The 72,089-nt window shown below is 44.3% G+C and overlaps 2 protein-coding genes across 8 annotated transcripts; both read left to right on the top strand.

The window, feature by feature from the left end:
- Positions 1–39,806: 39,806 nt before the first annotated feature.
- LOC119335355 lies at positions 39,807–44,527 on the top strand. Of its 6 annotated transcripts, none has more exons than XR_005161832.1 (10): positions 39,808–40,374; positions 40,794–40,929; positions 41,299–41,440; positions 41,682–41,736; positions 41,858–42,031; positions 42,427–42,751; positions 42,840–42,909; positions 43,162–43,259; positions 43,368–44,270; positions 44,342–44,527. XR_005161832.1 is itself a non-coding variant. In XM_037607498.1 (3 exons), the coding sequence occupies exons 1-3, from the start codon at positions 40,108–40,110 to the stop codon at positions 41,424–41,426; spliced, it is 519 nt and encodes a 172-aa protein (XP_037463395.1). In that variant the 5' UTR covers positions 39,807–40,107; the 3' UTR covers positions 41,427–41,441. The 6 variants fall into 6 exon arrangements, 2 of the variants coding, with proteins under 2 accessions (XP_037463395.1, XP_037463389.1); XR_005161836.1 differs by lacking the exon at positions 44,342–44,527 and having other exon boundaries at positions 39,812–40,140; positions 40,273–40,374; positions 43,368–43,781; XR_005161834.1 differs by lacking the exon at positions 44,342–44,527 and having other exon boundaries at positions 39,810–40,374; positions 41,148–41,440; positions 43,368–43,781.
- A 1,170-nt stretch (positions 44,528–45,697) lies between these two features.
- LOC119335341 lies at positions 45,698–48,746 on the top strand. Of its 2 annotated transcripts, XM_037607481.1 has the most exons (3): positions 45,698–46,904; positions 47,021–47,092; positions 48,464–48,746. In XM_037607481.1, the coding sequence occupies exon 1, from the start codon at positions 45,765–45,767 to the stop codon at positions 46,575–46,577; it is 813 nt and encodes a 270-aa protein (XP_037463378.1). In that variant the 5' UTR covers positions 45,698–45,764; the 3' UTR covers positions 46,578–46,904; positions 47,021–47,092; positions 48,464–48,746. The 2 variants fall into 2 exon arrangements, with proteins under 2 accessions (XP_037463378.1, XP_037463371.1); XM_037607474.1 differs by having other exon boundaries at positions 45,698–47,092.
- Positions 48,747–72,089: the final 23,343 nt, after the last annotated feature.

Raw genomic sequence — 72,089 nt, 5'->3', positions numbered from 1 at the left:
AGATCCAATGGAAAGAATAGCTTCGTGTTATTTTACTACAGACTCTTGAATAGATCGATCAGAAAGGATAACTTTGAGGTGGTTTCGTACCCTACAATAATCTCTTTGTTTGTTCTCCGCTATTAGTGACTTTGGAGTGACTCTTTGTTGCATGTTGAGGGATAGTTATATGATCCAGTTATGTTATTATTGCTGAGAGAACTTGCACTAGTGAAAGTATGAACCCTAGGCCTTGTTTCCTAGCATTGCAATACCGTTTATGCTCACTTTTATTACTTGTTACCTTGCTGTTATTATATTTTCAGATTACAAATACTCATATCTATCATCCATATTGCACTTGTATCACCATCTATTCGTCGAACTAGTGCACCTATACAATTTACCATTGTATTGGGTGTGTTGGGGACACAAGAGACTCTTTGTTATTTGGTTGCAGGGTTGTTTGAGAGAGACCATCTTCATGCTACGCCTTCCACGGATTGATAAACCTTAGGTCATCCACTTGACGGAAATTTGCTACTATCCTACAAACCTCTGCACTTGGAGGCCCAACAACGTCTACAAGAAGAAGGTTGCATAGTAGACATCAGTCATCGAGATGAACGTGTGCATAACTCGGAGGTGCCGTACGTTCGGTGCTTAATCGGTCGAAATGAGAAGAAGTTCGACTATGTCAACCGCGTTGTCAAACGCTTCTGCTTTCGGTCTATGAGGGTACGTGGACACACTCTCCCCCTCTCGTTGCTATGCATCTCCTAGATAGATCTTGAATGAGCGTAGGATATTTTTGAAATTGCATGCTATGTTCCCCAATAGAAAATAAGAAGGCTGAAGGGAAAGCAAAACACCGCATGAAGAACAAACATGATCCAAAATATGCTGCTCTGAAGAAAAAGAGCGCACCGAGGAAAAGACCCGCTAAGCCAGTTGAATCTGAAAGTGGTTCTTCCGGTCAAGATGACCCTCCACTCACCAGAGAAGAAATTGATGCAACTCTCTCTGAATAAGTGAATGTTACTACCGCCACTATTTTGCCTGATCTTTGAGCAAGTTGTTGGGGATGTAACTATTAGGTATGACCCGCCCAGGAGGGGCCGGGTTATACCTATGGCAATTCATGAAGCCCAAGATAGCTCTTGGAGATGGTGGGTGAGTTAAGAGCCCAAGTCCCAAAGGGCGACTTAAGGCACGTACAGATAAACCGCCACATGTGTGTAACTTATATTATAAGGCAGGAATAGAGAGAAACCGAGCCGGACACTGTTTATGAGCCGGCCGGGACTCTATGAGCCGCCGGGCGTCAACCTCTGTATATAAAGGGACGACCCAGCGGCGGTTCAGGGCAAGTAACATCAAATCGAGAGCTAGGTCAAGTGGATTCGCTCCCTGGTTATCGAGACATAAGCAACCCACTCAAAACTAGATCGTAGGCTTTTACCTTCACCGTAAGGGGCCGAACCAGTATAAACCCTATGTCCTTTGTCCCGATTAACCCCTTCTTGCTTCCTAGTTGCGATGGCTCCATGACTAAGTCCTTTCGCTAGGACATCTACCGTGACAATTCCACGACAATTGGCGCTCACCATGGGGCCAGCGCACGGTGGATTTGAGTTCTTGAAGGGTAGCTTTGAAGGGATCAAGGGATACGCTATGGGTCGGATGACCAAGAGTCGTCGTGGCAAGCTCTACATCGATGACGCAAGCTGGGGCCCCGACGCCGGGCTCAATTGAGTACGGGTACCGGGTCCCCTTCGGTAGAACTCACGTCTTCATCGGCCGGATTGGCGAGCCGGGCCCTGAGCCGGACATCTGCACCGACATCATCGAGACGGCTCAGTGTGCGAGACCCGCCCGGACTCCGCCCGCCATGAAGCGTGCCTTCGTGGGATGCATCCATGGAGGGAATTTCCTGAAGGATCCGTGTCTGGCAGTGAGACATCCATCTATTCTGATGATGAGTCATCCATGGGAGAGACGGATTCGTTGTATCAACTACAAGACAGCGGGCTTGGGGGTTGTTCCGATGGCAGCAGTATTCCGGACCCCTTTGAGCCACCGAGCAGAGTAGGGATCTTCATGGCTGGCACGCAACCCGGTTAAAACTCTATAGCTGCGACAGCAATAACCTCCGGGTCAGCGGCAGACGGGGCAGGAGGCCCTGTGCGCCCGCCGGCTCAGGTGCTGATAGACCTCATGGACAGGCTAACAACCCTGTTAACCGCCGCGGTTGATTTGACGGATCAAGTTGAACATGATGCAGAGGTGGCACGATTACGTGAGGAGGTAGCACAAGCCAAGGAAAACCTAGCAGCTGTATTTCTGCCCATCGGAGTTATTTCCCAAGGACTTGCCATGGTAAGAGGGAGAAGGGGGAAGAAGCACACTTGAAGAGCGCAGTACAACGGGGAGTTGTATGCTGCGTTCGAGAAGGATGAATCGCTCCCGAAAAGGAGTCTATTGATTCTCTCCCAATTGGTTGGATCGTAGGGGCAATGATTTACTTCAGGACACCAGATTGGCCACAGAGCGGGCGGCTTTGGATGCTCGAGCTCAGCAAATTCAATCAGAAGCTTTCCAGCTTATGATGGATATGAACGCATCAAACGAGATCATGAGGAGAAGGCACCAGAAGTATCAATCCCGTCTGCCTCCGGTTTACGATCCTAGAAACCTTTTCCGCACATCCGATGCAGGCCCCAGTAACCTGCCGGAGGTAAACCGGGTTGCAACACCCGGGGCTGGGATGACAGTTCAACCGCGGGTGATGGATCCTCGTATCAATACTACTCCACCTCATTATGTACCAACACTGCCGGGTCATTATTCTAACCCTTTGAAGAACTTGGTCGCTGCGGTGGCACGATTGGCGTCTCTCCCAGTAGAGGGCAATTCTCCAACGGCGATTGAAACACGGAGGGCCAGAGAACTTCTTTAGACGGCTCTAGCGCAGCAGGAGGCATATTCTTATAGTCGGGACAGGGTTCATTTCAACCCCTCGACCAAGACGAAGTCCAAGTTATAGCAGGCATATGGATTCAGCAGCCGTTTCAAGTAACGCCCAGCGCTGTGACCAGCCGCATGGGCGTGACCCGGTGCGGGATGGAGCCCCTAACTTGGTTGATCAGGACAAGATACGCCAAGAGGCTGAGCGGGCGACTCAGCATGCGATTGAACAGGCGGCTCAGCGGGCGGCTTACTAGTCTTTTCCGGTTTATCCGACGACTTCTATTGAGGCAGGCGCGACCACGAGAATGGGAGGTGTCCCTTGCTTAGTACCAGCACTGCGTAATGAGTGTTTGCCCAAGGATTTTAAGGGGCCTCAAAAGGTGCCTAATTACACTGCCGACTTATAGCCCGGGGCATGGATTGAAAGCTATGAGATGGCCATGGAATTGCTGGAGGTTAGTGACGCGGCAATGGCCAAGTACTTCTCTATGATGCTGGATGGAATGGCCCGCACTTTCTTAAAGGGATTGCCGCCTAATTCCATTGGTTCCTGGGCCGAGTTAAAGGCCCGGATTATTCAGAACTTCAAAGACACATGCAAGCAGCCCATGTCGATTGTGGACTTGACTGATTGCAAGCAAGAGAAAGGTGAGTCCACGACCCATTGGGTGCGCCGGGTGAAGGCCATAATACATTCATCTGATAAAATGGATGCCGCCTCTGCGGTCTTAATGTTGGAGAAAAATTGCTATTTTGAACCTCTGAACAGAAGCTGGGGCGGCTCAAGCGCGATTGTAATGACATGGGCCAGCTGATGGCGGCTCTAGTAAAATACGCCGACTCTGATAGTACCAAGGATCCCGCGTCTGATGAAGAGAAGACAGGGAAGGGAAAGAAGGACGGCAACGCTAAGGGTCTTCAGCATAACCCGATGAATCAAGGAGGCAATAATAAACGTAAGGCTGACGGTAGCTCGGAGTTTGTGGCTAAAACGCAGGGCAACAATCAACGACGTAAGGGGAGGCCACCTCCTCGGTCTGGCGGGTCAGGTCCCACCCTTGAGCAGTTGCTCAATGAGCCCTGCCCAAGACACGGCACCCGAGAGAAGCCGGCCACGCACCTATGGAAAGACTGTACAATCATGAGAGCCTTCAAGAATTCTAACATGTTCGACGATAGTCATGGACCCAGCGGCGGTTCAGGCGGTGGCAGTTTTCATGGCCCGGGTGGCGGCTCAAATTCCAACTTTCAAGGCCCTCAAGGTAACCAAGGTGGTTATAATCAGCAAACTAGCCAAGGAGGTCAGCAGCAACAGTTCACCACCATTTTATGCAAAAGGGACCAGAAACTTCATAAGAGGGCGGTGAACAATGTTGAACCGGCGGTTCCTTGTTATCTGAGATGGTCTGAGCAGCCTATTCTATGGAGTAGGGAGGATCACCCTCCACGGGTTGACAATCTGGGTCACTTGGCCTTAGTGGTGGCACCTCAAGTTGGTGGATACAAATTCACAGAAGTGCTCATGGATGGAGGCAGCAGCATCAACATCCTCTATTATGAGACCTTTCGTCACATGGGGTTGACTGATAAAAATCTCAAGACGTCCAACACTATTTTTCATGGAGTAGTGCCCGGTAAGTCGGCGTACCCAGTGGGTAAGATTGACCTGGAAGTAGCCTTTGGGGATGAGCATGATTCCAGGGCTGAGAAGTTAACTTTCGAGGTGGTCAAAATCCGGAGCCCGTATCACGCACTGTTTGGACGGCCGGCTTATGTAAAGTTCATGGCACGGCCGTGTTATGTTTACCTGCAGCTCAAGATGCCGGGTCACAAGGGCACCATCATGATGCATGGGAGTCGAAAGATAGCCTTGGAATGTGAAGAAGGCGATGCTGCTTATGCTGAATCTGTTTGTGCAACAGAGGAGTTGAAGTTCTACAAGGACAATGTTGACCCGGTGGACATGACGTCTTTGAAGAAGCCAACCACAAAACATGACCGGTGATGAAATTTTAGTCGGCCGATGACACCAAGCTTGTTGATTTTGTTCCAGGCGACTCATCTAAGCAGTTCAGTATCAGTGCCAATCTGGATCCCAAATAGGAAAGTGCGCTCATCGAGTTCATCCGTGAGAACCGGGACATCTTTACATGGAAACCTTCTGACATGCCGGGTTTACCGAGAGAACTCGCTGAGCACACTCTTAATATTGATCCAAAATTTAAGTCGGTCAGGCAGTTTCTTCGGTGGTTTAATGAGGAGAGGCGTAAAGCTATTGGTGAGGAGGTGGCCCGGCTCTTGGCGGCCGGGTTTACTGTTGAAGTTTTTCACCCAGAATGGTTGGCTAACCCGGTGCTTGTACTCAAAAGAACGGCACCTGGCGTATGTGTGTGGATTACACGAATTTTAACAAAGCGTGCCCGGCTTATCCTTTCGCTCTCCCTCGTACTGATCAAATCATTGACGCTACGGCAGGTTGTGAGTGTTTGAGCTTTTCGGATGCTTATTATGGTTATCATCAGATCAAGATGGCTGTTAAGGACCAGGAGAAGACGGCTTCCATTACTCCGTTTGGAGCCTTCTGCTATGTGTCTATGCCTTTTGGGCTCAAAAGTGCCCAGGCGACTTATCAGCGATGTGTGCAGAACTGTCTCCACAGTCAGATTGGGCGCAATGGTCATGCTTATGTGGACGACATTGTGGTGCAGTCCAGAGAGAAGGAGACCTTGATAGATGATCTGAAGGAAACCTTTGATAATCTCCGGGTCTACAAGATGATGCTTAACCCGGCCAAGTGTGTTTTTGGAGTGCCAGCAGGCAAGCTTTTGGGTTTTCTGGTTTCTAATAGAGGCATTGAGGCTAACCCGGAGAAGATCAAGGCAATCACCTCTTTGGCTAAGCCGGCATGTGTCAATGATGTTCAGCGTCTGGCGGGTCGTATTGCTACCTTAAGCCGGTTCATAAGCCGGTTAGGTGAAAAGGCCATACCCCTGTATCAGATGATGAAGAAGACGGATGACTTTGTCTGGAGTGATGCTGCTAACGCTGCCTTTGAAGATTTGGAGAGACAGTTATCTGAGCCGCCGGTCCTTGCTGCTCCCATTGATAAGGAGCCCTTATTGCTATATGTAGCTGCTAATACATGTGCTATCAGTGTTGCCATTGTGGTGGAGCGCAAGGAGGCTGGCAAGGAACATCTGGTTCAACGGCCGGTTTACTACATCAGCGAGGTGCTTATTGAGTCCAAGCAAACATATCCACATTGGCAGAAGCTCGTCTATGGGGTGTTCATGGCAATCCGGAAGCTTAAGCAATATTTCCAGGGTCATCCCATCACTGTGGTCAGTTCTGCTCCTTTGGGAGACATCATTCAAAACAGAGAAGCCACAGGACGAGTCGCCAAGTGGGCCATTGAACTTGGGTTGCATGGTTTAAAATATGTGCCACGCACAACTATCAAGTCTCAGGCTTTGGTGGATTTCATCAATGATTGGACTATTCACTTTGACGGGTCAAGGCAATTGGAGGGCTCGGGGGTTGGAGTTGTTTTAGCTTCCCCTCGAGGTGACAATTTTTGTTATGTGCCACGGTTGATGTTTCCCTGTACTAACAATGCAGCTGAGTATGAGGCCTTGCTCCACGGTCTTCGGATGGCTAAGGAGATGAGCTTAAGACGGGTAAGATGCTTTGGCGACTCAGATTTGGTGGCTCAACAAGTATCAGGCAAATGAGGTTCCAAAGATCCTCTCATGGCGGCTTATCACCGTGAAGTTGATGCCATTGCAGTACATTTTAAGGGTTACCAAGTGGAGCATATTGACCGCAGAAAGAATGAGGCGGATGATGCCTTAAGCCATTTGGGCTCTCAGCGTAAGCCGGTGCTGCCTAATACTTTCTTGGATATTCTGCATAACCCTTCTGTCAAGTTACCTACAGAGGAAGACTTGGTTGTTCCTGACCCGGAAGCGCAGTTGGTGGCGGCTCTTCACGTCATCCCAGATTGGACAGTGCCATATTTGGCTTACATGACCCGGGGTGAGTTGCCTGCAGACGAAACCTTGGCCAGGCAGATAACCCGGCGGTCTAAGTCAATGACAATTGCCAACGGCGAGTTGCATCATCGCAGTGTCACTGGGGCGTTTCAGCATTGTGTCTCTCCTGAGGAAGGTCAAGAAATTCTTCGTGAGATTCATGAAGGAGATTACGGCCATCATGCCGGCTCAAAGTCCCTTATGGCCAAGGCCTTTCGTCACGGATTTTATTGGCTGACGGCTCATGCTAACGCGCAAGATCTGGTCAGTGAATGTGATGGTTGTCAGAAATTCTCACGACGGGCTCACGTCCCAGCTCAAGAATTGAGGATGATTCCAATTACTTGGCCGTTTGCAGTCTGGGGACTCAACATGGTTGGGCCTTTCAAAAGATCCAAAGATAAAAAGACCCACCTCTGGGTGGTGGTTGACAAATTCACAAAGTGGGTTGAGGCAGAGCCAGTCAGTAAGTGTGATGCAGCCACGGCGGTTCAATTTATGAAAAAGGTGATCTTTCGCTTTGGCTTTCCACACGACATTATAATTGATAATGGTACTAATCTGTCCAAGGGTGCCATGGAAGAGTTCTGTCAACGTGAGCATATCCGGCTTGATGTTTGATATGTCTCCAACGTATCTATAATTTTTTATTGCTCCATGCTACTTTATCTACTATTTTGGACTATATTGGGCTTTATTTTCCACGTTTATATTATTTTTGGGACTAACCTATTAACCAAAGGCCCAGCCCAGAATTGCTGTTTTTTGCCTATTTCAGTGTTTCGAAGAAACGGAATATCAAATGGAGTCCAAACGGAATGAAACCTTCGGGAACGTGATTTTCCAACCGAACGTGATCCAGGAGACTTGCACCCTACTCCAAGAAGTGCCAGAGGCGGTCAAGAGGGTGGAGGACGCCCCCTGGGCGCGCCCCCTACCTCGTGGGCCCCCTGACGCTCCACCGACGTACTCCTTCCTCCTATATATACCTACGTATCCCCGTACGATCAGAACAGGAGCCAAAAACCTAATTCCACCGCCGCAACCTTTTGTATCCACGAGATCCCATCTTGGGGCCTGTTCCGGAGCTCCGCCGGAGGGGGCATCCACCACGGAGGGCTTCTACATCAACACCATAGCCCCTCCGATGAAGTGTGAGTAGTTTACTTCAGACCTTCGGGTCCATAGCTAGTAGCTAGATGGCTTCTTCTCTCTTTTTGGATCTCAATACAATGTTCTCCCCCTCTCTCGTGGAGATCTATTCGATGTAATCTTCTTTTTGCGGTGTGTTTGTTGAGACCGATGAATTGTGGGTTTATGATCCAGTATTATCTATGGAAAATATTTGATTCTTCTCTGAATTCTTTTATGTATGATTGAGTTATCTTTGCAAGTCTCTTCGAATTATCCTTTTTGGTTTGACCAACTAGATTGGTAGTTCTTGCAATGGGAGAAGTGCTTAGCTTTGGGTTCAATCTTGCGGTGTCCTTTCCCAGTGACAGAAGGGGCAGCAAGGCACGTATTATATTGTTGCCATCGAGGATAACAAGATGTTTTTTTATCATATTGCAAGAATTTATCCCTCTACATCATGTCATCTTGCATAAGGCGTTACTCTGTTTTTACTTAATACTCTAGATGCATGCTGGATAGTTGTCGATGAGTGGAGTAATAGTAGTAGATGCAGAATCGTTTCGATCTACTTGTTTTGGATGTGATGCCTATATACATGATCATTGCCTAGATATACTCATAACTATGCTCAATTCTGTCAATTGCTCAACAGTAATTTGTTCACCCACCGTAGAATACTTATGCTCTTGAGAGAAGCCACTAGTGAAACCTATGGCCCCCAGGTCTATTCTCATCATATCAATCTCTATCGCTTTATTTACTTGCTTTGATTTTACTTTGCCTTTTACTTTTTACTTTGCATCTATCTATAAAAAATACCAAAAATATTATTTATCATCTCTATCAGATCTCACTTTCGTAAGTGACCGAGAAGGGATTGACAACTCCTAATCGCGTTTGTTGCGAGTTGCTATCGTTTTGTGTAGGTACGAGGGACTTGTGCGTGGTCTCCTACTGGATTGATACCTTGGTTCTCAAAAACTAAGGGAAATACTTACGCTACTTTGCTGCTGCATCCTCTCCTCTTCGGGGAAATCCAACACAGTTCTCAAGAGGTAGCAAGAAGAATTTCTGGCGCCGTTGGCGGGGAGGCTCACGCAAGCAAGTCAACCATACCAAGTACCCATCGCAATCCCTATCTCTCGCATTATATTATTTGCCATTTGCCTCTCGTTTTCCTCTCCCCCACTTCACCCTTGCCGTTTTATTTGCCCTCTCTTTCCCAATCTCCTCCTCTTTTTCCCATTGCCTTTTTGTTTGCTTGTGTGTTAGTTTGCTTGCTTGTCATCATGACTAGCCTCTTATCTTCTCTGTTATCTCCCGAGAATGAAGTTCTAAATTTTAAGCAAAGGGAGGGAGAAAATCTGAAAGACGCTTGGTATAGAATTTGCAATGCTCAAAATAAATCTACAAGGAAGCAATCTACTTCAGTTCTTCTTTGCAATTTTTACGTAGGTGCTAATCCTTGGTATAGATATATCCTTGATACCATTACCGGAGGGAATTTTTTGGGTAGCCATACTTTTGATTCTTATAATGCTTTAATAGATATATTTGGCTCACCACCCCTTTTGATTAATGGAACTACGTTAACTTTGGAGCATGTTATGCAAAGGCTTGAAACTATTGAAATAAAATTGCTACCATTGAATCAATTGAAAATCTTGATAAAAAGATCCACAATCAAATTACCCAATATGGATCTAAGGTAGGAATGACTTTGAAAAATATTAAAGAAAAATAACCCATAGTTAATGAGAAAATAAATCTAGATTCCACAAGAATCGATAAACTTGAGGGTATCATTACCAACTTGGGGACCGCTTTTTCTTCCGTTCAAAACACTCCAAGTTCTTCTACTAAAAATACTAAGCTTATTTATGTTCCTAAGAATAAGGGTGAATCATCTAGTAAGGAAACTGCGGATCTTAAATTTATAAGTGTTCATCCCAATCTTTTTACCATCATTAAGGAACCATTTGCTATAGATGAATTTTCTGATCTTTTGCCTGAAAATTTGATAATTACTAGGAAGAAAGAAAATTCTAAAGGAGGTAGATGCCTCATTGAAGAATTGCCTACCAAAGATGGCAATACCTAGGTCTATCCTTGCTTTTATGCCTAGCTAGGGGCATTAAACGATAGCGCTTGTTGGGAGGCAACCCAATTTTATTTTGTGTTTTTCGTTTTTGCTTCTGTTTAGGAATAAATAATCCATCTAGCTTCTGTTTGGATGTGGTTTTATGTTTTAATTAGTGTTTGTGCCAAGTAGAACCTATAGGATAACCTACGATGATAGTTGATTTGATTCTGCTGAAAAACAGAAACTTTGCACGCACGAATATAATTTTGTTAAATCACAGGGACGAGATTCTGAATTGATTCTTTTTGGTGCTGTTCAATAAACAAATTGTGCAGGACTTACTATTTTGGTAGAATTTTTAGAGTTTCAGAAGTTTGCGTTAGTTACAGATTGCTACAGACTGTTCTGTTTTTGACAGATTCTGTTTTACGTGTGTTGTTTGCTTATTTTGATGAATCTATGGCTTGTAAAATAGTTTATCATCCATAGAGAAGTTGGAATACAGTAGGTTTAACACCAATATAAATAAATAATTAGTTCATTACAGTAACTTTAAGTAGTCTTTTGTTTTCTTTCTCTAACAGAGCTCACGAGATTTCTGTTGAGTTTTGTGTTGTGAAGTTTTCAAGTTTTGGGTGAATTCTTTTGATGGATTATGGAACAAGGAGTGGCAAGAGCCTAAGCTTGGGGATGCCCATGGCACCCCTAAGATAATCCAAGGACACCAAAAATTCAAAGCTTGGGGATGCCCCAGAAGGCATCCCCTCTTTTGTCCACTTCCATCGGTAATTTACTTGGAGCTATATTTTTATTCACCACATGATATGTGTTTTGCTTGGAGCGTCTTGTATTATTTGCGTCTTTGCTTGTTAGTTTACCACAATCATACTTGCTGTACACACCTTTTGAGAGAGCCATATATGAATTGGAATTTGTTAGAATACTCTACGTGCTTCACTTATATATTTTGAGCTCGATAATTTTTGCTCTAGTGCTTCACTTATATCTTTTAGAGCACGGTGGTGTATTTGTTTTAAAGAAACAATTGATCTCTCATGCTTCACTTAGATTATTTTGAGAGTCATTAATAGCATTGTAGTTTGCTTAATGTTAATATACTTAGTGTTCAAGACATGTGAAACTTTCATTTGAGTAAATTGAATACTAAGATAAGTTTGATGCTTGATAATTATTTTGAGATATGGAGGTGATAATATCAAAGTCATGCTAGTTGGATAATTGTGAATTTGAGAAAGGCTTGTGTTGAAGTTTGCAAGTCCCGTAGCATGCACGTATGGGTAAAGTTGTGTAACAAATTTGAAACATGGAGTGTACCTGGCTTGTGCATCCTTATGAGTGGCGGTCGGGGACGAGCGATGGTCTTTTCCTACCAATCTATCCCCCTAGGAGCATGCACGTAGTACTTGAATTTTTTGATGGCTTCTAAATTTTTGCAATAAGTATATGAGTTCTTTTGACTAATGTTGAGTCCATGGATTATACGCGCTCTCACCTTTCCACCTTTGCTAGCCTCTTCGGTACCATGCATTGCCCTTTCTCACCTTGAGAGTTGGTGCAAACTTCGCTGGTGCATCCAAACCCCGTGATACGATACACTCTATCACACATAAACCTCCTTATATCTGTCCTCAAAACAGCCACCATACCTACCTATCATGGCATTTCCATAGCCATTCCGAGATATATTGCCATGCAACTTCCATCATCATCATCATGACATACATTACTTTTGTCATATTGCCATCGCATGATCATGTAGTTGACATCGTATTTGTGGCAAAGCCACCATGCATTATTTTTCATACGTGTCACTCTTGATTCATTGCACCATCCCGGTACACCGCCGGAGGCATTCATATAGAGTCATACTTTGTTCTAAGTATCGAGTTGTAATTGTTGAGTTGTAACAAAAGTAAAAGTGTGATGATCATCATTATTAGAGCATTGTCCCAAAGTGAGGAAAGGATGATGGAGACTATGATTCCCCCACAAGTCGGGATGAGACTCCGGACCAAAAAATAAATAAAAAAAGAGAGGCCAAAAAAAGAGAGAAAGGCCCAAATAAATAAATGAGAGAAAAAGAGAGAAGGGACAATGCTACTATCCTTTTACCACACTTGTGCTTCAAAGTAGCACCTTGTTCTTCATGTAGTGAGTCTCATATATTGTGCTTCAAAGTAGCACCAAGATCTTCATGATAGTGAGTCTCATAAGTTGTCTTTTTATACTAGTGGGAATTTTTAACTATAGAACTTGGCTTGTATATTCCAATGATGGGCTTCCTCAAAACGCCCTAGGTCTTCGTGAGCAAGCGAGTTGGATGCACACCCACTAGTTTTCTTTTGTTAAGCATTCATAGCTCTAGTGCATAGGTTGCATGGCAATCCCTACTCCTCATGTTGACATCAATTGATGGGCATCTCCATAGCCCGTTGATTAGCCTCGTCAATGTGAGACTTTCTCCTTTTTGTCTTCTCCACACAATCCCCATCATCATATTCTATTCCACCCATAGTGCTATATCCACGGCTCGCGCTCATGTATTGCGTGAAGGTTGAAAAAGTTTGAGATTATTTGAGAATGAAACAATTGCTTGGCTTGTCATCGGGGGTATAGAAGTTGGGAACATCTTTGTGTGACAAAAATGAAGCATAGCCTAACCATATGACTTTGTAGGGATGAACTTTCTTTTGCCATGCTATTTTGAGAAGACATGATTGCTTTGATTAGTATGCTTGAAGTATTATTATTTTTGTGTCAATATGAACTTTTGTCTTGAATCTTTCGGATCTGAATATTCATATCACAATTAAGAAGATTTATATTGAAATTATACCAAAGTATCACTCCGCATCAAAAATTCGTTTTTATCATTTACCTACTCGAGGACGAGCAGGAATTAAGCTTGGGGATGCCTGATTCGTCTCCAACGTATCTATAATTTTTGATTGCTCCATGCTACTTTATCTACTATTTTGGACTATATTGGGCTTTATTTTCCACTTTTATATTATTTTTGGGACTAACCTATTAACCGGAGGCCCAGCCCAGAATTGTTGTTTTTTGCCTATTTTAGTGTTTCGAAGAAACGGAATATCAAATGGAGTCCAAACGGAATGAAACCTTCGGGAACGTGATTTTCCAACCGAACGTGATCCAGGAGACTTGCACCCTACTCCAAGAAGTGCCAGAGGCGGTCACGAGGGTGGAGGGCGCCCCCCCTGGGCACGCAACCTACCTCGTGGGCCCCCTGACGCTCCACCGACGTACTCCTTCCTCCTATATGTACCTACGTATCCCCGTACGATCAGAACATGAGCCAAAAACCTAATTCCACCGCCGCAACCTTCTGTATCCACGAGATCCCATCTTGGGGCCTATTCCGGAGCTCCGCCAGAGGGGGCATCCACCACGGAGGGCTTCTACATCAACACCATAGCCCCTCCGATGAAGTGTGAGTAGTTTACTTCAGACCTTCGGGTCCATAGCTAGTAGCTAGATGGCTTCTTCTCTCTTTTTGGATCTCAATACAATGTTCTCCCCCTCTCTCGTGGAGATCTATTCGATGTAATCTTCTTTTTGCGGTGTGTTTGTTGAGACCGATGAATTGTGGGTTTATGATCCAGTATTATCTATGGAAAATATTTGATTCTTCTCTGAATGCTTTTATGTATGATTGAGTTATCTTTGCAAGTCTCTTCGAATTATCCTTTTTGGTTTGGCCAACTAGATTGGTAGTTCTTGCAATGGGAGAAGTGCTTAGCTCTGGGTTCAATCTTGCGGTGTCCTTTCCAAGTGACAGAAGGGGCAGCAAGGCATGTATTGTATTGTTGCCATCGAGGATAACAAGATGTTTTTTTATCATATTGCATGAATTTATCCCTCTAAATCATGTCATCTTGCTTAAGGCGTTACTCTCTTTTTACTTAATACTCTAGATGCATGCTGGATAGCGGTCGACGAGTGGAGTAATAGTAGTAGATGCAGAATCATTTTGATCTACTTGTTTTGGACGTGATGCCTATATACATGATCATTGCCTAGATATACTCATAACTATGCTCAATTCTGTCAATTGCTCAACAGTAATTTGTTCACCCACTGTAGAATACTTATGCTCTTGAGAGAAGCCACTAGTGAAACCTATGGCTCCCGGGTCTATTCTCATCATATCAATCTCTATCGCTTTATTTACTTGCTTTGCTTTTACTTTGCCTTTTACTTTTTACTTTGCATCTATCTATCAAAATACCAAAAATATTATTTATCATCTCTATCAGATCTCACTTTCGTAAGTGACTGAGAAGGGATTGACAACCCCTAATCGCGTTGGTTGTGAGTTGCTATCGTTTTGTGTAGGTACGAGGGACTTGTGCGTGGTCTCCTACTGGATTGATACCTTGGTTCTCAAAAACTGAGGGAAATACTTACGCTACTTTGCTGCATCATCCTCTCCTCTTCGGGGAAACCAACACAGTGCTCAAGAGGTAGCAATGTTTCATCAGTAGCTCACCCCCAATCCAATGGTCAAGCTGAAAGAGCCAATCAGGAAATATTGAAAGGCATCAAGCCCTGGCTTATGGTTCCTTTGCAATGGACTCCGGGTTGTTGGGTAGAGGAGTTACCTTCTGTGATATGGAGCATCAATACTACTCCCAACAGGTCTACGGGATTCACGCCTTTCTTCATGGTTTACGATGCAGAGGCAGTTCTACCTAGTGACATCTGTCATGACTTGCCCCGCGTGGCGGCTTACGTTGAAGCTCATAATGAACAAGCCCGTTAGGATGCACTTGACCTGTTAGATGAGAAGCGTGACTTAGCAGCAGCCCGCTCGGCGATTTACCAACAGGACCTGCATCGCTATCACAACCGCCGGGTTAAGTCCAAAACCTTTCAAGAAGGAGACTTGGTGCTCCAGCTCATCCAGGATCAGTCTGATGCGCACAAGCTATCCCCACCTTGGGAAGGACCCTTTGTGGTCAGCAAGAACTTGCACATTGGGTCATACTACCTTATCGATGTTCGAGAGCATAAAGACTCATGTAAGTCGGAGGAGGAGACCCGCTGGCCATGGAATATTGCTCATCTTCGGCCTTACTACACTTGAGCCACCGGCTCTCATGATGAACATATTTTGACGATGTATATATTATGATAAGTAATAAAGCAGGACCTTTGTCCTTTTCATCCTCAATGATCATATGTCTGTATTATTCTAATTTTAAAACGGCCAACTGGGGGCTGATCGTATTCGAATCTAGCTTAAACCCTCTTGGTCTGGCTCATGATCATATTCGAATCTAGCCGTTAAACCTCATGATCACTAGGGGGCTTCCTATTCAAACATAGGTCGTATTCGAACCAAAGAGAACATAGCTGTCGGTACCCTTTTGATCGGCACACTGCCAAACTCACTAGCGGGCTTCTTGATCGTATTCGAATCATAGCTTAACCCCTTTGGGTCCGATGTTGATCGTATTCGAATCAGCGTCATTAAAAAACTCTCAAGGTCATTAGGGGGCTTCCTGTTCAAACATAGGTCGTATTCGAACCAAAGAGAACATAGCTGTCGGTACTCTTTTGATCGGCGCAACGCCAAAGCCACTGGGGGCTACATGATCGTATTCGAATCCTAGCTTAACCCCTTTGGAACGGTTTACTAATCGTATTCGAATCAGAAGCCTTGATTTTCTTCTTGTTTGCCTTAAGATTTTTTTGAACACAATCTTTGATTTTGTCTTGAGACCTTTTTGATTCAGATCTAAGTATAAGTGTGGTTTCAATTTAACTCAGCTTGGTTTTGGATGATAAGTCACCAACAGACAACAAGCATCATACATTTGGAAGTGAACAGCTTCTAAAGATTGGGTTATCACCCTTACCGTTTGGGTCACATAAACCGGCGGTACAAATCAAAGGATCACAGCAAAACACATATATGAACCGCCGGGCAGATCAATTTCCTTGTTAACCTAACGCTTCCGGGTTAGCCCTTTCCGCTTCTTCGCCTTCTTCCTGGAAGGTTGATGATGACCAGGCAATTCCTTTCAACGCTTCAAATTCAGCTTCATCATCAATTAGTCCTTCCGGGTCAACTTCAGGGGCGAAGGTATGCTTACGGATTGGCGGAATCAGGCTGGTCACTTTATAATGTGGCATTGGAATCCTCCGGTTCTCTGCGTCATAGCCCGGCTAGTATTTGGTGAGATCTGCTTCATCCCCTATCAAGGTGGCCACGGGGCGTATATCCTTCACACAAGTGGTGAAGTCTCCCTGTTCAAAGGGAGTATCGTCCTCCTTAAAGCTGGGATAACCAATGGCAATGTCGGTCGGGTCTAATTTCGGCAACCAAGCTTTGGCCCGGCTTAAGGCAGCCACGGCTCCGACTCTTGCAGATGATCGCATTAGTTCATTGCACCGCTGTGGAAGCACAGAAAGATTATTTAGTACATCCGCCAAGAGTGTGGGAACTTCATTTGACAAGGCCACTGCGGCTAAGGCACGCTGAGATCCAGTGTAGAGTTCTTCCACCAGCGTATAGACCGCCTTCAGCTTTATCAGCATGCTTTGGTTAAGATTTGAAATCCTGGGGCATGCGTTAAAATGTCAAGTGAGTTAATGACAATTTATATGCTCATTAGAAAGATTCAACTATTTAACACTTGCAGGGTGACTTACCAAAGATTGTTGAGACCATCTGAGATATACGGCGTTTTAAGCCGGATAATTCGGCGGTCGCCTCTGCAAGAGCCAGCTCTGCTTTCTCTGCCCGATTGGTCAAGGCGATCTTTTCATCAGCCCAGGCCTTCTTCTCCACTTCAAAGCCTTTTTTCAATTTTTCTTGTTCAGATACACTGAATTCAAATTTGGAGTTGGCTTTTTGGGTTTTGGTCTCCTGCGCTTCCAGGCGGCTCTTCAAATCAAATACTTCTGATTCAAGTTGACTAGTGGTGGCTTGTATAAATACCGAGTCACAGTCAGGATGATCATGATGCAATATTAAGTCCCAAGCCTTTCGCAAGCAATACACTTGGCACTTGGGGGCTAATGTATACTGAAGAATTTTGCTTAAAGTGGCGGTTCATGACAGTAAGTCCCAAGCACTTTGCAAGCAAGAATACTTGGCACTTGGGGGCTAATGCATATTCCTGTTTTTTAGAAGTATTTTATTCTATTCAAGCATAATAAGGATCGGCTCCAACATGCTGCTTAAGCCGACCCTTGGGGACTATGGAGTAAGCCGGATTTTTTAAATGTTTTATTCAAATATATTACTAATGTCGCTAAGTTTGTTTCTAAGTCTACAGCGTATTCATCATAAGCAATAGACTTGGGGGCTGGCATAGTAAAGATAAATGAATATAGAGACATGATTGTACCTCAAACTTCTGATGCATCTGCTTCACCATATTAATTTTGATGTCACGGCTACTGTGCACTTGGCTCATATAGCCAGAAAAGACTTCTTCAATACTCATGTGAGTATAATCAGCAACATCAAGCTTGACCCGGCGGCATTCCTGTAGGATCGAAAGTATGTCTAGAGGGGGGGTGATTAGACTACTTGACCATACTTCTCTTGTTGAGGAACAAACTTCGTCTTGGGGTATTGATCTTCTTCCCACTCAACTCCATTGGCATTGAACTTTCGTTCAAAACCAACACCTTGGTTCTTCCGGTGCCTTCCTTGCTTGCGTACAATTTCCTCAAATTGCTTACTCCCGGCAAGGCTCTTGTAAACACCTTTCTCTATAATTCCCTTCAATAAGCTATTTTCTTGCTCAAGATTGAGCTTTTCAAAGCGTAATTTCTCATGAGTTCTTAAAAGTTCTCGATGATCTCCTAAGATAGTTTCATGAGCCAACTTAAGAGTGTTTTGTTCTTTAGTTAGAAACTCAATCTTCTCCTTATCATTTTCATTTGTTTTATCTTGATTAGCATGATTAATTGACATTTCATCATAGTATTCATCACTAGAGTTGTCAACGAGTAAATCATCATCACCTAACAAGTCATCTTCATCACTATTGAAATCAACATACTCGGGGTGTGATACCTTTGGGCCTTTAGCCATGAAGCATATTCCAATTCCGTCATTTGGTGAATCAAATATATCGTAGGAGTTGGTTGTCACAAGTGCTAGACCGGCAACACCTTCATCTTGAGTATATTCGGAGTCGGAGTGATAACTTCTTTCAGAGTGATTGTCGGAGTCGGAGCCGGATACCCATTCACCAACATGAGCTTGATGTCTTCGTTTTGTGTAGCTCCTTGATGACTTGTCCTTCCTTTCCGAATCCTTGCTTCTCCGAGAGGGTCTTCGTTCATAACGATCATCTCTACTCCTTCTCTCTCTTGATGGTGATTCTTCTCTTCTACTTCTTCTTTTTGGAGAATCTTCTCTTCTTTTGTAGGGTGTCATACACTCATTGGAATAGTGTCCGGGTCTTCCACAATTGTAGCAATTTCGCTCTCAACTAGAAGATCTTTTGTCATTGTAGGACCTTGACTTGGAACTTCTCTCTTTGCTTCTACTATTGTAGAACTTGTTGAAGTTCTTCACCATTAGGCTCAATTCTTCATTGAAGGTTTGTTTCTCACTTGATGATGTGGGAGCTTCACATGAGGCTTTGTAATCACCACTTGACTTGTTATGGAGCTCCTCCTTATCCTTGAGTGACATCTCATGAGCAACAATTCTTCCGATGACTTCCGTTGGCTTGAGATCTTTGTAACTGGGCATCATTTGGATCAATGTGCATACGATATCATATTTCCATCCAAGGCTCTTAGGATCTTCTTGATGATGAATCTTTCAGTCATCTCTTCACTTCCTAAGCCGGCAATCTCATTTGTGATAAGAGCAAGCATAGAGTACATTTCAGCGACACCTTCACCATCCTTCATTTTGAACTTGTCAAGCTGACTTTGAAGCACATCCAACTTGGATTCCTTGACGGAGTCGGTACCTTCATGCATATCAATCAAAGTATCCCAAATTTCCTTTGCATTCTCAAGACGGCTGATTTTGTTGAATTCTTCGGGGCACAATCCGTTGAAGAGGATATCACAAGCTTGAGCATTGTATTGCAGCATCTTCAACTCTTCCGCGGTAGCTTCATGGTTCGGTTCTCTCCCATCAAAGAATTCACCTTGCAGGCCAATACACACAATAGCCCAAGCGGTGGGGTTATGTCCAAGAATATGCATTTTCATCTTATGCTTCCAACTAGCAAAATTAGTACCATCAAAGTAAGGACCTCTATGGTGGTAATTTCCCTCGCTAGACGCCATACTCTCCTAGGTTGTGAAACCAAGGCTATGACCACCAAAAGCTATGGAAATCAAAGCAAATGAAGACCAAAGCTCTGATACCACTTGTAGGATCGAAAGTATGTCTAGAGGGGGGGTGATTAGACTACTTGATCAAATAAAAATCTAGCCTTTTCCCAATTTTAGTTCTTGGCAGATTTTAGCAACTTAGCACAAGTGAAGCAATCAACCTACACATGCAATTCTAAGAGTATAGCAGCGGAATGTAAAACAATTGCATATGAAGGTAAAGGGATGAGTTTGAAGGGGCAAACGCAATGTTGACACGGAGATTTTTTATCCGTGGTTCCGATAGGTGGTGCTATCGTACATCCACGTTGATGGAGACTTCAACCCACGAAGGGTAACGGTTGCGCGAGTCCACGGAGGGCTCCACCCACGAAGGGTCCACAAAGAAGCAACCTTGTCTATCCCACCATGGCCGTCGCCCACGAAGGACTTGCCTCACTAGGGTAGATCTTCACGAAGTAGGTGATCTCCTTGCCCTTACAAACTCCTTGGTTCAACTCCACAATCTTGTTGGAGGCTCCCAAGTGACACCTAGCCAATCTAGGAGACACCACTCTCCAAGAAGTAACAAATGGTGTGTTGATGATGAACTCCTTGCTCTTGTGCTTCAAATGATAGTCTCCCCAACACTCGACTCTCTCTCACATGATATGGATTTGGTGGAAAGAAGATTTGAGTGGAAATCAACTTGGGGAATGCTAGAGATCAAGATTCATATGGTAGGAATGGAATATCTTGGCCTCAACACAAGTGTAGGTGGTTCTCTCTCAGAAAATGTGTATTGGAAGTGTAGGTTCGTTCTGATGGCTCTCTTCACGAATGAAGAGGAGGTGGAGGGGTATATATAGCCTCCACACAAAAACTAACCGTTACACACAACTTGCCAATCTCGGTGGGACCGAATGGTTAAACTCGGTCGGACCGATTCAGCAAATCTAGTTACCGTTAGGATTTTCGGTGGGACCGACATGCAACTTGGTAGGACTGATATGGTTAGGGTTAGGGCATAACGTAATATCGGTGAGACCGATTACACAAACTCGGTGAGACCGATTTTGGTAATAATCTAACCAAAGAGTTGGTCAGGTAAACTCGATGGGACCGATTCGCTCTTTTCGGTGAGACCGAAATGTTACGAAAGAGAAACAGAGACTTTACATTGCAATCTCGGTGGGACCGATCGCTCATCTCGGTGTGACCGAAATGTTACGAAGGGAAACAGAGAGATTACAATCCCATCTCGGTGCGACCGAGATCCCTATCGGTGAGACCGATTTGCCTAGGGTTTGTGGCAGTGGCTATGACATCTGAACTCGGTGGCGCCGGATAGAAAGAATCAGTGGGGCCGAGTTTGACTTTAGGTTTAGGTCAAAGGTGGATGTGAGAAAGTAGTTGAGGGCTTTGGAGCATATCACTAAGCACTTTGAGCAAGAACCTCATTAAGCAACACCTCATCCCTCCTTGATAGTATTGGCTTTTCCTATAGACTCAATGTGATCTTGGATCACTAAAATGGAAAGTGTAGAGTCTTGAGCTTTGAGCTTGAGCCAATCCTTTTGTCCTTAGCATTTTGAGGGGTCTACTTTTCTCATCCATGCCATGCCAATCATTAAGCTTTCCTGAAATCTTAATCTTGAAATAGTATTAGCTCAATGAGCTATATGTTGTTAGGAATTACCAAAACCACCTGGGGTTAGTTGCACTTTCAGTTCTAGAAGCTCCTCCTTGGCGGAACACTTGGCCTCCCCGGCTCAGCAAAGCCGGTCTTGGTGATCTCAACATCACGGTCTTGAGGATCATCCATTCTGACCGAGTTAGGAACTTCCGGGTTTTCAGAGCCATCGGCGGCTCGATAGGCAAGCGGGTCAGTGTTAGGCGTTGGCATGTCATGAGTTGGCTCAGATGGCGGCTCATAAGTTGAGGCTTCAGGTGCGGTTGTTCTAAGTTCCGGCTCTGTCAATATCGGCTCTTCGGCCAGCTTATTCTTCTTCACCCTTTTGCTCGGCTTTGCTTTTCCACTGTGTAAGATCAAAAGGTCAGTGCAAATGGTGAGTTCAAATGAACATAAGACAAACAAAGCATCATTACCCTGGAGCGGTCTTGAAAGCCCGCAAATTGGACTGCATTGAATCACTGGAAGAAGGTGAAGTTTCCTGATAATTCGAGTCAGAAGAATTGAGTGGTTGACGAGTGAGACCCGCCAAAGGATAAAAGGGATTTAAATCGGAGGTAACCTTGCCCCGACGTTTCCTTGGCGGGTTAGGTAAGCCGGAGGAGAGTTCTGCATCTTTGCTGGTCCGGGTCTGCCTCCGGCTCTCGAGAATCTGTCGCTTCAAAAGAAACTGAGGATCTTGATAAGCTAAGGGATGGGAAATCTTACTTTCCAGGTTACTCTTCGGATTTCTGTCTTGGCAAAGGCTTGGAGTCGGAGTAAATAATAGTTACCTCTTCATCCCTTCCAAGACTTGTTCCTGTGTCCTCCTGCTGATAATTAGTGTCAATAAGATGGTTCAAAAAGGAGCCAAGAAAGTCAAGGGCTACCTCCGACTCAGAAGATTCTTCTAGGCGAAGCAAGTCAGAGGCGGTGTCTTTCTTGCCCTTTTTCTTTACATCTTATTTCCTGGCGGCTCTCCTGGCCTTCCTGGCCTTCTTTGCAGCTTCATGATCGTATTTAACCTTCCAGAATTTGTCACCAGGCCGTGAAGATTACCAAAGGTATAAGTATGGATAAAAATATAAAGAAAAATGAAGGTAATTTATTCAGATGGGCGGCTTACCACTGGGGCCGGATTAGCTTCGCAGAAGGGGCTTAAACCCACTTTACCACAATCTGCTAGGCTCTTGTTCAAAAGCGACTTCGTCATATTATTGATAACATCTTCAGGCAAATCATCAGGGCTGTGCCATAGAGGATCATCTTTCTTGCCTGTATAGGTGCACATCAGGCGGGGGCGGCGTCTCAATGGAATAACCCACCAGGCGAGCCAAACCTGGACTAAATCGATGCCATTTAACCCGTTCCCCAGAAGAGCCTTAATCTTAGCCAGGGTGGGGGCGAGTGTCTTGCGTTCGGCCGCTGTTATCTTGTCAGGAAGTGGATGATTGGACTCCAGGCACAGAGTACGAAAGTCGGGCAGAGGATTTTCACCAGCCGGAGAAGTATCTTGACAATAGAACCATGTCTGATTCCAGTCTTTGGGATGACTCGGCGGGTTGGCATAAGGAAAAATTACATCTCTCCGATGTTGGATTGAGACATCGCCAAGTTCCAAGCTTTGGCCGTTGGCACACTCATTTTGGCGGTTCAAGTAAAATAATTCTCTGAAGAGTAGTATGTTGGGTTCTTCTCCAAGATATACTTCACTGAACAATTGAAAATTGCAAATGTTAGACACGGAATTGGGTCCGATGTCTTGAGGATGGAGGTCAAAGAAGTACATGACATCTCTGAAGAATTTTGAGCCGGGTGGTGAAAAACCCCAATTCATATGGTCAGTAAAGACAATGACCTCCCCCTCTTTGGGCTGAGGTTTTTCCTCCGCCGGGTCAGGGGCACGATATGCCATAACTTCCTTCTTCGGCAGATAGCCGGTCTTCACAAACTCATTAAGCGGACTATCTGTGACGATGGATTTGACCCAGTTGCATGAAGTGGGTGATTTGGGTGCCATTGTGATGAAATCCTAAGAAAGAGTAAAAATTTCCGATTCAAATTTAAGCCAGAGAAAAACGTTACAGTGCGTATTCAAGATGGTGGCTCATAAAGGGGCCTAATGGTATAAGGATAATTATGTCAGATTATCTAAGCCGCCATGAGCTCCGTAAGCAGTTAAGTTATTTAAACTGCCATGGGTGGAAGATTATCAATTGAGCATTGACTTTTTAAAGCCGGTGATAAGAGTCGCCATGGCTAGGTGAATCTAACAAATGCAATTTTTGTCTAAGTGTTGCATAAACAAGTTTCACAGGTTGCAGCTATTATTTTGGATCAAACGGCTGTTTAGAAAAGAAAATATTCTAGACCTAAAAACGTGGTACAGATGAGTTCGTGAGTTCTAATGAGGCCTCTTTGCAAGCAAAAGGGATCTGCTAATATAAAAAATGGACGTGAAACAACTACCGCAAGAGTTCCATACTGCTTTTGGATCAAATAAGGCCGCAGTGAAAGAACTACAAAGAAACCATGATGAACCATGAAGAACACAGAAGAACTTGCAAACCCTAATGCAGATCTGAGGTACAAGAAGGAGAAGACTTACATCTAAAGATTTACTGCGGAGGGTCGCCGCCGTTCTCTGGATCGACTCAGGTTGATGCAGCAGCCGAGATCGAAGAAGACGAGGTGCTCTTCAGGGGCGGCGGAACTCGAGCGGCAGTAGGGTTGCGAGAGGAAGAAGATGAGGAAAGGGGAGAATGAGAAAAGACCTGGTCGTGCTTATTTATAAGGGAAAATTGATAAGTGGGCGCGAAAAACAAGGAGGCCAAAAATATAGTTATCCAGATGCAAGGACGCCTCAATTTTGAGGATAGTCATTAAGATAAAGATCCGTTGAGATATGTTGAGGAAAATGTGCATTAATGGCAGATGGCGTCATGGCGGATTATCACAAATCTGAAGGATGATGTCATGGCGGATTACAAATTCTTGCACAATGAAGAATAGAAGATTTTTTATAAGTATTGAAGATTGACATGAGCCAGTTCAAATCAATCTGGGGCCAAATGTTGGGGATGTAACTATTAGGTATGACCCGCCCAGGAGGGGCCGGGTTATACCTATGGCGATTCATGAAGTCCAAGACAGCTCTTGGAGATGGCGGGTTAGTTAAGAGCCCAAGGCCCAAAGGGCGACTTAAGGCCCATAGAGATAAACCGCCATATGTGTGTAACTTATATTATAAGGCAGGAATAGAGAGAAACCGAGCCGGACACTATTTATGAGCCGGCCGGGACTCTATGAGCCGCCGAGTGTCAACCTCTGTATATAAAGGGACGACCAGGCGGCGGTTCAGGGCAAGTAACATCAAATCGAGAGCTAGGTCAAGCGGATTCGCTCCCTGGTTATCGAGACATAAGCAATCCCACTCAAAACTGGATCGTAGGCTTTTACCTTCACCGTAAGGGGCCGAACTAGTATAAACCCCGTGTCCTTTGTCCCGATTAACCCCTTCTTGCTTGCTAGTTGCGATGTCTCCACGACTAAGTCCTTTCGCTAGGACATCTGCCGTGACAATTCCACGACACAAGTGCAGTCCCAATTGCGCCACCGAAGAAAAACCCTTGAAAAGAAAGACTCCTTCTGCTACTATCACAATGGTTGACAAGGTGAATACAGATCCTCATCCTGATGTTATAAACTTGCAATATTTGGTAGTAGTTGCTCCCGTTGGCTCAGCTAAGCCAGGAGAAAAATTCCCGACAAAGAAAGTGAAGCAAATCAAAGCCCCGGCTGCTAAGAAAAATGTTTCCAGTGTTAATATTGTGAAGGAAAAGGCTGCGTGGTTCGCTTCTAAGCTGACACAACCTTTGGCTTCAGTGCCTCCAGCCTAACAGAATGTAGCACAAGTTGCTCCTGCTGCACAGCCTCAAGATGATTTTGCTGCACCACACTATTTCAATCAAGTGTTCATCATGGAACAACATGACAGATTTGTGGAAAACATGTTTGATGGAGAAGTGTCATCTTTGCCCATTCCCTTCGCAGTAATGATACGTCTCCAAAGTATCTATAATTTTTGATTGCTCCATGCTACATTATCTACTGTTTTGGGCAATATTGGGCTTTATTATCCACTTTTATATTACTTTTGGGACTAACCTATTAACCGGAGGCCCAGCCCAGATTTGTTGTTTTATGCCTATTTCAGTGTTTTGAAGAAAAGGAATATCAGACAGAGTCGAAACGGAACGAAATCAACTGGAGAAGTTATTTTTGGAAGGAAACCCACCTGATGGACTTGGACCCCACGTCAGAAGATACGGGAGCTGGCCACGAGGGTGGGGGGCGCCCCCACCCCCCTAGGGCACGCCCCCTGCCTCGTGGGGCCCCCGAAGCTCCACCGACGTACTCCTTTCACCCATATATACCTACGTACCCTAAAACTTCCAGAATAGAAGATAAATCGGGAGTTCCGCCGCCGCAAGCCTCTGTAGCCACCAAAAACCTCTCGGGAGCCCATTCCGGCACCCTGCCGGAGGGGGAACCCATCACCGGTGGCCATCTTCATCATCCCGGCGCTATCCATGACGAGGAGGGAGTAGTTCACCCTCGGGGCTAAGGGTATGTACCAGTAGCTATGTGTTTGATCTATCTCTCATGTTCTCTCTCGTGTTCCCTCTATGGCATGATCTTGATGTATCCCGAGCTTTGCTATTGTAGTTGGATCTTATGATGTTCCTCCCCCTCTACTCTCTTGTGATGAATTGAGTTTCCCCTTTGAAGTTATCTTATCGGATTGAGTCTTTTATGAGAACACTTGATGTATGTCTTGCCGTGTTTATCTGTGGTGACAATGGGATATCATGTGCCACTTGATGTATGTTTTGGTGACCAACTTGCGGGTTCCGCCCATGAACCTATGCATAGGGGTTGGCACACGTTCTTGACTCTCAGGTAGAAACTTTGGGGCACTCTTTGAAGTACTTTGTGTTGGTTGGATGAATCTGAGATTGTGTGATGCATATCATATAATCATGCCCACGGATACTTGAGGTGACAATGGAGTATCTAGGTGACATTAGGGTTTTGGTTGCTTTGTGTATTAAGGTGTTATTCTAGTATGAACTCTTTTATAGATTGATCCGAAAGAATAACTTTGAGGTGGTTTCGTACCTACCATAATCTCTACGTTTGTTATCCGCTATTAGTGGCTTCGGAGTGACTCTTTGTTGCATGTTGAGGGCTTGTTATATGATCTATCTATGTTATTATTGTTGAGAGAACTTGCACTAGTGAAAGTATGAACCCTAGGCCTTGTTTCCTATCATTGCAATACCGTTTACACTCACTTTTATCATTAGTTACCTTGCTATTTTTATTATTTCAGATTACAAAAACCTTTATCTACCATCCATATTGCACGTGTATCACCATCTCTTCGCCGAACTAGTGCACCTATACAATTTGCCATTGTATTGGGTGTGTTGGGGACACAAGAGACTCTTTGTTATTTGGTTGCTGGGTTGCTTGAGAGAGACCATCTTCATCCTACGCCTCCCACGGATTGATAAACCTTAGGTCATCCACTTGAGGGAAATTTTCTACTGTCCTACAAACCTGTGCACTTGCAGGCCCAACAATGTCTACAAGGAGAAGGTTGTGTAGTAGACATCAAGTAGTTTTCTGGCGCCGTTGCCGGGGAGGTGAGTGCTTGAAGGTATATCTTTAGATTTTGCAATCGAATCTTTTTGTTTCTTGTTTTATCACTAGTTTAGTTTATAAAAGAAAACTATAAAAAATGGAGTTAAGTTTGTCTCATACGCTTCGTCTTTTTAATATCTTTCGTGAGTTTGATGGAAAGGAAAATTGTGCTCAAGTGCTAGAAGAAGAATGCATTAAAATGCTTGGTACTAAATCTTTGAATGATGAGCATGATTGCAATGTTGTTAGTATGAACTCTTTGAATATCCATAGTACTAATGATGATTGCACTAGTTATGATGAAAATGTCTCCTACAAGCATATTGATTTTTGTGGAGTAGATTGGATTTGCATGGACACACCAAATAGAGAAAATAGATATTGCAAGAGCCATAAGTATTTAAAACTAAAGGTTTGCAAGAAAGTCTTGATGAGTGTGCTAAAAGATTCAATATTCTCCTTGTGAACTTTGCAATGAACGTGGTCATTTAAATCTCCAATGCAAATTGTTTTATGATCGAATCGTGTCCAAAAATTGTGATAGCTTGATTACCCTTGGGCATCATAAAGAGCTTAGTCTTCTTTTGGGGTATGAAGAAATGAAACGTATAACCGAGGATATTCCAAAATTTAATCTTGATAGATTTCTTGATTTTCATCTAGAGGATATTTATTTGTATTGTGCAGAGAATTGCATTGAAAATCCTTATATTGCCAATTACATAAAGAAAAGAAAGCAAATAGAAGATGAAGATAATACTAATGAAAGGGGAGAGACTTCCCAATCTCCTCCTATTATTTCTTTTGATGAATCAGGTAATGAGGAGGAGCTTGCTATTCAACCAATCTCATCAATAAGGAGCTCAAAGAGGAAGGTTGAACCCACACATAATGTGAAGAAGATAAAGAAAAGAAGGAACAACAAAGGTAGAAAGGTATCCCTCCCAAATGATGTTACTCCTACTACTCATTGTGATGATGATAATTGCTATACTATTGGTGCTATCAATATTTTTAATGATGAGAGTGATTATGATTATGATATGAAAGGGCCCAAGCTTGGGGAAGCTATGTTTTATGAAGATGATATTTTTAGCATCCCAAGTTTTGATATGCAAAGTTGTTATGATGATAGCATGCCTCCTACCTATGATGATTATATTGATGAAAGTGGGTTCGGAAGAGTGTCAACTTTAGTAGGTAGTGATCCCACTATTTTGGAGGATGTTGAATTTTATTGTGATGAATTTGAAAGTGGATTCGGAAGAGTGTCAACTTTATTTAGTGGTTCCACTATCTTGGGAGAGGTTTCAATCGATCATGATGAGAACAAAGTTGCTACTTATGATGATTATTGTGATGAAACTTATGCTATAAAAAGTAGTGATGATTATATTTATAAAACTTGTCATGATTATGATTACCCTTTTTCTGAACATTACTCTTTTAATGTGGAAACAACTTTTAGTGTTCAAGTCTCTTATGATACTCCCACTATTCCGAATGAGAAGAATTTTGCTTATGTGGAGAGTAGTAAAAATTCTATGCTTGTAGATCCTGAAAAGAATGCTTTAGGTGCTGGTTATATTGTTAAATTCATTCATGATGCTACTAAAAATTATTATGAGGGAGGAACATATGCTTGTAGGAATTGCAATAATGTCAAGTTTCCTCCCTATGTGCTTAAATTCTTGAAGCTATGCTTGTGTTACCTTCCTATGCTAGTTGATTATTATTTCCATAAGTTGTTTGCTCACAAAATCCCTATGCATAGGAAGTGGGTTAGACTTAAATGTGCTAGTCATATGCTTCATGATGCTCCCGTTATGTTTCAATTCTTATCTTTTATGTGAGCATCATTGTCATCATCATGCCTAGCTAGAAAGGCATTAAAGAAAAGCTCTTGTTGGGAGACAACCCAATATTTATCCTTACTGTTTTTGTGTTTCCACATGATTATGCTACTGTAATAATCATGTTTTATAGCTTTTGTTTCAATAAAAGTGCCAAGTAAGACCTTTAGGATGGCTTACGGTGATAGTTGTGTTGATCCTGCTGAAAATCAGAAACTTTTGCACCCAGTAAATTAGTTTTGTTAATTCACAGAAACGTTCTTCTGCTCTGATTCTTTTTTCTCTGGATTGGAACACGAATTGCTTAGGACTTCCTAATTTGGTGGGTTTTTGGAGTTCCAGAAGTATACGTTTGATACAGATTACTACAGACTGTTCTGTTTTTGACAGATTCTGTTTTCTATGTGTTGTTTGCTTATTTTGATGAATCTATGAGTAGTATCGGAGGGTATGAACCATAGATAAGATGGAATACAGTATATATTACACCAATATGAATTTAGAATGAGTTCATTACAGTACCTAAGTGGTTGTTTTATTTTCTTATACTAACGGAGCTTACGAGTTTTCTGTTGAGTTTTCTGTTGTGGAGTTTTCAAGTTTTGGGTAAAGATTCGATGGACTATGTAATAAGGAGTGGTAAGAGCCTAAGCTTGGGGATGCCCAAGGCACCCCAAGGTAATATTCAAGGACAACCAAGAGCTTAAGCTTGGGGATGCCCCGGATGACATCCCCTCTTTCGTCTTCGTTCTTCGGTAACTTTACTTGGAGCTATATTTTTATTCACCACATGACATGTGTTTTGCTTGGAGGGTCAATTTCTTTTGTTAGTATTTGCTTGCTGTTATTTAGAATAATGTTTTGCATCTTTAGTTTCAGTAAAAAAGTCAAGGATAGCCTTTGCCTTGCTTATTTTGCAAGTATAAATGTTGTTGTTTGAAAACAGAAAGTTTACCGCTGTTGCAAAAATTCCCTAGAAAAGTCAGAGAGTGGTATAATGTTGAATCTTTTTGCATATTGAGATATGATAAATTTATTACAGTGGGAATTTTAGTTCATAATTTTTGGAGTCAGGAAAGTATTGATACTCTTGCATTCTTTACAGACTGTACTGTTTTGGCAGATTGCTGTTATGTTTGCATTGTTTGCATATGTTTGCTTGTTTAATGATTCTATTTGAGGATAGGAGTGTTAAATATGCAGAGGCATTTAGTATGCAATGTTGAATAATAATCTTAGTGTTTTGTTACAGTAGAAAATGATAAGGTTTTGCATTGGTTTATACTAACCTATCTCACGAGTTCTTGTTGAGTTTGGTGTGGATGAAGCTTTTGATAAAAAGAGAAACCATGATATGAGAGGAATTAAGGAGACACAAAAGTTCAAGCTTGGGGATGCCCAAGGCAACCCAAGATAATATTTCAAGAAGTCTCGAGCATCTAAGCTTGGGGATGCCCCGATAGGCATCCCACCTTTCTTCTTCAACAACTATCGGTTAGTATCGGTTGAGCCTAAGTTTTTGCTTCTTCACATGAGTTGTGCTATCCTTGCAATATCATTTTATTTTGTTTTGCTTGCTGTTTGGATACAATACCAGGATCTGAAATTCTTAAATGAGAGAGAGTCTTTGCATAGTTACATAATTATTTAGTTACTCATTGATCTTCACTTATATCTTTCGGAGTAGTTTGTCATTTGCTCTAGTACTTCACTTATATCTTTTAGAGCACAATGGTGGTTTTATTTTGAAGAAATTGATGAACTCTCATGCTTCACTTAGATTATTTTGAGAGTCTTAAATAGCATGGTAATTTTTTTAATAATCCTAATATGCTAAGCATACAAGATTTGTAAGAATTCTTATGAGTGTGTTGAATACTATGAGAAGTTTGATGCTTGATAATTGTTTTGAGATATGAAGATGGTGATATTAGAGTCATGCTAGTTGAGTAGTTGTGAATTTGAGAAAACTTGTGTTAAAGTTTGTGATTCCCGTAGCATGCACGTATGGTGAAACGTTATGTGATGAAGTCAGAGCATGATTTATTTATTGATTGTCTTCCTTATGAGTGGCGGTCGGGGACAAGCGATGGTCTTTTCCTACCAATCTATCCCCCATAGGAGCATGCGCGTAATACTTTGCTTTGATAAATTGTAGATTTTTGCAATAAGTATATGAGTTCTTTATGACTAATGTTGAGTCCATGGATTATACGCACTCTCACCCTTCCACCATTGCTAGCCTCTCTAATACCGCGCACTTTTCGCCGGTATGATACACCCACCATATATCTTCCTCAAAACAGCCACCATACCTACCTATCATGGCACTTCCATAGCCATTCCGAGATATATTGCCATGCAACTTTCCACCGTTCCGTTTATTATGACACGCTCCATCATTGTCATATTGCTAGCATGATCATGTAGTTGACATCGTATTTGTGGCAAAGCCACCGTTCATAATTCTTTCATACATGTCACTCTTGATTCATTGCATATCCCGGTACACCGCCGGAGGCATTCATATAGAGTCATATTTTGTTCTAAGTATCGAGTTGTAATTGTTGAGTTGTAAGAAAATAAAAGTGTGATGATCATCATTATTAGAGCATTGTCCCAAGTGAGGAAAGGATGATGGAGACTATGATTCCCCCACAAGTCGGGATGAGACTCCGGACGAAAAAATAAAAAGAGGCCAAAGAAGCCCAAATTAAAAAAAAGGAGGCCATAAAAAAAAGAGAAAAGGCCCAAATAAAAAAAATGAGAGAAAAAGAGAGAAGGGACAATGCAACTATCCTTTTACCACACTTGTGCTTCAAAGTAGCACCAAGATCTTCATGATAGAGAGTCTCCTATGTTGTCACTTTCATATACTAGTGGGAATTTTACATTATAGAACTTGGCTTGTATATTCCAATGATGGGCTTCCTCAAAATGCCCTAGGTCTTCGTGAGCAAGCAAGTTGGATGCACACCCACTTAGTTTATTTTGTTGAGCTTTCATATACTTATAGCTCTAGTGCATCCGTTGAATGGCAATCCCTACTCACTCACATTGATATCTATTGATGGGCATCTCCATAGCCCGCTGATACGCCTAGTTGATGTGAGACTATCTTCTCCCTTTTTGTCTTATCCACAACCACCCTTCTATTCCACCCATAGTGCTATATCCATGGCTCACGCTCATGTATTGCGTGAAGATTGAAAAAGTTTGAGAATGTCAAAAGTATGAAACAATTGCTTGGCTTGTCATCGGGGTTGTGCATGATCTAAATACTTTGTGTGGTGAAGATAGAGCATAGCCAGACTATATGATTTTGTAGGGATAACTTTCTTTGGCCATGTTATTTTGAGAAGACATAAATGCTTTGTTAGTATGCTTGAAGTATTATTATTTTTATGTCAATATTAAACTTTTGTCTTGAATCTTTCAGATCTGAATATTCATATCACAAGTAAGGAGAATTACATTGAAATTATGCCAAGTAGCACTCCGCATCAAAAATTCTTTTTTATCAATTACCTACTCGAGGACGAGCAGGAATTAAGCTTGGGGATGCTTAATACATCTCCAACGTATCTATAATTTTTGATTGCTCCATGCTGTATTATCTACTGTTTTGGGCAATATTGGGCTTTATTATCCACTTTTATATTACTTTTATGACTAACCTACTAACCGAAGGCCTAGCCCAGATTTGCTGTTTTATGCCTATTTCAGTGTTTTGAAGAAAAGGAATATCAGACGGAGTCGAAATGGAACGAAATCAACTGGAGAAGTTATTTTTGGAAGGAAACCCACCTGATGGACTTGGACCCCACGTCAGAACATACGGGAGCTGGCCACGAGGGTGGGGGGCGCGCCCACCCCCCTAGGGCGCGCCCCCTGCCTCGTGGGGCCCCCGAAGCTCCACCGACGTACTCCTTTCACCCATATATACCTACGTACCCTAAAACTTCCAGAATAGAAGATAGATCGGGAGTTCCGCCGCCGCAAGCCTCTGTAGCCACCAAAAACCTCTCGGGAGCCCGTTCCGGCGCCCTGCCGGAGGGGGAACCCATCACCGGTGGCCATCTTCATCATCCCGGCGCTATCCATGACAAGGAGGGAGTAGTTCACCCTCGGGGCTGAGGGTATGTACCAGTAGCTATGTGTTTGATCTCTCTCTCTCGTGTTCTCTCTCGTGTTCCCTCTATGGCACGATCTTGATGTATCCCAAGCTTTGCTATTGTAGTTGGATCTTATGATGCTTCTCCCCCTCTACTCTCTTGTGATGAATTGAGTTTCCCCTTTGAAGTTATCTTATCGGATTGAGTCTTTTATGAGAACACTTGATGTATGTCTTGCCGTGTTTATCTGTGGTGACAATGGGATATCATGTGCCACTTGATGTATGTTTTGGTGACCAACTTGCGGGTTCCGCCCATGAACCTATGCATAGGGGTTGGCACACGTTCTTGACTCTCCGGTAGAAACTTTGGGGCACTCTTTGAAGTACTTTGTGTTGGTTGGATGAATCTGAGATTGTGTGATGCATATCGTATAATCATGCCCACAGATACTTGAGGTGACAATGGAGTATCTAGGTGACATTAGGGTTTTGGTTGATTTGTGTCTTAAGGTGTTATTCTAGTACGAACTCTTTTATAGATTGATTCGAAAGAATAACTTTGAGGTGGTCTCGTACCCTACCATAATCTCTACGTTTGTTCTCCGCTATTAGTGGCTTCGGAGTGACTCTTTGTTGCATGTTGAGGGCTTGTTATATGATCTATCTATGTTATTATTGTTGAGAGAACTTGCACTAGTGAAAGTATGAACCCTATGCCTTGTTTCCTATCATTGCAATACCGTTTACGCTCACTTTGATCATTAGTTACCTTGCTGTTTTTATTATTTCAGATTACAAAAACCTTTATCTACCATCCATATTGCACTTGTATCACCATCTCTTCACCGAACTAGTGCACCTATACAATTTGCCATTGTATTGGGTGTGTTGGGGACACAAGAGACTCTTTGTTATTTGGTTGCAGGGTTGCTTGAGAGAGACCATCTTCATCCTACGCCTTCCACGGGTTGATAAACCTTAGGTCATCCACTTGAGGGAAATTTGCTACTGTCCTACAAACCTATGCACTTGCAGGCCCAACAACGTCTATAAGGAGAAGGTTGCGTAGTAGACATCAAGTAATTACTCAAGCTTCTGATCTGATCAACGACATGAGAAATGACTCAGTTGAGATCAATGACCTCACTACCCAACTCCAAGAGCTTAACAACCATATGCAAAATATGAAATCCAAGTTTGTCATCAAGCAACTTGAAGAATATTATGTGGATGTCAATAAGGCTCTGACTATCATTCGGCACAGATGATTGGGATTTCACTCAGACTTGGATCAAATCGTTCGCAAAATTTGCCTCGATCATCAAGCCCAAGTGACTGAGTAAAATGATCTTGTCAAAGGGCACATCGACCCGTCGAAGTAAAAGAAGAAGAAAAAGATAGCAGAGAAGAATGTTCCTCCTCCTCCATCAGTCACTGAGCCACAGAAATAAAAATCTCCGGAATGAGATATTCCTTCGCCGACTCTTGAACCAGCTGCAGATGCAACTACTTCGCCAAGGCCAACTGAATTAGTGCTCGTGGCTTCACCAGTTCATGAAGAAGATCCGGCTCAACCAAATGTTTTGGAAGAAGGTGAAATTGCTTAGTCTGCACACCAGGCTTCTCCAGCCCGTGTTGAACCAAATGATTCGGTTCCTCCCTTTGCTCCTCCAACAACTTTTGAAGCAAATCTTCACTTATCTACTGTGGCCAATAAAGACTCAGTTCCTAACAGAGTGTCTGATCCATCTCCTCTGAGAATTTCACTCGATACTACACGATGAACCTCAGATGTTGATCCCTCTGCAACAAAACCTGCCTCTGCTCATCACCCAGACTCAGTAATTTATGGCGGTGAAGCGATCTCTGTTAAACATGAACTCAAGTACCCTTATCCTCGCGAGCGACTGCCGTTGTGTTTCCATCGGTGTTGGCATCAAAGGGCCTCTTTGCAATCGGAACACTCATCCGCTTTTCTTTCAAGAGAGTCCATAAAGCAAGCCCCACACATCTGAATCTCCTCGGTTCTAGACCCAGGAATAGGCAATATACTACTCGTGGATTCTTTATGACAGCCTCAAGATTTTCCCTCGTGAGTTCCTAGATATTGCTACTATGAAGAACATCTGTTGTTTCAACCAAATACTACAAGACATCGAAGACTTTGGTCTCACAAATGTCTTTGGCTATCAGCAACGGGGAGATTATTCTTCAATTTTATGCAACATTATATATCTCCGGTGATGAATCAGATAGCATAAAGTGGATCATGGAATGGATGACTGAAGGAAAGAGAATAAAATGCTCTGCATGGACTTTGTGCCTCATTTTTCATTTCCCTCGGTTTGAACATGGCAAGACTGAGATTCGGGTTCATAACATTGATGCAATCACCGATGAAGATTTCCGATGCACAATGGATGAAGATAAAATTCGTGACTACAATGGTCCTCCTCTGCCTGAGCACATGAGATTCAACAATCAAACTTTATATCATATTCTCACTTACACCCTCTGTCCACTGGCCGGGATGAATACAGACAACGTAATATCTGATGTTCTTCACAAAACCATCCATGTCATCTCATAAGGTTATATCTTTGATGTCGAAGATATGTTCTTGCGCATACTGATGGATTCAGCTCAGTCACCGAAAACTATCAAGGTATTTGCACCCTAGATTCAGAAAGTGGTTGACTATGCAATGAAAACCGAATATCTTGCCAAAGTCAGCCACAAAAGCTTCATTCCTCCTGTGCGTGATACGTTGAAAGTAATGGGAGATTTTTCTTTGGAGAACGCACCAGTGTCAAGCCCTCCTGATTATCATAACACCTTCAATGGACCAAAGCTACCTAAGCGTGATCGTCTTCCGAACACTCAACCTCCTTCACATCTTGAAGTGAGAATGCACACTCAACAGTTGTTGCTGAAGCATATGGCCGAAGACCGTCAAGAGAAAGAACATCTGGTAGCTGAACTTAATGCACTTCACAACCGAACAAAAGTTATGCACATGATCACAACAGAAAACAAGAAGTGTTTATGGAAATTGCTTCAGAAACTCTTCTCAAAGAAGCAGTTGAGCCACTCCCATCTCAAAGAACTCTATGAGTATATTGATCAAGGGTTTACTACTAAAGATTTTCAAGATCGCCTTACTCCGCCTTTGCCAGCTCGTGAACCAACAACGAATTTACTCCGGATTCAGGTGCACAAAATGCCCGACGAGTCAGAAGCCACTTCGCCCACTAAGAAACTTGCTGAAGAATTTTTTGTCTCACAGGTCCCAACAGGCTGATCCCAATTTGCCTCCGTCCTCTCAGCACCATGCCAGTCTTGAAGAATCTGCTGCTGATGATGACGTTGAAGATCTACCAGCCACCTCTGAATCAGAAATGTCTTCGGGAAGTTCTTCGGGCGATGCCTCACAGTGAATCAAATTCACATATTTCTCGCACTCATGTTTTTCATCACCTTTTTGACACTAGTTGACAAAAGGGGGAGAATTACATCGAGAGTTTCGATAGATTTTCTCTGTTGGATTTGGTCTCCACGTTTATTTGCTCTGGTTTATGAGTCTTTTGTGGTGTATGTTTCAGAGACTTTTTATGCCTCTTGACGTGCTCTGTTGTAAAACTTTTGATATGATCTATAATTTTAATAACCCCGCCTGCTGCACCATTCTCTCTTGAAGTACTTGTTTTTAAGGTGGAATTATTCTTAGAAGTCATAAATGATTGCACTATATTCTCTATGGATTAATTATCATTAGTGCAAATCATTACCTCGCTTGATTGAAAAATCCTCCTTATAAGTAAATGAATTGCAAGGAGTTTCATTGTATATCAATTGACCATGCATACATCTAGGGGGAGTATGTTTCATCATCGAGTCAAGTAACACAAGTTCACTCTTGTTCAATTTACTTTCACTTATCTATCTTCACTTTGATGATTATCTGTTTTGTCAACAACTGTCCAAAAGGGGGGAGATTGTTGGTGCAATGATAGTCCCCTTATGTTTTGGAGTTTGTTGACATAAACAGTATGGGACTTATGTGTTTGCTAGTGCACACAGAGTAACAGGTCCCTGAAGTATCAAGGAGTTTGATGCAAACGACGAAGATAATCTCCCTCCGTGGCAGCAAAGGTTATTACTGAAGATAAAGCTAACAAGAGTGACCCCTAAAAATTGCTGAAGCTCAAGCAATTGGTTCAGTGTTTGTTCAAAGAATATGACTGCATTAGAGGAAGAATGAAGACGAAGTGAAGACGTAGCATTTGTTTCGACATTCTTCTTCTTTCATTGAGTCATAGGACCACCGTACTATTAAGAGGGATGTAACGTTCGACGCTTTTGATTCTCTGATGCTAAACCCAAATCCTATGAAAAAGGAGAGAGAAATCTCTTTGTGTTCCGAGCAAATACTTGCCAGCAAGAGACTGTGATCCTCTTTGCTGCGAGAGATTTGACTCGGACCGAGGAGTTAGCATTACTTGTTCCTCAAGTAATGTTACCGTTGCTCCAAAAATAGACCATTGTGAACGTGTCGGTTGGCCATTGACTGGACCTCGTGTCCAAAATGGTCATTTCCCGTCAAGGAAGGCTGCGGCTATAAATAACCACCCCGTGTCGGCTTTGTCCGGTGGCTGCTCCGTTTGATTCTGAGAAGATTGTTAAGCAACCCACTATCTCAAGAGCATCACTAGAAAAGTTTAGTACACTCCGCCTATTACTCTTGAGAGCTGCAAACTCTCTAGACGGTTAGGTGTCAAATTCTTTAGAGACCAAGAGTGATTGTGGTTCTCAAAGAAGAAGTCTATAAAGGTTCGGAGATCGCCTTCAAGTATCTACCATGAGTGATCGGCATGGGTTGACGAATCGACTATCAAGGAGAATAGGGCGAAGAGAGTTTATCTTCCGTGTTAAGTCACAGCCCCTCCAACCAGACGTAGTCCTTGTGCAGAAGGACGAACTGGTCGAACAAATTCCTTGTCGCCATCGAGCATCTTCGGTTATCTCTCTCACTCATGATTACCTTTGATGCACGTCCATTCGTATGATTCTTGATGCATGTTTTAGTTCTCTTTCGATGCTCTGTTCTAGTTCACCGTAGTTTACTTTTCTTTCATTCCGTTGCTGGGTTATGAGAGATTTAAGTTTTCCGAAGAAAATTTAAAACTCCCATTCACCCCGCTCTGGTAGACATGCTTCGTTCCTATAGGGTCACAAGGGTCGAAGAAGACAATGTTTACCTAGGTTCAGGCCCTCTCGAAGAGGTAATACCCTACGTCTTGCTTTGATTGTATTGATGATTGTGTATTGAGTACAAGCTTGATCTACCTCGAGATTGTAAGTTGTGTCCTAACCCTAGGGCTAGGAGGATGTGATTATGACCGGGTCCCCTCTACAATCTAAACCCCTTGGCTTATATACATGCCAGAGGGGTATCTAGGGTTACATGGTCGGTTGCGGGTCCAAGGATGTGCACAGCGATGACCGAAGATATCCTTGGATTACACATCAAGTCGTCGGCAAAAGCTGTCTTGATCACGTCGAGGTGCGAGGCTTCCGGAGTCCTTATGAGAATGAGGGCCCATAAGCCCGGCCCAAGGAGTGTGGGCCAACCAGGTTGGTACCCCTAGTCCAGGACATCGTCAAATTGCTCTTTACTTTCTAGCCGCTTTGCCCTATCCCTATTTTCTTTTAATCGTGTAGCTAGCAAGAACAAGGGGATTGACAAACCCCCTTGCCTTTGTTGGGTGCAAGCAATTAATTTGTTGTGTGCAGGTACTGCTAATGTTGGTGGCTTGGTGCTTTCTACTCGTTCGATAAACCATGGTTCTTAACTAAGGTAAATACTTTATGTTGTTATGCTACATCACCCTTCCTCTTCGAGGAAATCCAACAACTCCAACGAGAGTAGCATCAGCATTTTGCCAAGACCTTCACATGCTGGCGGTTACTAGGTTGTTCCCGATGGCCACGTGGTTGATTCGTCACGGACAACTACATTGTCTCTGACGCACCGCCGGCCGGTGTGCTCCTCCTTCCACTCCATGTGTTCGACGAATTTTGTGCAAGGATTTTTTTTTGCTTTCTTCATGGGATGATTTTCTTTTGCTTTCTTTGCGAACAATATAATAGATGACAGTTCAAACTATTGCATGCACTGGAAGTGGAAAACTGCCATGTAGCATGGCATGGACAGTTCAAAGGATGCAACAAGGTTGCCACCGTCATTCTTGAGGTCGTGGCTGATCAGGGGCATGGATTTGGCATGCGTACTTTGGGACGCATGGTTCTTGCAATGACAACAATGTGCTCCAGAGGTCACCTCTATTTGCCAAGTTAGCCAACAGAGAGTCATCACCGGTGGAGTTCCTAGCCGCATCTACAACAGGGGCTACTACCTTGCGGATGGGATATATCCAAGGTGGTCTACTTTTGTGAAGCCAATTTTAAACTCAAGGTAAGAAATAACTCTACTTTCAGATTGCTCAAGCGGCCGCTAGGAAAGATGTGGAGAGTGCTCTCGGGATTTTACAGGACCGAATTGCTATTGTGCGAGGATTTTGGGACCAAGAGATCCTCTGTTACATCATGACGGCGTGCGTGATCATGCACAACATAATCATTGAAAATAAGCGTGGCGAAGATTAGGACTACACCTTTTTATGAGCTAATGGGGAAACCCGTGCAGCCGCGTAGAAGGGAGGACTGAATCCGATGCTTTGTTGAGACGTACCATGAGATTCGAGATGTCGATACCCACAATTAAAAACAATAAGGTGTGCATTAAGGCTGAACGCTCGCGCTAGCCACGTCGGATAGGAAACGACAAAACACACGCGACGGGATTGGTCAAATCGCTCACACATGCGGGATTGGTCTAAACCTAACGCGGGTCTCCACCAGACTCCGCGAGGCCACGACGCCTTCCCTCTTTGCCGCCGCCGCCGCCGCCTCCTCCTCCTCCTCTCTTCCCTCGTTCTCCAGCCGCCGCCACTACCCTCGATCCTTCCTCCTCGGCTCTACCCACCCCATCCTCTGTCCTCTCTCCACTCCTCCTCCTCTCACAGGCCCTGCCGCCGCACATCACTGCTTCCCGTTGACGGTGAAGGCCCTGCAGATCCAGCCAGGAGGAGGCAGGTGACTCGAGCAGGGCTGGTCGCCACCGTGCGCCCACTCCGTCGTCACGGGTTGTCGCCATGCTCCCCTCCTCTACACGTCATCGCCTGAAGGTCACTGTTGCCGCCGCCGATTTACTCCCCATTCCTCTCCACCATCGGTGTCCATTGTGTCCGTCTCCAGGGATCCAACTATGGCCGTCGCTTTGTTTCCTTCCTTTTCTGATCATCTCGTCCACAACGCAGCGGTGGCCGCGGTGCGGACAATCGGCGGAAATAGGTAGGAAAGGCCCGACAGTGGTGCCACGCGGGATGAAGCAACGGCGGCACAGGAGCTTCCCGGCGCAGGTCATCTTCCTCTCCTTTGTCCTCCCCCATTCCCCTCCTAGATACTCGTTGATTAAGAGGTACAAGTGGGTGGCCAGCTGCAATTTCTACATGGAAGACATCTGGTTAAGATTTACCTTGGGTTCTTGATTCCATTTTCTCAATGGTTATTACTTATATGTAATTAGTACGTAGAATAACAATTTTTGTATACCATGTTTGTGGCTGAATGCATCGAGTTGCTGGAATTGTTGTATTAGATCACAGGCATTATTGATTGTCTTACCAATGGTCCAAATAAATACACAACCAGTGAAATTGACTGTGGTTTTGATTTACTTTTCTTACAATAGAGTAAATTTCATTATTTTTTAGTTTGGACATACTTCTATCGGTTTGCTTCTAATTGCAGCTTAATCTGTAACTTGTGTAACTTGTAGGCTTTGCACTACAGAGCAGTTGGTGGTAGGAAGGACATAGTTCGCCAAGAACTTATGGTTAGGTGTACGGCGAGAGGAGGAGGAGGAAGCACTTCTTTGACAAGATCCATAGCTCTCCACCTCTGTATTTCCAATGGTAAGGATAGTAGACAGTGCCAATTTTAGGTGTGGTATACTCAAAATTTCGCTGTATCTTTTTTCACGAGTATTTGCAACGGTAAGGATAGTGGATAGTGCCAATTTTAGGTTGTGGTATACTCAAGATGAATTGGTTCTCTTGGGAGGAAAATAAGGAAGTCAGAGTTTTGTGTTCTCATTTATAAGCTTGATTTTTTTTCCTAACTCATGATGCAGTGTAGTAATGTTATTCCGGACGCATGCGATTTACAAAATAAATGGAGTAGCAAATATCATATACCTGGTTAAGGGACTAGCTGGTTTCTGATCCACTGCAAATTGAGCATTCTTTTGTGGAGGAATATTACAATGAAAAAGTTGTCATCAGTATATATCTCAGATCGGCGTGTCATGGGAGCGGATACGGCGGCAGACACAAGTAGAGCAAAGCGAAGCCAGCGCGATGGCCAGGCCCTCCAAGCACACAGCCACTGCCTCCTCGCCAAGATACGCTAGCCTGCATCTACAAGGTGAGTCCCCAACTGCAATTTTGTGAGCCCTCAACTCCAATTTGTTTCTAAAGATTTTTGAACAACAACATGACTGTACATCTACTCTAGCAATTTGTTATATTGGTCATATGTGTCCTATGGATGGTTTGGATTCCTATAATTAGGAAGATGTCGTATTTGGCTGTTTTTTTGTGCAATGACCAATTAGTTGTGCCATTTGCTTATCAGATTTTCATGCTGTGGTGTTATTGCAATCCAGGAAAAAAAGGAACTTGCCCGTATGGTGTTCACTAAAAAGAAGAATCTGGTAAAAGGTTGGTCCATGCTTATCTCCACTGATTACATCTTCTTTGTGGTTAACTGTGGTCACAATCATTTATTACCGCTAAAGAAATTATAAGTGAATTGTTTCTTTCTATCTATGTTTGTCTATAGATTGGATGTGGGCTGTACGTGGACATGAACTTGTTCCTGGGATTCAGAAGGGAGGACTTGCCATGGAACTTCGAGAAGACGGAGAACCATGTGCACCTCCATGTCGTGCTTTGGCAGAAGCCGGATGCCGACGAGTCAGAACGCCTGCTGAAGAAGCCACTCTGCTCACCATTGGTATGACAGACTTGTCGGTCCTTAGATCATGTATGTATCATCTGCTTCTATGGAGAGCCTATGGCCTATGTGAATAAATGCTTTGATTGGCATTGTAATATCTTCTGTTTGGATCTGTTTGTTAATAATGATGGCAAGCAAAAAAAGACATTTTAATGGATTCACATGGGTGTGTTATTCTGGAGCAGGTTGATCATGCTGCCCTGTTTGAACTGATATTATTCAGTCTCATCAACTCTGAATATGGTGTATGGTGTACTCACATCCATGCCAACTATTGCCATAGTTGCAGACTTTGACACTTTTGGTGTTGCACCTATATGTAACCTGAAAAAATATTCCAAGAATCTTCTTTGATATTATTTCTGATATTTTCATAATACATATGTTCTCAGGCGCTTTCCGTGGGAAGTCATAGCAATGGAAACGGAGTTGTAGCTCTTCTGAAAATTGCAAGGATCTTTTCACACATCTATTCAAGCCCTAAGACCAGAAGCAAGTTTAATCTTCTCTTTGGATTAACATCTGGCTGACCCTACAATTAAAATGGAACTAGCAAGGTTATCAATTTTTGTTACAGTGGCTTGAAGTTTTGACCAACATGTGTGTGATATTATTGACTATGCAATTTACTTGAATATCATTGGTTCCTGGAGCAATGATCTCTGGATGCATGTATCAAAGCCTCCAGAGAAGCCTTACATCAAGCAAATCTTTGAGGTACAGTAGCCATTTCAATTTTTTTGGTTCATAACTTTGATTACTTGCAATTATAAGTCTTCTATAACTTGAAGTGTGTTTCCTTCAGGATTTTTCGGATGTCTCCAAGGAAATGGGCATTTCAGTCGCACAAGAAGATTAATGTGTCAAATTCTAGAGTATGTTCTTGCCTTTTGAAGGATTGTATACCATCATTAGGTTTGAATCCGATTAGGATTTCAGATAATCCGTCCTACATGGACCTACTGTTAGTAGTAGCACAATGGCATTATCATATCATGTGCCGCCCAGCGTGACAAACTAGCGGAGCGGTTCCCAGCCGAGCACGAAAAATAATAAACTTACACCAATCCTCGGTTTTCATGCTACAGAATTTGTGTGCTCATATAGTTGTATCTACGAAATCGCAGACTGCATGCTGAACAAGCTTCAGATTGAGGAGAGCTTGGTCCCCAAGATGTGCCTAAATTTGTACAGGGAATAAGGAACTACAATGGCCGGTCTGAAGGTATATATGTCCCACAACGCTTAGATTAACAAGTTTCTGTTAGTTTCATAGTATTTCAACTACATGTTCTGTTTCTAACTTTTTTTCATAATCCTGTTGATGTGCCAGCTTATGGGCTATGATTTCGACTACGAGGAATTCCACGCCAGCATGCACGGTAAATTGCCATATGAGAAGTTGAAGCCGGACCCTGTCCTGAGGAACCTACTGCTTTCGATGCCTCAAAATCCCTCTGATGTTTCTTGCTACATCACATCAGCAAGGGGTCTGTGACAGTTAAATGCTTCAGCAGTTACAGCTTGTCGTTGCACCGTAGATATTCACCAACTCTGATGAGGGTCACGCAGCCGCCCTCCTCTTGGTTAACTCTGACATTCATTGTGCCATTTATATCAAAATATTGCATGAGTTTTTGTTGGTTGTTCAGGGACTAAGCTTATCTCGGTTACTGTGAATTTTAATTGTACTCTGGGTCAAGTGATTTTTTGATATGGTAACTAATTTCTTGTTCTTTTTGCCAAATTCTAATTTAAAAACAAAACAGTAAGAAATCATGCATGATGTTTCAAGTAAAATAAACAAATAAATGCAGCCTCGACTGCTGATCTACTCCCTCCGTTCCAAATTACTCATCGCAAAAATGGATGTATCTAGAACTAAAATACATCTAGATACATCCATTTCTGTGATGAGTAATTCGGAATGGAGGGAGTATGAAATAGATGCCACCAGGAAGGTGATGCCTTCAATTCATCATGTTCTTTGCCTGCCTAATTTTCCTCTCATCCTCTTTTGTTGTATTCACAGTGTTTGTTTTTTTCTGGACAAAGGTTGTGCATCTTTGCAGGAGGATTATCAGGCCTGAGTGACATTTCTGAAAAAAAAATCGTTCAAAGCTTGGTGTTCATTGCTGTTATTGTTCCTAATTTGAAGGGGACTGAGATATCTACCTAGGAAATTCAAGTTGTGTTATCTTCAAATGATCGGACATCTGAAATAAATTAGATATTAGTAAGTCTATTACTAAGACAAAGACATTGTGTTGTTTTTCATAATTTTTCTGAATTGTCTTGGAGAAGCAGGTAGGCAATACTGATGAAGCCCAGTCGTATGAGCCGAGGGCTCAGACCGTCTCGCCGCACTGGATCTGATCTTACATGCCAAGCACTTGAGCAGAGGCTGATCATTTAATGTTGTGACAGTAATAAGAGTTGTCCGGATTTCTTCTTTCCTGTACTATAAATACAAGAGACATATGTGCTACACTACTTTTGGACAAACTGTAATGGGTGGTCCTCGTTACATGTACAACCAGTATAATGGATCTGAGCTCATAATTTCTTGGCTGCTTTTGTGTTTATATACATGCTTGCTTTTCAAACAAATATAATCCGCACACCAGTACAATCACTTTGATGGACATCAACTCGTATAATCTTAGTATTTCTGGGCTTATCCATCTGACTTGCTGATACATACAAATAACATCAGCTCATGGACATTGCATCGCCTCTAGATGCACCATCGAAGACACTGCAGCCCCTGTGTCAGTATAATCTAATATAATGTACCACTAAGTACTCCTAATTATGCTCTATCCTGTGATAACCTATGGTTTGCTTTTGGGCCCTCTTATCACATGCTTTTCAAGACGCTAAACCTATGTTGCTGCTTATGTTAAATGCACTATTCTCAGTCAGATATTTCATGTTTAGATCTATAATAGGCTTTCTCTGTATATATATTTCTATTTCTGCTGCTAAGTTTTTTAATTAAAGCAATCATCTCAAACGCTAATTAGAATAGAAATAGGTGTTAAAGGGGCGACTACAACTAGGCACCGCCCAGCTCTCCCTCAAGAGGCGCGCCACGGGCGCGCCCCAACACGTAGTGATCTTTAAAAGGACGCCATGGAGGAATGGTGGAAGTGACATGGGGAACAACATCCCTAATTTCATCTTCTCGTGTGATGTGTGATGAAAAATTTGTGTAATAATTTGAATAATGTATGTGATGTGTGATGAACAATTTGTTTGTAGTGTTTATGATTTATTTGAGAAGATGAGTTTGATACGAATATGTTCAATATGTATGCAATTATCGTGCTCAATATACATCATTTGTTGGAGCAAATGGTGTCTATTTTATATCATCGGTTAAAGTAACATGTTAGATGATGTTTTTTTAGGGGCATGCTCAAACTGATGTATAATGCACTTTTTGATGATGTAAAACTATGTTTTATGTGCCTTTTTATGTACTTTTTTTATTTTGAGGAGGTAAGAGTTGGGCTGTAGCACCACGGCGAGGTGGTTACCGCCAATCGGCGCCAGAATGGGCTTTCCTGGGCCAAGCGCGCCGTTGCGCGGTCGTAAGAATATATACCGAACAAAAAAGAAAAACAAATCCATCGTCGCTCTGAAAGAGATAAAACAAGCAAACCCTAGCTTGTCGGGAGATTCACTTCACCAATTCACCTTAGCCGCCGCTGCTGCCCGACCCACCATGGCTTCCACCAGCACCACCTTACCTGATTGGTTGATGCTCGACCGCTTCGTGTTCTGGAGCGAGAACTTCACCTTCCCCAAGGACGCCGATTCAACCCTGGCCACCGGCACCAACTCCATGGATAAAAAGTTCCAGATCTGCTTCAAACTCGTTGAGCCGCCGGAGGTGTCCCGCCTTTATCTGCAGATGGATGAAGGCTTGTCGCAGTCCCATAGCTTCGACATCGTCGCCGCCCACCGCGCCGCGGTGCTCCTCCAGATGAGTTATCCTATCCTTGTGCCAGGCTACGAGAACATCATCCCGATGATCGACTACTTCCTCTACTATACCGCCGGTGGTGGCTCTCCGCCGTCTCTACAGCGGCTACCCCCTCTTGACGGGACCATTGCCCAGGTCCAGGACCAAATCAAGGCCAGTGCTGACGTCATGACGAATCAGTTTTTGCGCAGGCTGAAGTGCCTTGACCTAGGCGTCCTGTGCCGCGGAGAGGATGAGGTCGCCGTCGCACAGCTCGAGATCACCGAGTCCGGGGCGCCACCTAAACTCCAGGTCCTGTGCCCGTCTATCTCTCGCAGTTGGGAGGTCAAGCATCCGCCCATCGTACCCTGCGACGATGTGAAGGAATTTGATTTGGAGGAGGTCTTTAAGAACTTTGATGCTCACACAGTCATCCCCTTCAAGAGTTACCTGTGTTGGGTTGATTACTCCTTTGGTATCTTGTTCTGCGATGTGTTCAATGAGAGCCCCAAGCTCCTATACCTGGAACTCCCGGCTAAATTGCCCATATTATGGGCCGGACACAAGGGCTGAGCATGGGTAGAGGCGTACCACACCGTTGGTGTCACAGAGGGTGAGGTTATGAAATTTGTCAAAGTTGTCGATGGCAATGATGAGTTTTTTGAAACCACTGAACCTGCCAGTGATGATTTCACCATCACCTCCTGGGCACTAATAACAGAAAGCAACGGCGTGATGAAGTGGAAGCAGGATGCATCTATTAGATCCAGTGAGATAGGGTTTGGTGGACTCACACATCTTCCTCGTACCCCATTAGAGTACCCTGTTATCAGCATGTATGAGCCCAGTGTCATTTACTTCATGATCGGGCATGACCAAGCATCGTACATGTATAATAAGGTATGGATTGTTGCCATTGACATTAGCAATTGTCAGGTGAAGTCGTCATCTGCATACATCAATGGTACAGAACAGGTGGGGGACCTCTGTGCTGATGAAGCTTTGTACTTTGCCAGAGAAAAACCCCAGGTTTACTCTACCTTTCTTCCTGCCGAGTTCTCCAAGCACCTCAATTTGCTTGGAACAAGGTAATTGCTTCTCATGAATTTACTTTGTGGTTTGTGCACAATATTCATATGGACTGTTTGTTTTCTCAGCCACTTATGTGTCTAGACTCTTCCTGCCCCATTTGGTGTTTGTGTCAATCAAGGGCAGTCTTGATCTTACTTCCAGGAAACAAAAATAACCTGGGATCTAGAGTTTGGAATTTGAATCAAAATTTTGAAGAGAGATGTTAGTTGGCTGTGACCAATAGGAGTACTGTCTTACTCTCAGTTTTTCTCTTCATATTAGCTGTCACATCTGTATGATGGCCATCCTTCAAGGCTTCAACCAAATCTTTCTACCTGCAATTTCCAGCAAGTCAAGCTGCACCTTCTACCACCGAGTCTTTGGGTACTTCTTTTTGAGACAATGTTGGTGGGAGAGACACAAGGTGTAGATGCTGCCCTTTAGAAAAAGGAATCCGCCAGAGAGATGTCTCTGTTGTTTGATGTTTTGTTTGGTGTCATCTTTTAGCAGCCGGACTCATAGTTTTATATAGTAATACAATGCCCTTAGTTTTGTTGTTCGTTGGTGGGTTTCTTGTGTTTTTCTAGAGCTCAAGACAATGCATTCACCCGGAGTAGGGAATTCTATCCGACCTGGATGCAACCATTTATATGGCACTGCACCACCTTGTTACTGTAGAATGTGTAATTTATCATCTTGCAAGTCCTTACTGCCCCCATGGTGCTGGGTGCCATAGTTTCACCTGTCTAACTCCATGGCTTTGGCAACAGCCTGCCTGCACCATTACGGCCCATGCATCCCTTACGCCAGCACATTTGCTACCTCACACGGTCTTAACTGTACCTGACAATCACATGGAGGTCTGGTCATTTGCATTACAAAACAATTGACATCATAGAGGGTCTGACCTAATTTTATTAGTCAAGACATACATGTGACTTGATATCCGGAAGATTCTACGTATGTTCATTCTGAGCGGCTAACCCTAAAAATTGGATTAGTCCATCATCTATATAGTGAAACATTGGTATTCTCTATTTGTACTACTATTCATATCTTATGCTGCCTGGAGTCTGTAAGCAACCAAAACACCAGTCTAGCACATGAACGGTTCTATGTTCTGTGTATGTAACTCTGTTCTGTTTGTGTTGGAAGGATGGTTGCGTTGCGTTTTGCTCTTCCAAAGCAAATGCTTCTACATGATAATTGGTTCACTACATTGTGTCTAATGTAGTTGTGGTAAAGTAGTCTTTGTTTTCACAGTTGGAAGTACATTTTTCCACCCTTGTTTATCCCATGTTGGGTATACAACCCTACTGGTGATATTCTGCACTGTACCTATCTGAATCAACTATGGGCGTTCTATTAACTTGGCAGTATTCTTGTAGGACCGGTCTTCTCCAAGGTGGGAGCGATCAAGCTATCGGTATTGCAGTACCTGAAAAGAAGAGGAAGTTAATGTGATGAAGTTATCAGTTTGATAGATATGTTATGCGTCAAGCAACAACGTGAAAGGACGGGCAATAATTGAAAAGTGCATGTTTTGTTTGAATGCAGAATTTTTATCACCTTTTGGAACATCTGGTAGATGACTCCATGAAATTACTTCCTATTTGTTTCATATAGGAAATCTTGCAGTGTCCTTTCAATTTGTAATAGCTTATTCGCGTATTGTAGTGTATGGGGTGCTGTTGACCCACCTCCTCAGGGTCTTTGGTGTGGTGTGTCGTTGGATGGGCACATCGTGGATATGGGTCGTCCAATCAGCCTGTTGAATTGACACATCGTGGTGTGTTTTGGGCCGTTGGATTGGCACATCGTGCTGCGTTTGACCGTGGCCCACGCCCGCCCGTCAGCGTGGCATCTAGATGTTGCGCCTACCAGTAAGACGGGTTAGGATCCTCTGCAGTGCTGTACAGTCACTGCCATGTGGGACTTGGCCCCACATGTCATCAGCACTACAGCACCATATGGTACTGCAGAGGATCCCAACCCAGTAAGACTGTCTAGCGGTTGTTTTGGTTCACTGATGCATGTTCTTTGTTGCATCCCAGCAAAATTGATGCGTCTGCATCCCACGAGCATCCCCATGGACATTCTATCACCACCGCAAACACGAAGCGGACCAATGACGAGAGCACGAGCACGTGCCATTGAAACTGAAGTTAACTCTTTTCTCTTTAAGCATTCTTTGGATTCACATAAGAATTGGCTTCTACCTCAAACAAAATATTATGCATTCTTAGGTACCAAGGAGAAGGCTGTGAAGAGGAGGCAAGGAGGGAGAAGGAGGTGCCACAGGGTTTGGGTATAGGTGGAGCCACCCTATACCCTTACTAGTCATCCCAAACCTTACCCATCACCCTTACCCATATCCGTTGACATGTATAATTTTTTCCCATACCCGTCACCCATTAGGGTAAATGGGTACCCGCGGGTAAAATTATCCAGATTTGCAGCACATCAATTTGAGCATTACACAGTCATAAACAACAACTTATAATAATAATTTATATACAACAACACATCATGACAACAACACATACTCATTCGTGGGCTAGTTATTGTGGTGCGGTGGCCTAACATGAATGCATGATGAGATCCTTTTAGGGCTGTGGGATTTATGTACACATGGTATTTTTAATATGTGAATAAATAATATATAAGGCCTATTTGTCAAAATATATGCGGGTACATAGGTATGAAATTTTCCTATTTATGTACCCGTGGGTATTTTTTTGACCCATACCCTTGCCCTAATAGGGATTTCACCCGCAGGGTACGCGGGTAATGGGTACCCATTGCCAACTCTAGGGAGACCCAAGCACCCACGGAGAAGGAGGAAGGACACCCATACGCAAAGAACCGAAGGCCTCGGACCACCTCGGGTGCCCGGGCCCTTAGTCGCCACCCAGGTGAGCTCCCTGACCACCCCGGGTGCCCGGACCGGCGACCACAGGAGGGGCATTGCCCCTTGACCCCTCCGGGTGCCCGAGCCCTCACACCCCGGGTGCCCCCCACCTGGCGCGACCCCGGGTGCCCGACCCCCTCCTCCCAGCGACCCCCCTGGTGCACGGTCTCTTTACCCGGGTGCCCGGACCCCTCCAGCCATGCCTGCGCGCATTTTGGGTTAAATGACCCATGTATCCCAGTTTTCCCCTCAATTTGTTCCTAGGCTATAAGTACTTCATATCTAACTCCAAAGTAGGGTTAGCAAAGTGTATGGGACTATCTAGAGGGAGCTTTGCTCATCTACCACTCCTCTTGGAGATGAAGACCTCATAGGAGAAGATCCCTAGTGGATATCAAGGCCTCCTCTTGGAAAAGACTATCATAAGACCTCACCTTCTTTGGAGTGTGAAGAACATTACCCTAGTGCTATTTTCTTGAATTGTTCTTGTATTCTTGTGGATATCATGTGTGCTACTCTAGTGAATCTGTAATTGGGTTTTGTTTGAGTTAATTTCCCCTATGTTCTTGTGAGTTCATCTCTTTCCCCCTCCAAGTGTGAAAACATCCTCACTTGGGGTTCTACCCTACAACATCCTGGTGTCATGAACTAGGTCGATTCACATCTTGGAGTCCATACCCCCCATTTGCGAGCCTAATTTTGTTGCTTTTTGGTCCCAATTTGAAAATCCTCACAAAAATAGCCTACCATTTTTTTTGCATTTTGTTGGTTCTTGTGAGATTTTATTGTTTTGGTCCATGGATCTGTTGTTTGGCAAGTGGATCTAGCCTCTCCCCAACCATCCACACCATGCCCACCACGAAATCCACCCAATTTTTCTACCCCCTAATTTTCCGCCCAAAAGGGCCACCCCCGGGCACCCGGATCCCTGGGAAATTTTTGCCCAACCCTCGCTGACCACCCCGGGCTCCCGCACCCTCCAAACCCCGGGTGCCCGCACCCCCCAGTTTCAGCCCAAACCTAACATCGTTTTCATCATAACTTTCACTCCCGAAGTTTGTTTTGCTTGTTCTTTAGCTCGTTTTGTAGCTATTGACATTCCTCATCCACGTAGATTATTACCACCACCATTTTCTTTCATAAAATTTTTCACCATAAAAGCATCCACCTTCCGCATTTGATCGATTTTGAGTTGCGGTTTCCATTTCCTAAGGTGTTTCGGCTAATTAGGAACAATTTGACATCGACAACACCACTATTCATCATCACCACGGACTCGACATCGACAACGAGCACTTCATCCTCATACCAACCGTAAGCAAGGATGGTAACCTCGACGACACCTAGTACCTTTCCTTGCCATTGCATTGATAACCCCATCCATTTTGCGTCACTTACCTATCGAGACTAGTGAGTTGAGAATTGCCGGGCCACGCTCTTTGTGCACCATAGTGATACCCTTACTCCGCATAGCTACATTTAGCGTGAAAATCATCTTGCTATCATCTTTGTTCCATAAATCTCTCCTGTGCATATCTTACATAATTGTCTCATATTTTCGCTTGCAAATCAAGCATTGTGGCATAGTAAAAAGACGAAAAAAGAGAGAAAGACAAAGCTTTTAGGCAAAAGAGGAGAAACAAAGAGCTTGTAAGCAATAGCACCTGAGCCATCTTTGCATAATTACATCATATTAGATCATACATACATAACAAAATTGGATTGAAGACGGCACATTACTCTCATAGGTTGGTGCACAAGCGTATCTAGCCCATTTGAGCAATCGAGCTGTTGTCTCTCTTGTATCCATGCAACAAGAGCATTTTCTGTGATTACACATTTTCTGCTCCTTCCTTGGTTGCGCGGATCCCACTTATCTTTCATGTGTGTGTTTCCAAGTGACATCCTAGGCTTTGATATATTTGCATTACTTGTAATTTTGTGAACCTTCTTAGCATTATCAATATCTTGACTAACACTTGCTTGAATTTTGTGCCACGCATCCTAACCAAGCTCCTCGATAATCCCTTACTTTTGTAGGTGTGAGAAACAAACCCTGTACCAATTCTATTATTGTAGCATTATATTGAGTTATACTCGATACATCCTCAATCTTTATAAAAGGTAACTTCGGTATTGTTCTCTCATTTCCTACTCACCACCACTTGACTATCATGGATAGGCCAAGCACTTCGGCAAACCCACTCTTCGAGGATTGAGATGAAGCGCACGACTACGACACCAAAAATCATCTCTTCGGCATTCAACCAGCTCTACATCAAGAAAGCGAAGCTTTGGGAGACTGCATCGGGAAACTCTCCATGGACCTTCGTCAACCGAAAGCAAGGAACCAGGACTATCTTGATGCCAATCTATCCACACAAATGGAAGAATCTCGTCATATGATGGTTAACCACACGTCATTCACGCCATCTTTATCAAAACGACGCCACTCTGGTCGACACTCTTCGTACCCTTCTTCCAATGTAAGTCTTCAACAAGCTCGTTCTCATCGCCGCAATGTCCATCAAGATCACCAAGCTCAAGAAAATCCATTCCATGGAAATGGTTTGCAAGACTATCTTTGAGAGCGCGAACGACTTCGTCGCCAAGAAAAAGGTGCCATGGAACAAGAGCAAGCCCCACGACGATCAGCTAACCTGGCCCAAGCATAACAATAGTGCATTTCCCCTTGATGGTACGATTTACATATCTTCTACCTCTGCTACTTCTGTTCAGGAAGGTTAGTTTAGGCACTCCATCCCTGAGGGCTACATCAGCTTATCTTTCTAGAAATCCCAGCTATAAGCTAGATCGGTATAAATAGGGCATTAAGCAGCAATAACAGAGATAGCATCTATGAGTTTTTTAATCCATCCTTTAGCATCGCCTGACTCGTACAAGGTGTTTCCTTCCTTCGCAATACCCGGCCAGGGCAATGTAGCTATCCCAATAAGATATGAAAGCTGGGCCACACCTGAGCAAGGAACTTATACATAGAAGTAACAGTAAATGTGCAAGATTTGGACCACTGCCATTTCCTTAAACCATCAATCAACAAATTGAAATAGAGATATCGGTATCTTCCAATCTGCCACAAGGATCTAGTCGCTAGTATCTTTGCCTTCTTCCCAACTTATCCCAGCATTCCTTGTAAGTGTTGCTATCACTATTTCTCCCTCCGGTGGCCTTGAGGCGTCTCGATCAATCGGTGTATCCGCCACAGGACACACCTCCTTCTCTCAACCATCCGAACAAGAAGATTTTAGCACTAACCCTCCAGCAGCCTTCTTTCCGACCGAAGTACCGCTTTTCTTTGCACTACTTTCAAACCGTATCAGGAACAAGAGCTTATGCATTGCTTTCTTTTCGCAGTACCCGCCCCCAGGGGTCATTACTTGATGAAGAGTGCTTCCCCTTTGAGCACCTTATCTTGGCCATCAATATAATTAATCCATCATGCCTGTCTAGATATTGCTGTTAATACACAGGTTGATTGTATGACTATGGCATAGTGAGTTCTGGCTCCTAGCTGACATACTGAATACATCATCGAAGCGTGTCTATCTTATTCCAATGTAACGATTCCATTGAATATTGTGATAGCATCCTTGATTTCAGCTAGCTATTCTCAGTGATATGCTTGCTCCTCTTGGATTTCATCCCATGATAAGTATGTATTGGAAGTTGGAATGCCTAAAGTATTGGTGCATTAGGGTCCTCTTAAGCCTTGTTTCCTTCTTGATCTTACCTTTCCATTGCTATCACTCGCTCTAGCCTCTCCTGGCCAGAGCTCCCTCTATCAACAACACCCTCACGCGATTGATTCCCTGGATAAGTATGGCTCATATAAGGTATCCTGATCATAGTAATTGTATCATATCTCCTTCTCCTATTGATCTTACCATCCCTCGAGTCCAAGTCTCGGGATGGCGCTTATTAAGGTCCTATTTCCCCTTGACAGGATCTTCCAGTTCTGGTATCCCTGAAGAGCATTTCCTAGTATGTATTTACTAACCTTAAATGATAGGAGCCGTATTTAGATAGATATCCTATAAATCTATTGATTTTCATTAGCTTGTAAATTCCTTGTGTGAAATAACTCAGAAATTCATTGTGCTAAACTTGTATCTATGCAGTACTGTTTAATGTGGAAGAAGTGTTTTTGTTACTAACAACATAGAAACCATGATACCAGTGCATAAGCATGAAAAACTCACTTTGTGATCAGATTGATCAAGGTTGTAGTCATTCGAATTTACTACTTCGTTAAATGATGGCTGTTTAAAGGTGTCTACCATAGTTTGTTTGGACAATGTCCTTAGTAATCAGGTACGTGACCTTCTTATAACCCACGACATCGGCATGATAGGTGTTAAATACATCCAGTGATGGTGGAGCTAAATCAGCAGGTTTTATATATGGATCCCAAGGTATATACTTATACCAGACAGTACAAAATAACCCTGCGGATACTAGAAAAGCAAAATAACCGTACACATACGACTTAGAATTCTCATCAGAAAATGGTATTACTACTTCAACCAACTTGTTTATGATTTCACGTTTCAAAAGGGATTTCAAACCAAGACCGCTATGTGAGAATCGCTGAATAACGTCAAAAGTATCCCTTAAGTAAATATTATCGATAAAAAACAAACCTAGTGAATTATTTATTTCTTTAAACTTATCAAATATATACATTTAGATTGTCGCTAGCCTACCTAAGCGTGGAACAAATATTTTATATATACATATTCCATAACTAGAGTTCCATAATTGTGAAACGTTGTAAGGGCATATTTTTCCCTAGGTGTTTTGGTGATTGATGACAATGCTCATGCGGACTAATCGTGTGCTTTGAGTCCCTCAGATTCCTCATCAGTAGGCACAAGACGATTCCGTGCCCCTCGGAGACTGTTGAAGCCGGCGTTGTTCTACGTTTCTCCTTGGTGGAGTTGAGTCGTAGGAGAGCCGTACTATTAAGAGGGGGTCCGCGTCGGAAAGGTAGGGTGGAATCACACGTACACTTGTCCCTCCTTTCCTTGCACTTTGGAGCTACCCGTCGTTATCTTGGTTGTGTGGAAATCTGGCGACTACTGCTGTACTTGCGGTAGTACCGCAGGTACAAGCGGTAGTACCGCGGCGCTTCACGGTAGTACCGCCCCTTGGTGCGGTAGTACCGCGGCTCCCTGGCCTAGTGCCGCTCCGGTGCGGTAGTAGGGGCGGATGTAATTTTTTACATCCGCGCCTCCCATGGTAGTACCGCTCGTCCAGCGCGGTAGTACAGTGGCGGCCCACGGTAGTACAGCTCCCTTGGAGTCGTAGTACCATGGCCCATAGGCCTAGTACCGCAGTGTCGCGGTAGTAGGCGCGGATGAAATTTTTTACATCCGCGCCGACCACGGTAGTACCGTGCCTCGCAGGCGGTAGTACCGCGTCGGGTTTTCGCACCACCCTAGTTTCTGCGGAAGTTTGCACGGATGTATTTTATTTCATCCGCGCCCTTCCCAGGCCGTGACCCTCCTGCCTTGCGGTAGTACCGCAAGGGGAGCGGTAGTACCGCGCAAGCGGTAGTACTGCTCCTTCTTCAGGCTTGTTCCGGCCTGTGCAGTTGCCACGGTAGTACCGCGCGGCGCCGCGGTAGTACCGCGTCCTTGGAGCGGTAGTACCATGGGTCGCGGGCAGAACTAGTGGATAACGGTTGGATTCTTTCCACGTCTATATAAGGGATGTCTTCTACCTCTAGTTGACTATCTCTTCCACCTCTAAGCTCCATTGTTGCTCCAAGCTCCATTTTCGCCCGATCTCTCTCCCTAGCCAATCAAACTTGTTGATTTGCTCGGGATTGGGTGACAAGGGCCCGATCTACACTTCCACCAAAGGATATTTGATTCCCCCCACTTATCCCTTGCGGATCTTGTTACTCTTGGGTGTTGAGCATCCTAGACGGTTGAGGTCACCTCGAAGCCATACTCCATTGCGGTGAAGCTTCGTGGTGTTGTTGTTGGGAGCCTCCGATTGTTGTGGAGATTGCCCCAACCTTGCTTGTAAAGGTTCGGTCGCCGCCTTCAAGGGCACCAATAGTGGAATCACGGCATCTCGCATCGTGTGAGGGCGTGAGGAGAATACGGTGGCCCTAGTGGCTCCTTGGGGAGCATTGTGCCTCCACACCGCTCTAACTGAGACGTACTTCCCTTTAAAAGGAAGGAACTCCGGTAACACATCCTTGTCTCCACCGGCTCCACAATTGGTTATTTCGTGCCTTTACTTTCGCAAGCTTACTTATTGTTACATCTCTTGTTTGCTTGCGTGCTAGTTGATATTGCATCATATAGGTTGCTCACTTAGTTGCACATCTAGACAACCTATTTGTTGCAAAGTTTAATTTGGTAAAGAAAAGGTTAAAAAATATTGTTAGTTGCCTATTCACCCCCCCTCTAGTCAACCATATCGATCCTTTCAATTGGTATCAGAGCCTCGTCTCTTTATTAAGGACTTTGCCGTTCGAAGAGTATGGTTGACACCAACGATGGTGCGGAGGAACACTCCGGTGTGAATCCCATCTCATCTTCGGCCGAAGGGGGAACCTCGGTCTCTCGTGAGGAGTTCAATGTGGCTTTAGACACATTGAAAACCTCCATGATGGCCGAGGTTATAAGCATGTTTAATGATTTCCTAGAGGGACTCAAACTATCTACCGCGCCTATGAAAGTGAGTGATCCTACTAACAAGGTGACGGATGCTATCTCCGACAAAGGGGAAGCTAACAATGAAAAGAGTCCTTCTACTAGTGGTAGAAATGGCACCGGCATCTTTGCCCATGTGGAACCCCCGGTTTATGGAGGGCCTATCCCCTCCACTCATTTGAATCATGCCGGTCCACCTCCTAAATATGAGAAACATGAAGATTTTGATAATTGGGTCTATCGCTTTAAGCGTCATTTGAAACATGTGAACACTAACCTTTGGAGAATCATTGAAGAAGGTTTTTATCCTCATGACCCAAGCAACTTCACCCCCCGAGAAGCCGTGGACAATCAATTCAATGAGAGTGCTCTCTTCATCATCCAAGATGCAATCCTCCCCGAAGATCTCCCTCACCTTCGACCCCATGTCATGGCTAAAGAAGCATGGAAATGTGTCGAGGGTCTCTATCGTGGAAGTGCTAGCATTCAACGGTCCAACTATGAAGTGGTGCAAGATGAAGCCGATGAGTTTGCAATGAAAGAAGACGAAGAACCTCGTGAGCTCTTTCGAAGAGTGACCAAACTCGCGGTGGCACTCCGAGATCATGGAAGCAAGGACACGGATGACAATTGGATCAAGCGGAAGTTCCTCAAGGCCATGATGCCCTACAACAAAGCCATGTCCTCCGTCATTCGTCAACGACCGGACTTCCACACCATGACCTCAAGTGAAGTGTTGGATGAGTTCGTTGCAATGAGCATCTTGGACAAGACCGCCGACAATGCGGTACTCCGTTCTCAAAGAGTAAAGAAGCCTAACATTGCCTTGAAGGCCAAGGTTATTGTGGAAGAAGAGGAAGAAGTGGAGGATGAGGAAAGCAACCCCGAAGACACCAAGTTTGACTATCATGAGCACATGGCCCTTGCTTCAAGACAATTTTGGAGCAAGAAGAGCTCAAGACCCAACTTCAACAAGAACAACTCAAGTGGCGTCAAGGGCAAGCAACGAGTGAGAACTTGTTTCAACTGTGGCAATGTGAGCCATTTCGTTGCGGATTGTCCTTACGAGAAGCGGGAAGACAATGGTGGCAAGTTCATTCGAAAAGACAAAGCCAAGTACTTCCCCAACAAGAACAACTTCGCCAAGAAGACTCCCACGCGTGGGTTGGTGGTTCAAGAAGAATACCAAGAGGATGATGATGATGATGAGAATGAAGAAGCAACGGCCATGGCATCCATTGCCATTGCTACTCCCCGGGTGTCTCTCTTCGAATCACCCAACGAAAACATCACCGCTAGATGCCTCATGGCTAAGGCTTCAAACAAGGTAACCCCCAACATCACAACCACCATCATTACTAATCCCTCCATGGAGGATTGCATTGATGGACATGTTGAGTCTAATGAGGAAGTGAATGAATTTGAGTCTTTTATGAGTAAGCTCAAGGGAAAGTCCAAGAAGCACTTTGTTGCTCTCTTGGAACAACTTGGTGAGGCCAATGACATGATCGAGGCTCACGAAGAAACCATCTCCAAGATGGAAGGTCATAGTCGTGACTATGCCGATGAGATATCAGATCTCTCTAATGCTCTTGAGGAAGAGCGTGTGCATCGTTTGACTCTTGAGGAGTCACACAATGATGACCATGCTAAGTTAAAGAAAGATCTTGATCATGCTCTTGTCATGTCTCGTGTGCTAACCTCCGAGAAGGCTAAACTTGGGGTTGATCATGCTAGACTCAAAGAGGAGTTTGAGATACTTGACAAGGCCCACAAGGTCTTGAAGGGTACTCATGCTAGCCTCAAGGAGTCTCATGCTCAACTCCAAGTTAAGCTAATCAAGGAAAAGGCCACCTTTCCTCATATGGTATTAATTGATAATGCATGTGCTACTAACCCTTGTTGTGAGCATGTGCATCTTGTGGAGGAAAATGCCAAGTTGAAGGAACAAATTGAGAAGGGCCTTGTGACTTGTATTCAAGGTGAGAAAACCCTCAACGACCTTTTGAGCAACCAAAAGGAAGTTGTGGGCAAAGAAGGAATTGGGTTTGCACCCAAGTTCAAGAGCAAGAAGAAGAAGAACAACAAGGCCAATCATCCTCCTCCCCTCAAACAAACGTTCGTGAAAGAGGGAGAGGGTACTTCTAAGAAGAAGAAGGAGAAAGTGAAGGAAGTTGATGTCCAAAAGGGCAAGAACATTTCCTCAAACAAAGCCGGGGACTTTAACCCTTCATATGTGTTGTGCCGTGCTAGTGATGGACATTTTTATGCTAAATTTGTTGGTTCCTCGTATGAATACATTGAATGGTCTATTTGGGTTCCCAAGACCCTTGTTACTAACATCAAAGGACCCATTACAAAATGGGTACCTAAAACCAAGCATTGATCTCATGTAGGTGTTTGCTTCCGGTGGGGGATCATGGTTGCTCGATAGTGGAGCAACAAATCATATGACCAGGAGCAAGGACTTGGTGGTGGACGTGCAAGAGATTCCATCTATGCCCACCAATGTCGAGTGGGGTGATGCATCACATTCTAAGGTATTGGGTCTCGGCAAGGTTGTCATTTCTCATGATCTAACGATCGAGAAAGTGATGCTTGTTGAGTCCCTTGCATTTAATTTACTTTCCGTTCGTGAACTTGCACTCATGGGCTTTGCCACATTCTTTGATATTGATACCATGGCCCTCTTGTGGAGCAAGACTCTTAAAGTAGCCTTCGTTGGGCATGTCGAGAACGGTCTCTATGTGGTTAACTTTTCGGAGCAACCTACTAAGACCGCGACATGCCTAATGGCTAAAGTTGACGTGGGATGGCTTTGGCATCGCCGTTTAGCCCACGTCAATATGAGATCTTTGCAAAGTCTTCTCAAGGGGGACCATGTTCATGGACTAACAAATGTTAGTTTTGCCAAAGATCGTGCTTGCAGTGCTTGTATCGAAGGAAAGCTTCATGAAAAGGCTCACCCTCCCTCAACCATCATCTACTCGAAGAGACCCTTGGAGCTCCTTCACATGGATCTCTTCGGGCCTCCATCTTTTGATAGTCTTGGAGGAAGAAAGTATTGCTTGGTGATTGTGGATGATTATTCAAGATACACTTGGGTATACTTCTTCAAGAGGAAAAGTGAGACCCAACAAGCCATCATCAACTTTGCAAATGAAGCTCAACATCAACATGATGCAAAGATCTTGACAATAAGGAGCGACAACGGCACTGAGTTCAAGAACTACACCTTGGATGAGTTTCTTAGTGATGAGGGGATCAAGCATCAATATGCGGCACCTTATACCCCTCAACAAAATGGTGTTGCGGAGAGGAAGAACCGGACGTTGATGGATGCGGCAAGGACCATGATGGCGGAGTTCAAGTCTCCGTACAACTTTTGGGCCGAAGCCATCAACACCGCATGTCATGCATCCAATCGGCTCTATCTTCGCAAAGGCTTGAACAAGACTCCTTATGATATCCTCACCGGCAACAAGCCCAACCTCAAGTACTTCCGGGTGTTCGGTTGTAAGTGTTTCATTCTCAAGAAAGGTGTTCGGTTGTCTAAATTTGAGGCTAGAGCTCATGAGGGCATATTTGTTGGTTATGCTACAAACTCTCATGCTTACCGTGTCCTCAACAAGTCCACCGGACTCATCGAGGAGACGTGTAACGTGGAGTTTGATGAAAATAACGGCTCCCAAGTGGAGCAAAGTGGTACTTGTGATATAGGTGATGAAATTCCTCCCCAAGCAATAAGAAGAATGGGTATTGGTCAAATCCTACCCATTGAGGAACCCCTTATGGCCGAAGGAGAAGGACAATGCTCGACACTAGTAGAGCCATCACCTCATCAAGACCCACACACTTCCGAAGAACAAAGTGAAGGCCCTCAACCTCGTGAACAAGACCAAGGGCAAGATCCACCTCAAGACGGTGATGATTCACTAATTGATGCCCAAGGTCAAGTTCTCCCCCTCGAGCGAGTTCAAGACCAAGATCAACCTCAAGGTCAAGAACAAGCTCAAGACAGCGCTCAAGATCATCAAGTCAACCCTCCTCCTTCCACACCCAAGGAGGAATTAGAGTGTCGTGCCGCGAAGATTGCCTCCAAGCTCACCACCCAAGGCCATCTCATGGAAAATGTGGTTGGAAGCCTAAGAAAGGGGGTAAGCACTCGTAGACAATTGGCAAACTATTGTGAACGTCACGCGTTTGTCTCTTGTGTCGAACCCCAAAAGGTCTATGAGGCGCTCGAAGACTCGGATTGGCTCAATGCCATGCATGAAGAACTCAACAACTTCGAGTACAACAAGGTGTGGAGATTGGTGCCAAGACCGTCCGGGAACCACAACGTCATTGGAACCAAGTGGATCTTCAAGAACAAGCAAGATGCTCATGGGAACATCATTCGCAACAAGGCGAGATTGGTAGCACAAGGCTACTCCCAAGTCGAGGGTATCGACTACGGTGAAACCTTTGCTCCCGTTGCTCGTCTTGAATCCATTCGTTTGTTGATTGCTTATGCTTCCCATCACAACTTTAAGTTGTAACAAATGGATGTGAAAAGTGCTTTTCTTAATGGTCCTATTAATGAGTTGGTCTATGTCAAACAACCCCCCGGGTTCGAGGATCCCTACTTTCCGGATCATGTGTATCAACTCGATAAGGCACTCTATGGCCTTAAACAAGCCCCACGTGCGTGGTATGACCACCTTACCAAGTTGCTACAAGATCGTGGATTTGAAGTAGGGCTAATCGACCCCACTCTTTTTACTAAGAAGGTCAACGGGGAGTTGTTTGTATGCCAACTATATGTTGATGATATTATCTTTGGTTCTCCTAACAAAGCTTTCAATGAAGAATTTGCCGCTCTCATGACCTCCAAGTTTAAGATGTCTTCGATGGGAGAGTTGAAGTTCTTCCTTGGTTTCGACATCAAACAAAGAAGAGAAGGAACCTTCATCAACCAAGCCAAATACACTCAAGACATGCTTAAAAGATTCAAGCTAAGTGATGTCAAGCCGGCTACTACACCAATGCCTACCAAGTGCCAACTTGACATCGATCCCAATGGTAAAGCGGTGGATCAAAAGGTATATCGCTCCATGATTGGCTCCTTGCTTTACCTTTGTGCATCTAGACCGGATATCATGTTGAGTGTGGGGATGTGTGCACGTTTTCAAGCCGCACCAAAGGAAAGTCACTTTGTGGCGGTCAAGCGAATCTTTCGATATTTGGCTCATACCCCAAACTTTGGCTTATGGTACCCAAGAGGAGCAAACTTCAAGCTTGAAGGTTTCACGGATTCCGATTGGGCGGGAGACAAAGTGGATAGGAAGTCCACTTCCGGAGGGAGACAATTTCTTGGTTGCTCCTTGGTAAGTTGGTCTTCCAAGAAGCAAAGTTGTGTGTCTCTCTCGTCCACCGAAGCGGAGTATGTGGCGGCCGGTAGTTGTTGTGCTCAACTCCTATGGATGAGGCAAACTTTAAAGGAGTACGGTGTCATCTGTGACAAAGTGCCTCTTTGGTGTGACAATGAAAGTGCCATCAAGATCTCTCTCAACCCGGTGCAACACTTCAAGACGAAGCACATTGAGATTCGGTATCACTTCATCCGGGATCATATTAGGCGAGGGGAGATCGAGCTCAAGTATGTCAACACTCATGATAACCTTGCAGATATTTTCACGAAGCCCTTGGATGAAGCAAGATTTCGCGAGTTAAGGCATGAGCTAAATATCATTGATTTGAGCAATGTGACTTGAACCCGTGCACCTCCCACCACACTCAACTTGTTGTCTAGTTTAGGTGTAGGCATGGACATAGGGGGAGTGATGTTCTCTCAATGAACTCTCCCTCCCCCCATTATGCATAAATAGATCACCTCTTTCACATTAGCCATTTTTGATGGTTTTTGTGCTTCAAAGACGAGTTTTGGTCATGGGCCCAAGGATAATTCTTCGCGGTGCCATACCATTGAACTCAAACATAGGTGGCTTCGGCCACCGCCCTCTCTCCTCGAGAGGTTTTGTCGCTTAGGGTTTTTCTGTTGTTTCCTTGGTTTGTGCTTGTTTTTGTGGAGTTTTGGGTTGTGTCTGCTTTTCCGTGCAAAGGCGTTTTTCTTTTCTCTTGTTTGAAACCTTCGGTGGCGTGAGCTCACGGTACTACCGCTTTCGGCCACGGTTCTACCGCAGCCAACCACGGTACTACCGCTGATGGGAGCACGGTACTACCGTCCCCAAGCGGCAGTAATTTTTTTACTGCCGCCTAGTGGAGCGGTACTACCGCCACGGTGCGGTACTTCCGCCCGGGCGGTACTACCGCGATGACCCGCGGTACTACCGTGCCGGTTCGAGCGCGTGGGGATAAGGCCGGGCAGGGGGAGTTCTAACTTCCCATACCCTTTCATCCTCTTTCTCTCCACGTTGTCTCTTCCTCTCTCGTGCTCACGAACGGAGCCGGCGTTCGTCGCCGGATCTCCTCCACCGGCTGCCCTCCCGTGATTCCGTCCGGTGGGATCGTTCCCCACCACGTGCTCTTGCTATGGACCAGGTTTTTCCCCAATTCCTTCTCCTTTTTGTTTGTGTTTGGTCCTTCTAGGTTTTGGGGGAGGCTTGTATGTTCTTGAGATTGCTAGACTAAATCTCTGCAAGATTAGGATGAAGGAGTGTGGTATTGCATAGGATTTACACTTGTATTATTGTCTAGCGCTAGATCTGATCTCCGTAGCACCGCCTTGGCTTCGCGGTTCTTTTTCAGATTCAAATCCTGTTAGATCTGTCGCGCCGCGGTACTACCGCACGTAGGGAGCGGTACTACTGCTCGCACGGTACTACCGCCCCTAGGGTGCGGTACTACCGCGCATCGTGTGGTACTAAAACTTTACTACTGCCCCAGCCACGGTACTACCGTGACCCCGCACGGTACTACCGCGTCTGGAGCTGTACTAAGCCTTTAGTACCGCAAACCATGGCAGATCTACCGTGGTTCACATCTATTGCATGACAACTTTCTCGTTTATCTCTATGGGTTTCTTGTGCTGTCTTTGGCCTTTGCATTGATTCTTTTCGCCTTTTGTTTTGGTGTCTTGCGTGTGTGTCTCAGGTGGTGGCTCTCGCCGGTCCAATCCCGTTCATGACACTGGCTCCAAGCATCTGCGCAACCCAGGAGAAGTTCCCGAGGGATCATCTGCGTCCAAGCGAAATGTCAAGACCACAGCTAGCAAGCACAAGGAGCCCGCCAGGGGTATGGATGAGATAGGCCCTACAGAGTATGTCCGTCTCAGGCAGCTTTACCCTTATGCGACCCCTCGCTCCACTGTCAGAGGGTGTGAACTGTTCTGGAACAAGACCCAAACCCAGATCTACTTGGATGTCATCAAGAACAAGCAAAATACCTATGTGGAGGTAAAGTGGATTGATATGCACCACATGAGGAAGGACAAGTTTCGTGACTACTTTGGGGAAGCTCTGGACTTGGTGGAGCAGTTTGGAATTGAGCATGTGCTCTCTTTCCACCTGGACTATGACCCTGAGATCATCTGTCAATTCTTTGCCTCAGTGTATTTTCACACCAATGATGAAAGGAGGATGAATTGGATGACCAATGGCCGCAAGCTGTCTGCTACCTGGAAGGAGTTCATGGATTTGCTTCAAGTTGTTGATGATGGACTTGACACTCCTGTTGGTGTTCGCCCTCACGGCAATGCTGAATCTGCTGACAAGGACAAGTTCACCCCGTTCATGGTTGAGAAGACGCTCGCCAATAGCAAGACAATCTTGGTTCTCAACCCCTTTCTGGATATCATGTACCGCATCTTCCGCAACTCCTTGTTCCCCCGCATCGGTGACAAAGACAAGGTTCATGCCTATATGGTGGACATGATGCTTATTTGCCAGGAGGCTCGCTCGTCTCAGACTCAGCCACTTGATGTCTCTCACATCATGTGGTGTGAGCTTCGGTTTGCTGTGTTCAACCGCAAGGTGCCTATTTATGGGCCCTACCTGTTTCTGCTGATTTCGAAGACTTGGGAGAAGATGTACCCTGAGGAGGAGTTCCTGGCTCCAGACTGGATTCGCCATGAGCCCATTTGTCTGAGGGTCAAACCCAACTGGGCTAACACTGCTACCCGTGCTGAGGCGTTTGCTGCTAGGGCTGCTGCTGTTGATGAGGATGTTGCTGGCGCCGAGGGCCGTTCTGCTAGGCCCTCTCAGAGTGACTCTAGGCCATCTTGGGCCAAGAAGTTGAAGGATAAGATGAAGTCTCTTTTCTGCATGCAAGCCAAGGGCCAGTACAGGGCTCACGTGGAGTCCAAGGAGAGTCGTCGCCGGCACAACAAGGTCTTGCAGCTCTATGGCGAGGATGTGTCTGGCGGGTCTGAGGAGCACATCACTCCTGAGACCGAGTGGTTGGAGAAGCAAGGATACAGGTGGACTGATTCTGAGGAGGAGGTCGAGGAGACCATTCCAGCTGCAGAGGCGTCTGACAAAGAGCCTTGGGACGACTTCTCTGCTTGAGCCACCTCTTGTGTGTCTAGGTGTCCTCTCTGCCTTTTTGGCGTCTCGATGCCAAAGGGGGAGAGAGTGTAGGGATTTGCGAGTTTGTGTGTGTCGTGTGGTTGCTGCTTTCAGTTGTTCTCTCTGCTTTTGCTTTCGTTTGAACCTTGGTTACTTACCTCATATGGTGTAAGACATATGCACTCTATCTATCCTAGCTAGCTTGTGTTATTGTGCTACTTTCATGCTATGCTATGCCTTTTATCCTGTCTTGGTCTCTAAAATATAGGGGGAGTGTTGATCCTAGTTTGTGTGCCATGCAATCCAAAGCATCCTTCTCTAGTGCACACATCTAGGGGGAGCCCCGTCTATATTTTAGAGAAGTGGGGTTTGCCACTGCTCTAATTTTATCTTATCCTTGTGCAAATCCCGTGTTGTCATCAATACACCAAAAAGGGGGAGATTGTAAGGGCATATTTTTCCCTAGGTGTTTTGGTGATTGATGACAATGCTCATGCGGACTAATCGTGTGCTTTGAGTCCCTCAGATTCCTCATCATTAGGCACAAGACGATTCCGTGCCCCTCGGAGACTGTTGAAGCCGGCGTTGTTCTACGTTTCTCCTTGGTGGAGTTGAGTCGTAGGAGAGCCGTACTATTAAGAGGGGGTCCGCGTCGGAAAGGTAGGGTGGAATCACACGTACACTTGTCCCTCCTTTCCTTGCACTTTGGAGCTACCCGTCGTTATCTTGGTTGTGTGGAAATCTGGCGACTACTGCTGTACTTGCGGTAGTACTGTAGGTACAAGCGGTAGTACCGCAGCGCTTCACGGTAGTACCGCCCCTTGGTGCGGTAGTACCACGGCTCCCTGGCCTAGTGCCGCTCCGGTGCGGTAGTAGGGGCGGATGTAATTTTTACATCCGCGCCTCCCACGGTAGTACCGCTCGTCCAGCGCGGTAGTACCGTGGCGGCCCACGGTAGTACAGCTCCCTTGGAGTCGTAGTACCGTGGCCCATAGGCCTAGTACCGCAGTGTCGCGGTAGTAGGCGCGGATGAAATTTTTTACATCCGCGCCGACCACGGTAGTACCGCGCCTCGCAGGCGGTAGTACCGCGTCGGGTTTTCGCACCACCCTAGTTTCTGCGGAAGTTTGCATGGATGTATTTTATTTCATCCGCGCCCTTCCCAGGCCGTGACCCTCCTGCCTTGCGGTAGTACCGCAAGGGGAGCGGTAGTACCGCGCAAGCGGTAGTACTGCTCCTTCTTCAGGCTTGTTCCGGCCTGTGCAGTTGCCACGGTAGTACTGTGGTGGTCCACGGTAGTACCGCGCGGCGCCGCGGTAGTACCGCGTCCTTGGAGCGGTAGTACCGTGGGTCGCGGGCAGAACTAGTGGATAACGGTTGGATTCTTTCCACGTCTATATAAGGGATGTCTTCTACCTCTAGTTGACTATCTCTTCCACCTCTAAGCTCCATTGTTGCTCCAAGCTCCATTTTCGCCCGATCTCTCTCCCTAGCCAATCAAACTTGTTGATTTTCTCGGGATTGGGTGACAAGGGCCCGATCTACACTTCCACCAAAGGATATTTGATTCCCCCACTTATCCCTTGCGGATCTTGTTACTCTTGGGTGTTGAGCATCCTAGACGGTTGAGGTCACCTCGAAGCCATACTCCATTGCGGTGAAGCTTCGTGGTGTTGTTGTTGGGAGCCTCCGATTGTTGTGGAGATTGCCCCAACCTTGCTTGTAAAGGTTCGGTCGCCGCCTTCAAGGGCACCAATAGTGGAATCACGGCATCTCGCATCGTGTGAGGGCGTGAGGAGAATACGGTGGCCCTAGTGGCTCCTTGGGGAGCATTGTGCCTCCACACCACTCTAACGGAGACGTACTTCCCTTTAAAAGGAAGGAACTCCGGTAACACATCCTTGTCTCCACCGGCTCCACAATTGGTTATTTCGTGCCTTTACTTTCGCAAGCTTACTTATTGTTACATCTCTTGTTTGCTTGCGTGCTAGTTGATATTGCATCATATAGGTTGCTCGCTTAGTTGCACATCTAGACAACCTATTTGTTGCAAAGTTTAATTTGGTAAAGAAAAGGTTAAAAAATATTGTTAGTTGCCTATTCACCCCCCCTCTAGTCAACCATATCGATCCTTTCAAATGTGGTATATGGTCGTACACTAACTCCTATTTGAAAGTCGTGTGGCTCTCTAACAAACATGGAAAACAAACCTATCCTCGGCATCCAACTGTTATAAAAGAATGGAAGCACAATTGTTGTTGGACCTATAAACCCTATTATTTTGGCAATAAAACCATTTAGACCTCTTTGATCTAAATTGGTAAATGTTTTTCTATTTTTCACAAATCTATCAATAGGTGAATTCAAGTAGGAAGTCCAACCACTGTTGGAACTATCTCCACCGTTTGAACTACCACCACCCCATATAAAATGGTGGATTATACCATGATCGTCGTGCTTAGGTGCACTAGTTTTCACATTTGGATTTGTTCCATCATTAGTGGAACTAGAACCATCATTAGGGTTAGGGGAAGTAGAAGTAGATGCATCATTACTACCACTAGATGCATCATTGTTGATAGGTTCTTTAGCTCCTTCCTCATCCGTTATATCTTTTTTCTTGGATTTCTTATTATTGTGGAGTTTTTTATCATCATCTTTTTCCCCGTCTCTATTGTATAACGAATTAAGTATCTTCTTAATGGATTGAAAGAATTTCTTCATGATAACAGTATTTTCTATTACTCTCTTATTGGTGGATTTCCTCCGCTTAATTTCGAAATTTACCCAGCCTTTTGAGTACTAGGATCTCCCCCTTATCCTTGCGGATCGGTACCCAGACCATATCCTTGGGCAGCTCGGATGTATCTATCTTTTCGTTCAGATCACATCATCTCGAGCGCGCAATCTTATTAGTGGATCAAAAGACTATGGTGACCCGTAGATCTTCAGATGTTGATTTGCAGAGCAGGGCCGGAATGCGGGGATTGCATTCTTTGAAAAGTATCATATCTTCTTTCCCTAGGGAGAAAGCAGAAACCAGAAATGAGTGGAGGTTCGATCTCTCACCCAAAACAATTGGGGCTGGTGGAATCTTCCCCTATAGACTCCGAAAAATCATCGTGTACCTTTCCCTAAATCCTTCTCTCGTGCATGCTATTCTCGTGTTCCGTGATTAGAAAAGACCTGTTTCTTGTTTTCTTTGAGGTAATAAACGAGCTGTATCCCGCTTTGCCTATCTTGATGTGGAATCTATCGTTGAGCACCCATGAATGTAGGTAGAAGGTGTTTTTCTTAACTCTTTCTAGGCCTCAGCTTGATTGGACTTCGTCAGCTCTTGTCGTTCAGCTTCCTCTCACCTCTCTCATCTTGTCTCTCCGTAGACGGCGTTAAAAAGTAAACAGACTTAAAGCAAAGTAGGTTCGATCCTTGTGTTCTATTATATGAAGTAGAAGAAGAAAGAGCCGGGGGGATGGTCTTGGCACCCATGGGTTAATGGTGAAAGCGCTCAAGTAAATAGGGAATGGAATATTCAAATCGATCAGAAGTGCTATGCTTTATGTAATCAGGCTGAAGGCTAACATCTCGCGAGTAGGCCGAGCTAGGATAAGAATTCCAATCAAAAAAGAAGTATGAATTGGGCCCAAAATCACTACTTTACTACCTATGTCGCGTGTCGCGCCACCTAGTACGATAGACTTTTTGCGGGAAAAGAGCAGGTTTTGCCCCAACTTGGACCCAGGGAAACCAAAGAAGAGCTAGTTTCGCCCTGTTTAGTTAGCGGTGGATGAGCTGATTTCTTTTCACTCTTGTTTCAGAGATACAAAACAAAAGTAAAGTGTAGAACGCAATGTTTGAGCTCCAGGCTTTTACGATTCTTCCGATTGACTTCTCTTCTCTACTCCTAGCTCCGAATGCCAGTATGCAGAGAAGTGATGGAAAGGGTTGTGCTCTTTCATTTGAGAAACTTCCAACCAAAATTGGAATGTTAGAACAGAATATTTAGATACAGGTCCCTTATGAATACTGTACTAAGTAAGATTCATTGAAGAAATGCTTCTCCGAAGCAATAAGTTTGTGGCACAAGCATAGTCTTCTGCTAACCTAGCCTTTCCCATCTTTCTATTAAAATGAATGTAGCTAACGTGAACTAAAAGCAAGCTCTTGTTCGAGGAAGTAGAAATTGTTAGTTGTTGCTAGCTTGAACTGAGTTGTTCCTGTTGGTGCTAGGGTTGCCAAGGGAGTTGTAGTGAGATGCTGCTAATGCAGCTATTTCTGATGTCCGGACGATGCAGCGGAAGTGAAAAGAAAAAGATATGATGCTTAGACCGTTCAGACAGGGATGATGGATTTCTAGATATAGGGTTTATTTGAATGTCTGGCCAAATGCTTACTTTCGTTATGCTTGTCCTGCAAAGCTGGATCTATGGTTCGGTTGCTTTGAATGTCTGTTCCGCCTCTGACCCGGCCCTTACCTCTTTCTTGACTCGGTTTTTCGCAGGGGCATCGAATTCTTTTACAAAAGAAACACCTGTTTCAAAAGGAATGGCACCGAAAGGTGTCAGATGATGATTGAACTGAACTATCTGAATCTGAAACCGCCGACCCGACTCGTGCTTTTTTGGACTCCGCTTTTGCAGGATCCTGTGAGGCATCAAATTCTTTGGCAAGTCTCTTCTTGCTAGTGTTGTACGCGTTTTATTCCTTTGCCCGACATGCTTTCGTGATAAAAGAATCATAGCAACATAGCGTGAGGTTCCATAGGTTGATGAGCCTGATCAGTCGTGTAAGCTCTTTACTACAGCCGTCTTAGATGGCCCCAGGTATCCTCTTCGGCTTGATCTTTCCTTTGCTTCGATCGCCAACTTTCACTTCCTTATTCCACTATTGCGATATCTTTGTCCTGGACAAAGACCAAGAGATGGTGCAGGTGAAAGAATAGCTTATGGGGCTGGAGTCAAAGGAGCTTTCATAGACATAGAAATCATAATAGAAAGAGCAGGCCTGCGAGCAGCGAGTGCCCTTTGTAAGTTGCGAGCCTGCCTTACCGCCCCCCTTTCTTTTTTGAATTAGAAAGAAGGGGATGAATTAGAAAGAAAGAGATCAGGTTATTTATGATCGGAGAAAAGGAAGGGGCGTGGTTGATGTGTCACTGGGGAACCCGTAGGAAGGGGAGACGACCGGCCTCATTCACATCTGAAATCGCCAACATGAACGCTTTCGAGCACGTACGCTGGCGCTCTTTGATAGAGCATTATCTACAACCCTGAAGCGAACTATGAAAAAGAAATCTAGCAGTCTCTTCCAGCAATGAATTATAGCAGGGCTTGGTCTCGAAAGGTATAGATACCACCAGAAGCTTGGAAAGAAGAAGGAATGTCGACCTACCACTCCGTGGGCTCTGAACGTTGCTTTTCTGTCAAATTCTCAGACGCTATAGCTGTGTAAAAACAGTACTCGATTTCTCACTAGAAAAAACAACAGTTTTTATTGTTGTGTGCATATTAGTCACTGATTATAGCTTTGAATAGGACAAACTACTTTAGTAACTCTTGACTATTGCTTGAAACAAGCGTTGAAGCAATGGAAAGAAGCGAACGGTTAAGCTAATGCAGCAAGAAAAGGGATGCAGCAAGTGTCCAAAAATCGGATATGCCCGGTGAAAATTAGAAACAAGGCTGAGGAAGGATTTCGTACTGCCACAATGCTCTTGATAGAAGGAAGCATGAATACCGAAGGCCTACCTAGTTGAAATAGGAACAGCTATGGAAGTCCTCGGCCAAACGAATATTTCACGGAAAGGCGACAAGGGATTTTCTTAATAACTAGGCGCTTTGATTCTTTGGAACAACTCGATGAATTTAGTAGATCTTTTTAGGAGGCCTTCCATGACCATAGATCGTACCTATCCCATTTTGACAGTACGATGGTTAGCTGTTCACGGATTAGCTGTACTGGAATGACAACACATATGAGAATCTGTACACGATACAGAATAACGACACGACACGCAATCTTATGACTACAGTATGGCCTTCATCTTTGACAGCAATCATGACAGGCCGCGCTATTAGCGTTAGAGAAAGGAAAGGACTTGAGGTCCGTCCACCTACAACTAATAAAGCTCCGCCTTTGGGGACTACTACAACAGATAGGCATTTGAAGGACCAAACCACCTACTGAGGACTTTGACACCCAGCCCTTAAGAAGCAGAATCTACAACTTTGGGATACGTATTTACAGACTGCAAAAGATAGATACAATGCTGTTACCCACCATGCATGCAAATCTTAGTTCTATGGACTACTAGTACCAGGAACGTCGTCTACTACTGCGAAACTCCCGGGGGACGCTTTTCTAACTGGTTTAGCCTCTAGAGTGGGGAGGAAGAACACCCTCTAGACCAGGATAACTTACTAATTCAATTGACAAAGCGTCCTATTTGCTAGATTTCTAGTCGTTAGCTCTTAGTGAAGACGAATTGCTATCATCTGCGGGCGGCCCTCATTATTGAATTTATCCGCCTTCGATGCAACCAAATTCACTATTGACTTACGAGTTTATGCATGCTTCATTCCTATATCGGCATGTATTATCCGTAGGCTGGTTGTGAGACATCTTCCTCTTAGTGCTACAAATGGCTTCTTCCTTAGTTCTTTATAGCTCTTTCACCTCTTTTAGACTCTTTGCAATGTTTAGTGCGGGGAATCTACACTATTGTACTCAGATGCTATTCCTTCAAGAAAGTATCGGAAAGCAAAAAGGGACTCGTTCACCGTATCGCGTCCAATACAGCTATGCCACAAGTTGACCTAACCAACTGGTAAACAAAACCCAAGTTAACGAATCGACCTAGGAATAGGATGAATAGAACCATTGAATCATCACCCAATGAGCAGAGAGCCTT

Source organism: Triticum dicoccoides, chromosome 1B, assembly GCF_002162155.2.
Source record: "Triticum dicoccoides isolate Atlit2015 ecotype Zavitan chromosome 1B, WEW_v2.0, whole genome shotgun sequence".
NCBI lineage: Eukaryota > Viridiplantae > Streptophyta > Magnoliopsida > Poales > Poaceae > Triticum > Triticum dicoccoides.
The sequence above is the reverse complement of the archived record's forward strand: the minus strand, read 5'-3'. Positions and strand labels throughout refer to the sequence as shown.

What these genes read in the sequence shown, in the direction of transcription:
- LOC119335341 (XM_037607481.1), top strand. Translation starts at nt 45,765, where the DNA reads ATGGCTTCCACCAGCACCACCTTACCTGATTGGTTGATGCTCGACCGC.
- LOC119335355 (XM_037607492.1), top strand. Translation starts at nt 40,108, where the DNA reads ATGCTCCCCTCCTCTACACGTCATCGCCTGAAGGTCACTGTTGCCGCC. An exon ending in ACAGGAGCTTCCCGGCGCAG is followed by an intron (nt 40,375 to 40,793) that starts GTCATCTTCCTC and finishes TGTAACTTGTAG; the next exon opens with GCTTTGCACTACAGAGCAGT. An exon ending in CCACCTCTGTATTTCCAATG is followed by an intron (nt 40,930 to 41,298) that starts GTAAGGATAGTA and finishes AGTTGTCATCAG; the next exon opens with TATATATCTCAGATCGGCGT.